Source organism: Haemaphysalis longicornis, unplaced genomic scaffold, assembly GCF_048455015.1.
Source record: "Haemaphysalis longicornis isolate Haplotype H1 unplaced genomic scaffold, Haemaphysalis longicornis Haplotype H1 scaffold_7, whole genome shotgun sequence".
Taxonomy (NCBI): Eukaryota; Metazoa; Arthropoda; class Arachnida; order Ixodida; family Ixodidae; genus Haemaphysalis; species Haemaphysalis longicornis.
Window position 1 is genome coordinate 120,257,937 of NW_027526422.1, and position 72,089 is coordinate 120,330,025.

The 72,089-nt window shown below is 47.8% G+C and overlaps 1 protein-coding gene across 1 annotated transcript; it reads right to left on the minus strand.

Moving 5' to 3' along the window:
* Nucleotides 1-7,854: 7,854 nt before the first annotated feature.
* On the minus strand, nucleotides 7,855-48,427 carry P5cdh1 (delta-1-Pyrroline-5-carboxylate dehydrogenase 1). The gene is made up of 14 exons (XM_077678853.1): nucleotides 48,271-48,427; nucleotides 43,113-43,311; nucleotides 42,437-42,484; nucleotides 41,244-41,399; nucleotides 38,303-38,383; nucleotides 34,727-34,801; nucleotides 33,742-33,816; nucleotides 30,945-31,132; nucleotides 25,295-25,368; nucleotides 24,197-24,345; nucleotides 21,556-21,734; nucleotides 12,970-13,158; nucleotides 11,496-11,614; nucleotides 7,855-9,929 (listed from the first exon to the last, which is right to left on the minus strand). The coding sequence occupies exons 1-14, from the start codon at nucleotides 48,351-48,353 to the stop codon at nucleotides 9,811-9,813; spliced, it is 1,734 nt and encodes a 577-aa protein (XP_077534979.1). The 5' UTR covers nucleotides 48,354-48,427; the 3' UTR covers nucleotides 7,855-9,810.
* Nucleotides 48,428-72,089: the final 23,662 nt, after the last annotated feature.

Sequence of the window (72,089 nt, forward strand, 5' to 3'; positions counted from 1 at the left end):
CCGGTCTAAGCGAACCGAGAAAAAGTTACGGACGGCGAAAGATTTAGAGGGAGATTGTTATGTTTCGTTTAGCAGAATAATATCCGGAGAGTTACGGACAACGAAAGATTTAGAGGGAGATTGCCATGTTTTCTTTAGCAGAATAATATCCGGGAGAGCTCAGAGAGAGGTCAGGAGAAGCCCAAATCACGGAGCGGCAATTCCACTGCAAAACCCGGATCCGCCCTATGGCGACTCGAGCCGTGCACAAGCGATGGCCTGTTTTAAAATGCCTCCAGACTGAAAAGATAGAACCATGCCTTTTTTCGCTTTCGACGTAGGCCCCTTGTCTGTTTTCACATTCTGGTAGAGCGAGTCCTCTTGTTTTTGAGTTGAGATGAAGGAATACCAGCATCCATCTCAGCATAGCTATCCTTAGAGGATGAGGTAACCGGAAGGGCGTACATGCTTGGAGAATAATGTCGATCAGGGAGGTTCGTATCAGATTTTAATGGTATACTCCAGTGGTTGTCATGTAGGAAATGGATGTAGAAGCATTTATCTCCTGGATACCCTGGAGCAGAAATTGACGGGAGGGCAGCATTTCGAAAGATTTTCCGATGCTGAGTGCGAGAGGGAACGGAGAATGGGAAACGCCTGAATAATTCTGAAAGCTTATAGCTGTCAGCAGCTGCATCTGGGCAAGGCGCTGGGACATCGTGAGAACCAGCGGATCCGCACACTTTGCAACTACTTCTCTGCTGCCGCGTCCATCATGTCAAAGCCGTCTCCGTGAAAGGGGTCTGTCTGTCTGTCTGTCTGTCTGTCTGTCTGTCTGTCTGTCTGTCTGTCTGTCTGTCTGTCTGTCTGTCTGTCTGTCTGTCTGTCTGTCTGTCTGTCTGTCTGTCTGTACGTGCATAACTAACGGCCCGTTCTTTGACTGTGTCTGTCTGTCTGTCTGTCTGTCTGTCTGTACGTGCATAACTAACGGCCCGTTCTTTGACTGTAGCTGTAGCTTCTCCGCGCGAGCACCGGCGCTTTTCAACGATTTCTACTATCTTCTTACCCTCTGCACGAGCGGTGCATCTGATTGAGTCCACCGGGTGATCCTCGCCACAAAGGCAACAACATTTGACACCACCACTGCACTTGCAATCCGCATGCTCTTCTCCACAAGTACAGCATCGAGCCACTGAATTGCAGCCTCCCTGACTGGCGACACGGCAACAGTCGAGGTTTGAGGGGTTCGACCCGGAACAAAAGTGGCCACACTTAATTTCGGAAGGGCATGACTGGCCCAAGAAGGTGGCGCAGTCACCGCTTCAGTGGGAACTCTGATCGTATTTACTACACGATTGCATCTGTAGACTGAGATGGCGCCAGCCTTAGAAAATTGCTCGTGCACATCCGGAGGAGTCACGGCAGTGCTAACATCGCGCATCAATAATCCTTTTCAGAACAAGCTAGAAGCGGGGGCATAGATCAAGCTTGCAAGCAGGTCCATTAGGCATTCTTTATCAGAAGACCACCACAAGATTCCTGCCCAGCCGAAAGGGTTCACCTCCGTGATCTTTTGAAATGAGCAGTGGCCGCCCTTACGTCATTTTGGATGGAGCCTGGGTTGCTCCGGCGATGAAACCTCTGTTGCAAGGCACCAGGGCCTCAGGATATGCTCATCACACCGCCACTTGTGAACTGATCCAGCGGGAATTTCTTAGTAGGAAGAGACGTCGGCCAGGGCGATGTGACCCGACCGGGAGAATGTACATTCGTCCTTCCCGGAATCACTGCCTCACCTGCGTGAAGACCAAAACAGAGAAAAAGCCAAAGGGGAGATAAAAACAAAACCAGATCAAAAGCAGAAACTCTCAGATGAGCAGCCCAAAACCTGTCCCAGCACCCACGAAAGCTGACGTGGAGAGAGAATAAACTTCTTTATTAGCAAAACAAAAAAATGATGTGGAGTGGTTTCCTCATTTCAGGACCCCATTTGTGGTGCCAGCTGCGACAGCCCTTTCAACCAACCGAAGCTGGTCTTCCGGACTGGAACTGGACAACACGCTCTCCCACTGCTCATAAGACGGGCGAGGAATTCTGTCCAACTTGGGGTTTTTCTCACAACCCCACACCATATGGTTGAGCGTGCCAGGTTCGCTACAAAGCTGACACAGAGCGGAGTACTGGGTCGGATACATTAGGCGCAATTTCTTCAACTGGGGAAACGTATTCGTCTGAAGCAGCCTAAGTATTCTCTCCTGGGCTTTCGTTAAGGATTCGTGGGCCGGGGTGTAAATCCTGCGCTCGAGCCTGTAATGCTGACTGATCTCGTGGTAGGTGAGCAGTGGGCTCGCAGCCTCTATCCGGGAGGGATTGTGAAGGTGGTGATATGGTGGTGGCCCATAAACTTGAGCGTACACAGTCAGGGGGATTGGCCAGAAAGATTTTTTTTTTCATTAAACAGAACTAGAGACAAAACAGTACAGCCGAAGTAAAAACTAAGTATGTAGATTCAAGGGAGAAATAGAAAAAGAAGGAGGATTGGGTGGCTTGACAGATTCGTCGTCATCGTCTTCGGAGCGGCGGGCCCGTGTCGCGCCGGTCGCTACAGGACGACGAAGGCGGGAGCTCCTCATGCGGCGTAAGCCCACACGCAAGCATGGCGGTCGGTCGCCACGACGCACGCGCTCAAGTGCCTCGTGGCTACCCTGTTAATCTGTGAACAAGGATGACCAGCGAAGTTGGGCGCTGTGAAAGAATTGCACGAAACAAAACAAGTTTGTTTGTAATTTGCGATTGCGCATACTTCGTAGACAATTGCCTGAGTTAAACTCGAAAGGACTCGAGCTTTGTTCTAGCCGGAAAACATAGGGCTGCCCGTTTCCCTTCCGCGTCGTGGGCACCCCTACTGTCTGTGTAACACACCAACCCAAACAGCTCGACCACGGAGGACAGCAGTCAAAGTCGCATCGGGCCGTGAGACGTATATATCTCCCACCAGAACAACGAGCATTTCAACGATGAGGGCATGAGGCCTGCCTGCCTGCGCGTGCAAGCCCGCCCTCCCCCCTGTCCCCCCTTTCCCGCATATATGTCCTCGAGGCCAATACACAGCTCGGGAAGGTTGCAGTGGAGAGAATATGAAGTGAGGCTGTCGCCAACTCCCGCAGTAGAAGGAAGGTCATGCTTCACTGCGCAGCAAACAATGGGGGAAAGCCAGCTTACGAAGACCAAGTTTACACCGATCTTCTTAACGTCGGCTTCACCTCTGAGCACAAATGCATTACTGGGCAGACATTTTTTCAATGGCGATACAATACATATCGAAATATGGAGGACCTTAGGAGACATTTTTCACGGGCAATTAATAAAAATTTGGAGGCCCTGATACCTTTTTATTCTTTTTAGAAATTTTTACCTCCGGGTTTTCATTCCACTCGCCGAGTTTTTGTTCCACACCAGATCGAGAACCTAGGCTAATACAATTCTGCTGTAAACGTGCGGTGTGCCGGCGGTGTTTCAGGGTCCTGAAGTCATTTCGCATACACCCAAAATGCACGTATTACTTTTGTATATTATCTCAGTACGTAAAAAACAAATCCTATTAGTAAATGCCATTTTTTCTCTGTTCTAGATAAAAAGTACGCGTTAATTCAATGTTTGTATGAAAAATTACGCCCACTAAGCAGATCCAATAACTTTTTGGTTCAAAATTAAGGTTTTATCACCAATGTTTTCAGTTCCTAGAGAGAAAAAATGAGTGTAAGTGCGCGATCACAAGTTTGTAATGTTGCCGACCGTGCCATCGGAAACTCGGCCGTTTCCGTAGGCATAGCCGGCGAGGATAAAATTCAAAGGAAGCGGTGTGCGTTGTCGTCTTGTTGAACGTTGGCCTCATTCACGTATGGCGTGCGACAGGGTGGATCGGTACAGTGATGCCAGACCGGTCGGGTTGCCTCCGAGCGTGGGAAGTAGCTAGCAACTGCAATTTGCAAACATTGGCCGGCGAACACCGTTGCGTTTGCTCGCGGAATCGTGTTAGGCGTGTGGGCAAAGATGTCAGTTCGGCAACTCCCTGCGCGGAACGTTGCTAGCGAAGATCGCATATTAGCCCCGAGTACAGAAAACTTCATTTTCAATCACGCTAACTGTAGCTGCCGCGTCAGTTATTGCTCAGAGTGTTTCACAGGGAAGAGGCACTCCACTTTTGCTGTCGAATTATGTACGGAGGCAAAATCAATTTTTGTACAGGATAGTGCTGAGGAATTAAGTCATGGGGCTCAGGCTCTCAGGTCACCGGCCGCCGCGTCGTAGCAACGGCGGTGATGGTCGGCCCACCGAGATCTTTCGTCACGGCGCGGCCCAACAGATATCCAATGGTCGACAGGCGAGAACGGAGCAGATGACAGTGGAGCGAACAAGCGCGGAAGAGGTGCCGCGAACACGGAAATGACCGCAAGTATCCGGCAAAACTGGGGACCGTCTAGAATGGCTCTTGCGGCTTCAGTATAGGTGACGTCAGGACCTCTCCCAAGCTTTTCTTTCCACCATACTGCGGTGGAAGGAATTTCGAGCCACCTTGATCACACAACAGTGAACTAGAATGTTCTAGTTCACTAGCGTAACCATATACTAGGGAGAGTCAGCCCAAAGAGTCTGTGGCAGCACAAGGCAATAAAAAACACACAGCCACAGAAAAACATACACCACCCCTCCTCCCTCCCCATTTCCCTGTGACCGGCCTACCCTTCCCAATAACAGACTTTACTACTAGCTACTACTACTACTACTACTACTACTACTACTACTACTACTACTACTACAACATTGAAGACAGACGGCAGCAGCTGAGGGGCCAGCGGCGGCGATGCCTGGCCGAATGCTCAGAGTCCGTAAGAGCATTCCGCACTCATGCTGTGAACCACAGAGCGGTGCTTCATCGTTTTCGGCGATGCTACTACAAGTCTAGATATGACTCAGCCAGTTGGTGATGATAATGGCGGTGGTGGTTCAGATGCTTCTGATGATGGTGGTTGCAGATTCGAACTTCACGGAAGTATCCAGCTTTTAAGGTGAAAGCCTGATCTCTGTGTTTCATTGAACACGTTGTGAGGTACAAAAAACCAGGGGCACGAAAATACTGAAGCGTGAGCTAGGGAGCACGTGCCTAGAAAAGAAAACAGCAGTACCAAAGGAGGGTGGGCCGCCGCCACACATACATCTATGATAGGTGAAGGTACCAACAGGGGCGAATAGGATATGCTTCTGGTGATGACGAGCCCGCGGAACGAGCTTGACAGGGTATTGGTCAAGTGGTGGCGGGTGCGGCCGCAAGGTTGAGCGGCAAGATCAACAGCAGATCATCGAAAGGTCCAACCAGGCTACCCTATTGCCTTCCCATTATAAGTAAGTTTTAAGCACCGCAACTTCTGATACCAGTACGCCTCTAAATGGGCAAAAATGGACATCTAACAATTTTCTTTGAAGAGCTTACATTAGGGGTGAACATTTCACCTTAGACATCCTCTTTACCTGTCCATTATAAAAACTATAAACACCTTGCTGCTTTTGGCACTCTAGGGTTGTCAATTCTCGAGTGAACCATGCGTGATCTTTTTTTGAAAGTGTGAGTAACACTGGTAAAGTTAAGACCTCTGTCGACATGTTTTTGCCTGAAAACAGCCAATTAAAAATGGTAGTCACAAGCGCCATCCTACCAACCAACCTTTACCCTTCCCCTAAAAATGGTGCTCCCCTGAAACTTTCATTTTTAAAGCTAAACACTCTTGAACGATTGGTTGCAGGGTTTATTGTACCGAAGCTACACCTTCGCTATGAGGCGTGTCGTAGTGGAGGGCTCTGGATTAATTTTGACCACCTTTAACATGTGCCGAAATCTCGCCCCACGGGCATTTTTGGCTTTTTGCCTCCATCAGAAAAGCGGCCAGCACAGCTGGGAATCAAACCCACGTCGTTAAGCTCAGCAGCACAACGCTATAGCCACTGAGAGCCACTGCTAAACAATTTTAAAAAATTAGTTCAATAAATGTCACCCTTCAAGCTAAACACACTTGGATTGCGTTCATTTAAGCTACATTTGCCTTGGAAGTCTAATCCTCCTACCAGCCATTACGCCGAATGGGCAATGCCAGCACACGAATTCGCTAATCACCCCACTGACAGCACAAATAAAAAACTCCCAGAATCTGCAGAAAAGTGAGCCATTTGGCAAAACCCAATTTTTAGAGTAGTTGGTCATGGTTTTGATAGACCCTGTTTGTCCGACTGGTACCGTGACGACGAAATCTTACACCTTACTTGCAAGGGTACATCCAATGTACATCAGAGCCAATCACACTGATCAATTCGTTGATTTGCTGAGAAACTACACCAGCCTGCACCAGATCGTATACAGCTTAATGACCGTGTACACTGGTTGTGTATATAGGTCTGTGCCCTTCAGCATTGTGCGCGTAAGGCCACGTAAACTCGCTAGAACACACTAGAACAAGTTGTTTTTGCAGCAACTGCTTCATATAGTGAGCAGCTCCCTTTCGATTAAAAACTTCACACAGTTGAGAATCACTGCAAAACAGGTCAACAGCCATGTTTTATGTGAGTGAACAGGAAAGTCTCGATGCACAGCCCACCACAGAATTTATCACGTGTTGCCTGGATTCACTAAAACTCTCCCAAACATTTGCACTTGCTTTCACAAATAAGATACTCGATCTACCTTCGGAGAGTGAGTGAGCGAGTGAGTTGTCAGCAAACGGGTAGACCTATAGCCTGTATTCAATAGCGAGGCACGCATGCAGGCAACCACGTGAATGCGCCGTCACTGGTTACGTCGGGCTCCGCGGGATAGCGGTACTTGTCCGTGCTAAGCGCATGATATGGGTTGGACATTCGAAGCTCTACAGCCCGCAAAACGCAAAGTAACGCCTCGACTCCAATGTGAGTGCGATTAATAACAACTCTGTTGGCACCACTGTTGAGAATCAGGTTGAAACAGAGCAGATGACGCACGCTGGAGTTATTTTTTTTCTTCGGCGTGCGGCTGCAGTGTCATAAGCCGCACCATGTTTGCAGCGCTTCGGCCATGTCCATGGCCATTTCAGTGTTGCCAAGCGGAGAAACTGACCACCAAACTTTTCAAAGAATACCACCTTATAGGGCGTGCTGGCAACTGCTCTGCCCGAGTGTCACCTTTTAAAACTATTCGCAGCAACTCATCAAAAGTCACAGAGGGGTTAATTTCAGGACAAGCCACAAGGCCCTTCTAGCAATCCAGTGTCCTGGGAATAAGTATGTCATTGAAGAAGGAATGCGGGGTGGCTCTTCTTCGAAGTTCTTTAAATAAGGACTGCCCGTTGCACACACTGGGCCGGTCATTAAAAATGTCTGATGTCACCAAGCACACCACACATTGGACACGTGAGAAAGTTAGATTCACTTTATAGAGCCAAGCTGGTGTTCAGACTGAATTCGTTTGATTGCGAGGTTTAACGTGCCGACGCAACGCAGGCGATGAGGCGCCCCGTAGTGGAGGGCTCCGGATTAATTTTGACCACCTGGGGATCTTTAACGTGCGCCGAAATCTCGTACACACGGGCGTTTTTGCTTTTCGCCTCCGTCAGAAAAGCGGCCGCCACAGCCGGGAATCGAACCCGCAACCTCGTGCTCAGCAGTACAACGCCTTAGCCACTGAGCCACCGCGGCAGGTCCGAATTCGTTTGAATGTGGAACAGTCTACGTTGTCTTAAGCACAGCAAGTCAGAACAACAACAAAAAGGTGTTATGCAGGACTGCTCTTACTGAGCTTATCGACTAGTACTGGCGCGTGAAAAAATGGTAGCACAACACACCAGTCCGAAGTTTGAAAATTCAGAAATATGAGCTTTAATGAGCACAGCATTTCAGCAAGGGCTGTTGACTGGCAAGTCGCTGTTGTACAAATTACATAAACGTCACTGTTGAGTGGGAAGTTGCCGCTGCACAAATCACGCAAATGTCACGACAACAGGGAAACAAGAACACGCCTTCACGTGAATAAGCACTCTCTTCTGGTGGTTACACATATATTTGGTGTCTTATGGCCAAGGCCACATGAACGGAAAAGAACGCACTAAGAATATGGTCACTGGCCAGTGCGATCGAATTGCAGGAAATCTTAACAACCTCATATAGCAGGGGTGAGCCTGACAAATTACATAGGAAGGAAAAAAAATCAGAGAGACAGAATAGAAACTTTGTTGTTGACATCTTTCGGATAAAAAAAAAAAGAAACGGCAGCATTCCTTCATATGTTTCCAAAAAAAAAATCTCCAAGCTGCTAAAATAAGAAAAAAAATCTGAAAATTGCGTGATAGCTGGCAAACAAGCTGAAACAATTGCACTATAACAGGCACATCTGTATAGCAGACATCTGGCCATGGTGGCCTTGCATGCATGCCCTGACATGCCACCTCATTTTGCACACTACACCAACACTCACAATCCTGAACTAGATCACACACTCTTAACCGCAAAAACATAAAAGATAATTACAATTTGTGCCAAGCTACAAACCGACAAAAGTTACCCCTTCAAACTGTGTTTGTTTGCATCCAGCAACTATGAACCAATTGTCCTCTGTTCGCAAAAATGGCTAACAATTCTCCTACATAAAGCTTAAGCACTCCTAAAAGGGGAGGACAGGGAAGCCAGCCATCAGATGTACCCAGTGTTTCCATTTCATGCAAGACTTTTTCTCTTTCACAATAACTCATAAATGGGGCTTTGGCGCAAGACAATTGCCTCGCATGCACATATGAAATATGTAAGCCTATGCAATAACAAGGTTTCATAGGTGGCCCATCCAACTTAACAAGCACAACACTTGCATAGTACAGAGGGGATTTTCAGAGCCCCAAAAAAGACAAATACTAGTTCCACCCACTGCCTAGAGACAATTGAAACAGAAAAATGATTACATCCAACATAGCTTCCACAAAAACCTGGAGACTGCACAAAGCGATTGTGACACCTGCCAATTTGTAGAACTATTTGGGTCCCAAAAAATTGTGGTGCTCGCAAGATTCTTGCAAAGTAATCGGCACTATGTTGTTTAATAAAAGCACATAATTGCATCTGACACGAGCATTAACATAATTAAAGAATACATTTACCTACTAGTTGAAAGGCCAGTCATACTATCGCTGCTTTTAGTAGCAAAAGTTAAGACCGGTGCAATCGGTCTCTTTAATGCTTACCGCTGAGACGTCTTACTACTGAGGCGTCATTGGTGTCTTTCAACAACCTTTATTGAGTTATGTTGTTTTGAACTGGTCCGAGATTCACACAAAACTTGATAACTTCCTGGCATCTATATTGCCACTTAAGCGTTAAGAGCAAACAAAATAAGAAAAAGAAGAAAGTTAATAATGGTATAAAAAAATTTAGACTGAATCCCAATGCAAGGAGTTTACGTGTGCATTACAGCGGCTTATACAACAAAGGGAAATATAATTCTGTGCGAGTAGACAACATAAAGCAATGCGACGTGTCTTCACACGTTGAAATGTTTGCAATGGAACACAGCAAAAAATATATGTGCGCATATTGTAGCAATAACAATGAAATAAAATCAAGGCGAGTGTGCGAGTAGGCAGACCTTACAGTGAATGACAGTCTCGACACCAAGGCCAGAACCAGCCACGCATAAAAAACGATAGCGGCCTGCAGGTAGCGTGCACTTGCGAAGACTTTTTGGCCAGGCCGGAACATATTGCACTTGGTAACAAACACACGCACACACACACACTAGGTAGGCAGGCTACTGATGCGGTTGCGTTAGGAGCTGGTCATGTAGGGGTACTTGATGTCGGTCAGCGGAATCTTGGTCTCCTTGATGGTCTGTGCAGAGCTGAACCTCAGCAGGTAGTGTGGACCCCCAGCCTTGTCGTTCGTACCTAGAAAGGGGGGAGGAAACAAGATACGTACGTTTTTACTCAAGAAAGCTTTTGGCGTAACAAAGGTAGGTTCTAAGAAAAGGGAGTCAGGATAGGTGACAGTACGAGACAGGCATAAGAAAGGAAAATTGCTCATGTTGAACACTTATAATTATCATGAGTGAAAGCAAACTTCATGATCGCAGTGTTTCATAAACATTTTCCTTTTCTTGAGATATCTTCCCTGCCGTTTCGCTATATCTTCTGGATCATGGATTCACCCTGCTACTTGAGACGAAGAGCGCACACACAGGCAGTCCAGCTGATGCGCCGAGACTGAAATGCATTTTCCGTATTTTCGAATATAATGTGACAGATGCAGCAAAGCCTTTATTGAATGGTGCAGTCTTTGATAAAATATTTGAAAGAAAACAAACGTGCAACCACCCCCATAAAAGCTAGGAATTAATATTCAAGCTCACAGCGTGGTAAAACGGAAAGGCAGTCTTCTTCCCCGTCCAGGTGTTGCCTGCAAGCCACTTTACAAACATGGCAGCGGTGGTGTAAAAGAGCCGTTCCACTCAATGTGAAAGCTGTCGGAAGTGCATAGCAGTGATTCGCCCCAATGGGCTGTAGCACTGTTATCCGCTCACTGCTGCCACCCAATGCATTTCAAATTTCCCGCCTTCGCAGTACTAATGCGCCCCCTGCCTGAAACTGCGCCAGCGGGAGTTCTGTTCTTTCTGTGCTTGCTTTTCCTCCTGCACGTGCCGGCATTGCTCTGCCACTTTTTTTCGCTTACTATCATAAAAACCAACCCAACAAGTGTTCCTAACTAAATGAACATGGGCGCAGCCGGTTCATTACATATATCTTGCCTCAAATGTACCCACAGTTTTATTTGCACTGAACAACAAGGAGATGTATGACAAGCGCCAGCGGTTCACGAGTTTCGAACGCTTGTGACTATATAAACTGCTTGGCTTTCGAAGCCTCTGGGTTACACCGCGACGACAGCCACTACGACGGAACGCTGTGTGACTGTACTTCGGTCCAGCAAGCGAGCTACGACAACAAGGCGAGCCCCTAATGTGCTCCGCACTTAAAAAACAGCTCTGGGCCACGACTTCTTGAGATTTGTGTTCTTTTTTTGCTTGAAAACAACGGCCCCGTTCACCGCACAAGAATATAAAAAATCACACGTTTTTAGTTTTATGTCCTACCCTGCTTTGCTGTGCCAATCACCTAACTTTCTCGCAAGAAAAAGCGCGAGACCAGCCAAGCCTGGGATCCCTGCAAGGCAAAGCCCCCTCCCCCATCCAGGCCTTCTCATGAAGAAACTCAACGTGCAGCTAGCAGGCCACTATCCACAGGTTTTTAGAGCGAAAGCTCTACTATGCAATGTCTCGCAAGGTCGTTCATCCCGTCGCAATGACCTTGAGTGTGTGGCAGGTGTGACCTAGCCTTTATGAAACACTGCGTGCATAGTCTTTGCGAGATTAGTCTTTGCGAAACTAGGCCTACAAGAGTAAAACCTGGCCCATTTTTTTATTTTCATTGCCAACAACAAAACTGTACGGCACTCACCAGAAATGCGTGCTCCGCCAAATGGCTGCTGCCCCACTATTGCTCCGGTGGACTTGTCGTTGATGTAGAAGTTGCCGCCAGTCATCTTAAGGTACTCGCTGGCTGACTTCAAGAAGTTCCTGCACAGAGCCGGAGAAGTGCACAACAGTATGTAGCATGGAGCAAAGTAGATTCTCCAACTTCACTGGTCAGCAGCAGCAAGGCAGTCGTGAAACAAAGAAGTTAATGCGCTCTCCTCGTGTCGCCTTCTAGTGACCTCACCAAGGTAGTGAACATAGGCGTACGCACAGGGGGGGCAGGGGGGGGCGGCCGCCCCCCCTAATCATCGGAAGGGGGGCGCCAAACTGGCCCATATTTTGCCAATGTAATACATTAAAGTAAAAATTTCTGCTCAGAAATATTTTGTGTTGCAATTCCATCGCATTGAAATAAAAATTTTATAACCATCCCTCTTCGCACTGCGTTCGAACCGCTAGGCCTCCAGTGGGAAGAGGTCGGGAGTTGCTGTAAGGGGAGGGGGCGGCGCAGCGGTTAGACTTTGCCCCCCCTAATCGAGAACTCTGCGCACGCCTATGGTAGTGAATGTGTTCGATGCAAGAGTACTGAATTAAAATTCGGAGTGCTTTACATGCTGAAGCTACACCTGTGCTATGAAGGGGAGGGCTCCAGATTAACTTTGACCACCTGGGGACCTTTACATAACCCGAAACATTGACACGCAGACGTTTTCTCTTTACGCCTTCATCCGATGCACGGATCTTCTATATGGTAATGGGCACAAGCAAGGACTTTGCTGTCATGAAAGTTGATTGATTGATTGACTGTAGGATTTTAACGCGCCGACGGAACGCAGGCGGTGAGGCGCGCCGTAGTGGACGACTCCGGATTAATTTTGGCCAGCTCGGGATCTTTAACATGCGCCAAAATCTCGCACCCACGGGCAGTTTTTGCTTTTCGCCTCCATCAGAAAAGCGGCCACCGGGGCCGGGAATCGAACGCACGTCCTCGTACTCAGCAGCACAACGCCTTAGCCACTCAGCCACTGCTGTCGGGAAGGTGATCACTCAGCTTCAACTGATGGTGATAATTGTCTGCTTATGCTGCAAAGGCCAACAAAGGGCAATTAGTACCAGAAATGTAACTACGTAATTAATCAGCAGTGAGATAGAAAAGTAAGTATAACTGTCAAAAGTGAAACTGAGATCGGTTAATTTTTAAAAGACAATTAAGATGGCTGGTGTAGTAGAGGGCCAGGTTGTGACCATGAACAGTATAAAACGTGCTGTAAAGATTTAATCCCTGCTAAACACTTAAATGCACCTGTGAGAAAAATGCGCCAAGCACTAATCTATCAACAAATCTACAACAATGTTGCAGGTGCCCCGGAAATTCTCTTCGGTTGTAGCAAGATAAAGAAGCGCAGAATATAACCCAGTCTCGGGGGAACAAAAAAGGCAGCGTGACGGCGACTCACTCGTCCCTTCCAAAGATGGAGGCCGTCAGGCCGAAGGGCGCCGTGTCGCGGGCAAGGGCCAGGCAGCTGCTGACCTCCTGGTCCGGGTAGACGTAGACGGTGTACACGGGCCCAAAGATCTCCTCCTTCATGATCTTGTCCTGGGGGTCAGAGGTCTCCAGGATGGTCGGCTCCACAAAGTAGCCCCGGCTGCAATGGGAAACCAACGGGAGGGCACCTCTGATCAATGCTGTGTTCTGGTGCCAAAATGTACGCAAGCAAGCTCCGTGGTAAGTGTACCAATGTACTGTCATCAAACCCTTCCCCCGCTGTGGAAGGGTTTTTCATTTACTTCTAATGCACATATTCTGAAATTACTCATACCACATCTGACCACTCAAACCACTCTTTACCTGTGCCCAGTTTCATGTACTTCCACAAATGATTTGCATAGGCAGCAGGGCTGTAAAACGTTCTGGAAAACTCCTCTGGAATATGTGGACTTTTCTACAGAAGGAGCATAGCCCCTGAAAACGAATGAAATTGGCATTCCAAAGCAGGGTTTTTACTACATTCGATTATCCAGATGACCCTGTAAGCACGCAAAGTCCCAGTCCGTTTATTACTCTATCTATCATACATATGCATGTAATGGCCACATCCTCGTAATAGCCTCAACCCTTACCTCGTAAAAAACGTCAGAATAAAGAAACCTGTGTATGTGTGTGCGTGTATATAGTCGAGTCCACTTATCACGATACACTGAACAATAATATAGGATATAATAATGAACAGCTACGGCACCGTCCACTTTTGTATGCGTTGTATGGTAAAATAAGCCGCTTATTACAATGCTTCAGTGCCGTGATGTGGGATATAACAATTGAATCTGGGTACAGTGCGCAACAGAAATTCGAGCTGCCGATGGCATGCGCCGCGAGCCACGATGCACCTCGCATCCCCCTCCCACCCCTCAGAAAACGAGTCGACTGCACCGCTTATGGGGAAGTGAAAGGAGGGGGAGAGCAGTGTTCCTTCCTAACCCCCCCCTCCCGGTGCCCATTCCGTTTTTCCGTTGAAGAAACGTCAGAGCTGATGTTTTGGTAACGTCCAAGTGCCTCACTGAAGAGGCAATCACTGCACACATACGTGCTGCAGACAGCGGTGACAGTGATACTCGGACGACACGGTTGCACAGCCTACTCAGGTAGGGTATTTGCAGGAGGCATAACGCGTGATACAAACCCTCCAGGACTTTGTTCCCGCCAAGTACCTTTTGCTCAGCCAGGTGAAGCACCGATAAATGCTCTTGAAAAAGATGTGCACCAGCTTTGCGTGAACCAAACAAAGCCCACCGACTATGGCATCTTTTCTGCAAATAAGTAGTTGTTCGACCATGCTTGAATGAGCACAAAATGCTTTGATCTGTGTTTTGTCTTTGTTTTTGCGCAAACCACTTAAAACAATTATCGGTTATAACAATGGATTTTCTTTGGCACTTGGATATCGCTATAACTGGACTAGACTGTATACAGTCTATGCTCATTATAGCGGATCAGGAAAAAATGGACTTCCGGTTACAACAGACCATTTCTGTTGGTCTGTTGTCCACTGGCAATGGACCTAGCTACAGCAGACTATTGGCTACAACAGACTAAATTTTAGGCAAAAATTGTTTCGACTGAATGTTAATAGCAGGCTTCCGTGGTGCCAACAGCCGATATGCTTTTAATTTGTTTATTTTGGCAAGGAAACTACTATGTCTGGCAACACTGCCAGCACAGAATGGGTCACTGGTGCAGCCAAGTCAAGCCAGTGCCGGTAACAATCCTTTTTGTGCGACCAGCGGCAGGGTAGCTGCTTTCACTGTCAGATAAACTGAGCATAACTAACACTGTCAAACATGGCGAGAAACAGGCCGACATCGGCAGTAGTATGGGCCTGTCTAAGCAGACGGTCCGCGAAGACTTAAGAACAAAGCCACTGCCGAAAAACGTGACTCCGGTGAAATTTAGGAACAGCGCTTTCGGATACACTAAGTGGTGCACCCGGAGGTCGAGTCTGCCTTCGTCACAGCTTTTTATGTAATAAAGAACTCAACTTCAGTAAAGTTCGGCGTTTATTATTCCCACGTATGCATTGTTCCCGTTTTGGTCGATGAAAAAGGTAAGAAATACCTCAAGCAGGGGAATGGTTTCCACCCATTGTGTGCAATCTGCCGCTGGCCATGCAAGTCCAACTAGCCCAGGGTTCGTACAGGATTCAAATACAAGAATTCAAGGATATTCAAGGACTTCCAAGGCCCTGTCGAGGTATTTTCAAGGGTGCAAGGGAGAACATGTACCAAACTGTTCTACTACTGTTCTCCTCACACACAAAACATTTGCTTCGTTACATTACAAAAAATGACCTTCATAAAAATTTCTGTGGAACAACTCCACTGTGTGGAAGCGGTCAAATTTAGTGCCACCCGCAACCGCAATAATAACCAGAGAGCTTTACAAAAAACATGCCATATTGAACTTTTTCGAGCTCTGCAATGCTTTTAATACAGTCTCGGATAGCGAGGAACATAAATAAATACCTCCTGCCATTGTCATCCCCTAAATGTCTGGGGGGGGGGGGGTAAGGTCTGACTTTTCCCGCCATCACGTATGTAAAAATACAATATTTCACCAAAGCTTAGGAGCTAGATGCACCGTGTTCTCAGATTCACATTCAGAGTCTTTCCCGTCTGTGCTCCTTTTTATGCCATTCTGGGTTGTAAGCCCCGTTCGTTTTCGAAATGTAGTGGGGCATAGCCATGGTGGGGCACAAGAGAGATGCAAAATGAATAGCAGGACGAGGCAATGCAGAAAGCATCTAACATGGGAAGAGGACCTATGTTAATTTCCCCTCGTCCGATGCGGGGATTTCATTCTGTACAAGCCCTTGCATAAAGCAGCCCGCCTGTACTCCCAAGCCGGCTTGAAATTGTAAAAGCATGTTTTTGATGGGGAGTGTGCATGGCCACAATGATAAGCCATAAAAAGCAGGTCACATATACGGGCCTATTCTTTATTTCTCAAAAAATTCAAGGGTTTTCAAGGAGAAGGAAAAAATTCAAGGCTTTCAAGGCCCTTGAAAACTGAATTCTCAATTTCAAGGGTTTTCAAGGACCTGTACGAACCCTGAACTAGCCTAACTTTCGATTTCACAGCCGTCCTTCATCAGATTATTTCGTATCAGCTGTTTTACTGACCAGACTAAGATCATCAAAAATGTGGAAGCTGCCATGGGGGAACATCAAGCAGCAATCCGAATTGTTTGACGAATGGTTTCGGGTAAACCTGCCTCATTACGAAGGGTTTGAAAAGAACCTGGCTAATTCTGCTGGCCTTGACTGATGCCTATAGCTGGTTAGTCATTGCCAGGGGTGAGACAGCCCAAACAGATTTGGGAGCAGATTTCGGAGCAGCAAAATGTCGGTTTTGGAGCAGAAGAATCTTGATTTGGAGCACTTAGGGAGATTTAATACACCATCTTGTGAGCTTAAAAAAATCATTATTTCAGCTATTTGCAGGGTCAAGTGCACATTTCAACCAGTTTTGAATACACAGAACACTGAAACAGCCTTACCTGAAAGAGTTTTAATTTAAGAGTATCACAAAGTACTAACTGCACTACCTTTTTCCTAACTGGTGATATTGTGTTGCGGCTGCACGCAACACTGACAACAAAACTGCCGTTAACATTAGAGAGTTTTAGCAGTCCGTCTGTTCTGTTGGTTGCTTTGTTACCGGGTTGACCGGGACTGGTCTGCGCCTGCGCGCGCGGAAGGGCGAGGAGGCGCGGACAAGGCGAAGGCAGGCTCGCGGAACTAATCCCCCTACCGCAACGAATGCCCAAGTGCCCAGACGAGTCCCGGTCAGCACGGTAACTACGTACACGACGGAACAGAGGGACTGCTAAAACTCTTATCAAATTTAAGGGCTCCGCAATTGTGGCGTTTTTTTGCCGTTTTAATGCTAAAATTATTATTTTTGTAATCCCAGGCTGCGTTGTACGAACGACTGTAGTCACGGCAACAGTTGAGCAACTTCGAGCTAACGGTCGCATAGCCCAACCAGCCTACCTGTTTCAGTCACTGGGGCGCAGGTTCACCCTATGGTCATTTGAGTAGCGTTACTGTTTAGCCACCTAGATTTTGGCATTAAATTTACTTTGCATACATCAAGTCTTATAGTCGCGTTCTATGGCAACAGTGTAGTCCTGCAGCTATTGGACGCTGCCTGAACAGGTCGCGGCGCTGCAGCACAGCCTGCAACTTTCGTGTCAACCGTTCCATCCCCGAGGCTCGCGATCGCGCTTCGAAGCACAGCAACACCTCAGCATTTTATAACACCACAACGAGCCAAAAAATTAACTTCACGAACCCGATTATAGATGTGCCCACCGCGTTTTGCAACTTAAGGACAAACCACGCCGAAGTCGTAGGCCCCACATTTCAATTGACTTTTTTTCGAGCCGCGCAACTTCCCGTAATCTGGCACCAATCTCAAACCATATCCCCGCGTTAACGTCACTGTTCAGAGCCACAACAGATAGAATGAATAGACTGGAACCCAGCTGATAGCGTAACATAAACCAGGGAAAATATCGGCGATGCGCAATGAGCGTGTTGGTAGCAGCCAGATCAGGCGGCGGCCATGTTTGTTGCCACAGCGATGCCTAATCGAGAAAGCCGTTTCAGCAAACCCGGACGGAAAGCGAATCGAGTTTTAGAAGCTATCGCTTGCTTCTTTTCAGTCTTTCTATTTGTGCTATTTCTGTGTTTGCGATTGGATTGACCGACGATAAAAGCGATGACCGGGATGCTGGAGGCTTTTGTCCCCGCCGAAACTGACATGAGCATCAAAATGCGTGCCGTTGAGGCTCTTCTGGAGCAGTTTGGCGCAATTTTCACCATTTTCGTGCTTTTGGAGCAGCTTGGCGCAGGAAAATGGAATTGTATCAGAAAGGCGCAATATGCGCAGCTGTCTCACCCCTACATTGCTCCTAGTTACCGTATTCACTCGCGTAACGAACCCACTTTTTTTGCCAGAAAATTCAGCAGGAATTTAGGGAGAGGGTTCATTATGCAGAAAAAAAAATTGCAGCAGTTTTAAAAGATGAAATTTCATTTAATAAAGTTGCTAAGAGAAGCGCTGTCAAAGCCTTGCCAGTTTCGTAAAAACACGTAAATAATTATGTAATCCCAACATGCTAGTGGCCCCTACTCGCCATGGAGCTGCCCTCCATACTACAGTCGCTTGCCGCCTCACATTTGTAGTCGACCCACACTGCACTGTCTTCCGTGCCGTCAAGGCACTCCAAAACTTCTTTCCCCACACCAGGAAACTTCCCTTCAGTGGGCCCACCAAACACACAGCAATCCCTGTTCACCTCCCAAAAACCTCGTTTTCGCCTGTAGTGTACACGCAGTGGGTCAACACTTAAGTGCGGCCCAGCCGCACAATTTCCATGTGCATCAATGCATGCTCCACCGCCCAGTTTAAATCCGGCTGTGTAGCTCATGTACTGGCCCATCGTACGGCATGCACCAGGAGCACAAAAAAAGAGGTCGGAACACAGCTGAACAACAAAACCATGGAGCGAAATGGCAAAGTCGCGGAACAGCAAGAGCAGAAGAATGCGGAGTACGTTTAGTGCTTTGTTCGCACACCGCCAGAACCAGCCAGAACAGCAAAGAGCAGGGAAGGAATGCGGAGTACGTTTTGTGCTTTGTTCACGCGCAGCAAAGTTTTTATGGTGCAATAAGGTTCGTTTTGTGATCAGAAAGTGGCGCTCCGCAAGCGTACAATTTTTAAATTGTGAGCCGCGGCTTCGCGCTCGCGTCTCTGGCTACCGTAGAGATTTCTTTTTGTTGGAATGCGTTTTTAGCATTTCTGCGCATACTGTAGCGTGATATCAAGTTACTGCGTTCGTCTATGGCATCAGCAGCCATGCTGAGATAGAAACATATTCCCACTGCATTCTTTATTCAAAGTCACGAAAAGTACAATCGCAAGAAGACAAGTGGGGGGAGGGTTCATTATGCGAATGGGTTCACTACAGTAATCTGTTATTATTAATTCATTCACCAGTTAGTACTAATTAGTTCATCTGTTATTACTCCATTTCCTCCCGCTTACAGATTAAGGTCATGTGTCGTTTGGTAACACAGCACGTGCTCTTTTTCTTTTTTTGCAGCTTCATACTTTGTGACCGCCTGCATTTTTGTACTGTATAATGTCCTTATGCGGATGAGATAAAATTCTGTTATCGCCCTTTACAAGCCTGAGTTTTCAAAACAAGAACAACTCGCTTTCTGCGCTTTGTTGAAGATAATTTTTGGCTACGTGTGTACAAGATGTTTTCTACTAATTTGTATTGTGCATATCTGTATTTCTTCCCACCAGCAATGTTCCCATGTGAAACTTCAAATGCCCGTTTTTTTTGTACGTTTTCATCCTTTTCTCTTTACTGACATATAACGTGTTATCTGTTGTTCCGCTTTTTGTTTACCTTACATTTCTGTCGCGCCACTCACCCTTTGTTACCCCCTTACACAATGCCCTGCAATAAGGGCCTGTACGGTATTTTTAAATAAATAAATAAATATTCTTGCTTTATCTGCTCAGCTTAGCAGGTGTCTCAAAGCACTCGAACGCATGTGCTACGCCTTTTCCAAGTGCCAGTGCAAAGCTTGGAACACAGCATCAGGCGACTCTTGTCCCCTGCGTGAATGCTGTGCAGAGATGCTGCAGGCGTGTAGAAAGAACAAATTGTCTGCAGCATTTATATGCAGTACCGGTCAAAGTAGTCACTTTACACTCATATACCTCACCCTTACAGTGGACATTTTTTAGGGGATGGGGCTGTTGGTGTTTCCTGTCGTCGTAATAGTCGTCTCATGTAGTCACGGTACTAAAACACCAGGAAGCTCGTTTATGCCTGGCGCTAGAACATAACGCATACTAAAAAAACACCGGGACACTTGTTTACGCCTCGCACTAGCGAGCTTCGTGCTTCAAAGATGAGAGACTTTGGCAGCAAAGCTGTATACCTCGACCCCCAAACGGTTTCTACTCCGTGGGCAATAACGCCAAGGTGCCAAAAGACACTTATACACTGCATGCTTCGCCCATTCCCAGGCAGGTTTCCCGTTAAAAGAGATGGCCCAGGATTTTTTTTTTTTTTTTCGAATTAAGAGGGTCCGCTTTAACAGGCGTAGACTGTACATACATATAAAGCCCCACCAATGATCTCAAGAAGGTTAGTAGCACCGTGTCTACTGTGTACTGTAAAAATTCGATAATTTCCTTTCAGTTTAATCACTGTGGCACGTGAAGCGCAAAAATTACACTTGGCACAAATCTTGACATAAGGAATTGCCGAGAATGCTGCCACCTATTTGACCTTCTTATTTTATCTCGGCCACCAATCACATGCAATCCCAGAATTAAAATATGTTGATCCCCTCCATTCGCTAACACAAGTTCACCCCTATTATTGCTTCTGGAAAGTGAAATACAGGAACTATACCACTCACTTTAAGGGGGCAGACTGGTCTTAGAGCTATATTTTTTATTTACCAACCAATTTTAATGAAACTGCACTGCGTTATAGAGTTTTTTGTGCTGATTTCAAATCTCCTATTAGATTTTTTGTAAGCTGATTATATTTTGAGTTAATTAATGATTAATTGCCATTATTTTGGGACACAGTTACAAAATAACCACTCCATGCAGAATGGCAATTACCACGTGGCTAGGCAGACAAATGACTAAAGAATACAACATAGGAAGAACTTTATTGATTTAGCTATTTTTGGTCATTTTACAACACAGGGAACTTCGCTTCTCCCGCGCTCTGCCAGAAATGGCTCGCAGGTGGTGCCAATTGAACACAATAATAATTTTCCAAAGCCTCCATTTAAAAAAATTGTTTCCTATATTGTATTCTCCACACATTTTGGTATCAGAAGCAAAAAGAATTAAAGTTGTACCTGCTCTGGGTGCCAAGATATCTGAGGATGAAATGCTAGCTTTGCATTGCAAGAAAAGTGCCGTTTCACCATCGAATTCTGTGCTAACTGAGCTGTAGAGTGCACTTTAAAATGCTATTATAATATAATAACAACAAAATATGATGCCTTTTGATGAGGAAATTTACAGACTGTTAGAAAAATGGCCGTGGAGGCCAAAAATTCCATTTTTGAGAAAACGCTTTTTTTGACCGTTTTTCGGCCCCAAAGACCCAACTGCCCCCTTAACTTTAAACTGACAGTAGATGGTTTCGTCGAAAGAAATGTAAAAGAAGCCGTTGCATGAAACGCCGGGATGACATTTGTACAGTAATGGTGCTCTATAGAAAATGCAATCTGGAAAGAAAAAAAAAATGTACTGAGGTACGCTTTCCCAGGGTAGCAGAGCATGTTCTTGGTGATGGAACGCTCGTTTCTCCACCTCATTACTGAGACATGGAGCAACAGTTCGGTAAACGGACGTTTTAAAGACGGATTTCAGTGCATGCATGCTAAGCAGGGCCCTGCTAGCACGCACACACAAAAGCCGTGCCCCTCACCTGTCGTCGCCACTGCCCCCTGCCAGCACCTTGAGGTTGGCGCTGTTCTTGGCGTGCTGCAGGTAGCCGGTGATCTTGGTGAAGGCCGCCTTGTCGATGACGGCCGACGTGAAGCTGTCGAACTCGAGGGGCGTGCCCAGCTTCAAGCCCTTCTGGGCCTCCACCAGCTGCTCCTTCAGCTAGTGGGGGAAGGGAAAGGGTTTCGTGTTAGGTCACACCCCAAGAGCAGTCACAAATGGAGTATCGTAATCACCTTCCCAAGCAGTTGTATGAAGAGGAAAGGATGTTTGCTAATGCAGATACTGGCGATGATTTCGACGCATGAATTTTGCACTCCTGGTTATTTCACAGATGTTATAACTAGGGGTGTGCGAATATCAATTTTTTAATTTCGAAGCGAATTCGAATAATAAAAACAAAGTTCGAATCGAATCGAATATTTTTCGAATATTTTTCGAATACGAATACTTATTGCTTTTTGTAAAATTAATGTTCTCACCATCTAAGACACAAAAACTGCAACTTTATTGCACAACAAATCACACAAAGTAAAATTAGGAATTACACAATACCATTGCACTCAACAGGTTAAGGTCTGCACTCACTTAAATGTTAACATGGAGAAAGGTCAACTGCTCGACATGTTCGGGGAGCAGTGACAACCTCCTGCTCGTCACCACTTTACCAGATACCGAAAACAGCCGCTCACTTGAGACACTAGTGGCTGGCATGCCCGAGCCCGTGCACATTGCCGCGCGCTGATACAGTAAAATCTTGATGATACTAATCTCGCGGGACTGCGAAAAATATTCGTATCATCGGAAATTCGTATGAACCAACACAGACCAAAAAATTTAGCGCTGAAAAAAGTTTTCGTTTATTTCTTTTCCTACTTGCGCGTCAAGAAATTCGTGATTTTTTCTGCTTTTTTTAACCCCCGTGTCGCAAAGCAGTCCTTCCTGGAGCACGTAAAGCTTCGCACTCGTCTCCTCACTCGCTGTGCCCAAGCTTGCTACACGCCGCAACAGCCAAGCGTGAACCGCATGGTGCGTTTTTTCACGTGATTCGCTCGCCGTGGCTCTGCGAGCGCTGTATTTTCACGCTCACATCGACGATTTCGCGCCCGCGGTAGCGCCTACCTCGGTCAGAAAATGACGCACGACGCGCGCGGCAGAATGGAGGAGCCTGACTACTTGCGATGAGATCGAGAGAGAGAGAGAGAGAGAGAACAACTTTATTTTGTGCCCGGTGGGAAAAGATCGAGACAGCCGGCTTGGCTCCGCCGGAGATGGTTAGGCTTAGCACCCCGGCAAATATTTTATGGGCGCTTTCACTAGCGGCGCGGATGATGTTTTATAGTACCGTTTTCGCATGCATTATCAGCTCCTTTACCGCACAAGCAACTTCGTGCCTCCCTTGAGCCGCATTTTAAAGAGCGGTTAGAAGCGGTCGCTCGAGCGCCCGCGCCACTTCGCGGCTGGAGCCGACGCCATGTTGACGCCGCCGGCCGCGCCGCGCGCAGCGTGGGGGCGGTGGGGGTGGTTTCGCGGCGGTGTCAGCGCGTTGGGCGTGCGCAGAGAGTTTTCGCGAGCAGAAAACAGCCGGCCGTTCCTGAAGAAAGAGTGACAAATAGGGGAGCGAGAGCCGTCACTTGCTCGTTCGGCAATCGGGTGCCTCACCGGCTCGTTCGTATCTTCCGCCGGGCCGCGCAGGTCCGTTCGTAACAGCCGAAATTTTTCCCATTGCAAACGATGCAATTTCGTCAGGACTTTTCGGAAATTCGTATCATCCCGAAATTCGCACCCCTAGAATCGCATCATCGAGAGTCCACTGTAAACAAACACTGATACAGACACGCTCTGAATTTTTTTTTTTTTTTTTTTTTTTTTTTTAGTTTTGGGTGGTTCGAATATTTCGAACAATAAAAGTGTCGTTCGAATCGAATCGAATACCAAAAAATTCGAATCGAATATTCGAAGTTTCGAATATTCGCACACCCCTAGTTATAACCTTTTCTTTGGCCCACTACAGCGTAAAAGCTGTTGAGTTAGCACTTTACCCTGGACTAGTGGTTATCGTTATGTGGCAAGACAGAAGGCTTTCTGTCATGAAGAGCGGTCTCAAGCTCAACCTGACACTCATAGAAGGCTATATCAACTTTAATATGTGCAATGCAGGCATTCAAGCACAGAAAGACTTACAAAAAATTGGACACAAAGACTTTGCATCCAGTTTTGTATCAGACTCCTTTGTATTCATCACAAATAAGCAAAGCTACTTTCAAGTGCCACGTGCCAATGTTCACAGCATTGAAGCCACTACCCCACCAATTAAGCTTGAACTGCCAGCTTGCCAATGGCCTCCTTTAACATTGTAGCTAAGACTTTGGGCACCAACATTCGCCATAGAAAAACTGACTGGCCGACAGCAACAGAGCTGAGTCACGTACAAAGAAAGCTGCTCAAGATTTACACAAAAGGCAAAAACATTGAGAAGTTTTGGTAGTTACAGTGACAATTTTGTGTCTACACTATTCTCTTACCAGAGCGCGAGTTTTGAATTTGCCCCAAATTGCTCCAAAATGAGGCCAACCTCCCCACTAGTGCGATCTGCCAAGGTAGGAGAGAAAAAGCCTCCTTGCCTTGGGCCAGAGGCTGTTGGGGACGTAGACCCGCTCCACGGCCGAGCACTTCTGGCCGCTGTACTCGAAGCCCGAGCGGGTTGTCTGGGCCACCACTGTGGGCAGGTCGGCCGACGGGTGCACAAAGTGGAAGTTCTTGCCCCCACACTCTGCATTGGGATGCCCAGAGAATAACAGAGAGATGAGAGGTGGGAGCAAGTAATGGTGAGAATGAACTACCAGCACCACAAATTCGAGATTCGAGGCATTCCCGCAAAGTACTACACTTATTGTAAAGTTCCGAAAGAATGCCCACCCAAAGTACAGAGATATCAAATTAAAAATACAGTATGAGAGATCTTTCGAGTCAGGTGCAAAAAACTATAAAAAAGTGGTCGCACTGCCAACCAAAACTGTGGAGATTTCAAGAAAAAATACCAGATGGGCGAACTTTCAGCTCAAGAGCGGACAGGACAAATAAGTGACCGCATCTACACATGAATACCGTATTTACTCGTGTAATGATCGCACTTTTTTTTCAAGAAATTTGATGCATTATGTGGGGTAAATTTCTCGCGAAAACTTTTTGAGCACAGAAAATGCAAGCAAGTTGTGGGTAAAAATTTTTATGATAGGTCTCATGAACATAATAAAAATAATAAATAAAAACAAAAAAACTCCGCACACCATCGCCAGCTGGTTTGAAAAGTGATGCAAAATGCAGCGTTTTCATGAATTACGGAACACGCCGGAACGAGTTTGGCGCGAGGTGGCAACAGTGCGACCGATAAGTGGCTGCCACTGTCACAGTGCGGGACATCAAAACAGACATGAGTGCCAGCGCAGCAACCTGAAGGCGTTTTTTTTCGTTGTCTTGGCCATGTATGGCCAATATGGCCAATAGAAACAATCACCATTTAACCTCCATATTCAATTCTCTGCACTTAAAATGATTTCGTAGCGGAAGCCATGGGAAACGCGTGCATTCTAAAACAGGATTGCAACAGAATGACTGTAAGCGATACGAAAAAGAAACTGGAGGCTTAGTTAAGGTCAGCCTCTGACAGATCCTGAAAGATCAAAGCCGGCATTCATGCCAGCCACATCAACTGCACTCACCTCCGACTAGCCTGGGGAAGTTTGCGTAGATGTCCAGGTTCTGAGACACCTGCTTCCAGATCGTTCGGAATGTCCTGCACAAGTCGTCAACCTTAAATCACCCTTGCAACCACCATGTCAATAGAGCAGCGATATAACCCTCAAGAACACAACATAGTAAAAAAACAAAGAAAGGCACAAAGTAGGGATGAAAGAAGTGTGATGGTTTTCATGCAACATTGGCATACCCTAATAAAATTTTCACAAGTATAAAAAAAATTAAAAAACGAATATATTTAAATATCTATGCCCAGCCAATGTAGGGCTAATTCGCGCACACGTGATAAAATTAGGCATGCAACAATGCACTCATCTTTCTTTTATGCGGCTTTGCATGCTGCCCTACCATATTTTCTCCATAGCAGTGCTTTTAATCAGAAAACTTGAAGCTTCAGAAATTAAAATAACAAACACAAAAGAGTCCCAATTCGCCCCGAGCGCGAACACAGTCGGCCCCTGGCGGCGGCGGGACAAACCGCTCCTAGTGTGGATGGCGCTCTCGCGTCGTCTGCTTTTTCACGTTGCGTGCGGCGCAAGACGCGTGCTGCACACGACAAAACAACCAATATGTGTGCTCGTTTCGCAGTAAGCAATGACATAGTTACCTCTGCTGGCGCATTTCCTCTAGAAACGCAATAATCAGCTGCCGTTGCGGGTTAATGCGCTGGTTTAATTCCACGAAACATATTCGCCCTGGTCACCGCTTGAGTGTGAAACTTGTTATAAACATTGCTTCCACACATTGCACTTTTCTTAATGTTGAGTGCAGTCGTCTGCCGTTTCGGGAACGTCGAAGGGTGCTTTTTGAAGGTGGCGTGTGTTATGTTCGGACTCCTCATTTAATTAAGGAAAGCCGCCGGTGGCTCATGTTCGGCGTCGCGTACGCTGGTTGCGGCTATTCCGTGTCCCTTTCATGTAGCCGCACGGACACCAAGTTCGGAGCCGCGGAGAGCGTGTTTTGTGCCCGTCCTATTGTGTGTCAAAGGACGGGGGCGATTAGCCTGCGTCGCAGGTGGCTGGGTCATTCGGCATAACAGGCTGACGGGAAGCCAGGTTATCGTATCTCTTCGTGTTGAAAGCGCGCGCGGTGTAAGTTTGGAAATCTTCGACTCCGGCGGCGGCGTGGGTCGTTGACGGGTCAATCGCCTCGGAGACCACCGAGTGGGCCTGAAGCGCGTCTTCCGGTGCGACTGGCGGCAGGCCGCGGCGCCCTTCGTCTGGGAGGGAATTAGCAACCCTCATTGCCCGCGCGTCGCGGGAGGCGCCGCGCGGAGGGAGGTCAGCCGCGCGGGGACCGCTCCGGGCCCTCGGCTTGGCTGTTGTTTGTGCAGATGCCGCCCGCTTAACGTAATGGATGGTTCACTTAAGGCCGCAGATGTCCTGTATTTTCTGGCCGGGTGTAACAGCGTGCGTAGGAAACGCACTTTGAGTGCATAAGAGAGAGGGTTAGGTCACGTGACCGCAGGTGGGGACATGTGTGTGATTGGCTGGTTCCTGTGGCCAATCAATGGTTTCTATTAATTGTTTGAAAGGTTTTTTCTCTCTTTCTTGTACGCCCCCTTCTTGGAGGCGGGGTTTTTCGTATCAAAACCGGAGTGTTGGGTTTTGTCGAGGTCAGTCGAGAGGGGATCTAGTTCAGTATAGATCTCGGCCGAACAGGCTGCTGCTGTCAGAGTGACAATGTAACCGTCACTCTGACCTGATGTAAATTTGGAGTAATGTAAATAATGTAAATAAACCTAATATCCAGCAAGGAAGGCAGTCCTCATCCCTCACCCGCTCCAAGCATCGGTCGTCGGTCATCGGAGCGAGTCGAGATCGTCCTCTCGGCTCGCACATCAAAAGAACATCCCTATTTCGCCTCCATCAGTTCGCCAAGAAGATGGAGAGGCGAAATTTAACTGCGTGGTGATTATTTAAAGGATAAAAGTTTAGTGCGCGAAACGGGTAAGCAGCGACAAGACCTGTGCATACGCGTGCAAATTCCACACCCTTGTAAAATTGCGCTGTGTCCTTATAGAAAGAAGAAACAAACAAAAACATTTACACTGCACACGACCCGTGCGCTATCGCCCATACATTACCGGACACGTATTTTACACCCGCAAGCGCCTGTGTGATCGTGTCCTTCCCGTACCTTTCCTAAAATAAATACCATTTTCAGACAGTCGTTGTTTATACTGAGGAGGAGGAATAAACATTTATTCAACTGTATCGAGTTGCTAATTTTACGTATTATTTAAAATACGTTTCTATGGATGCGCAAGAGTATTTAGGGGGGATTTTTCGGTAAAACTAAGCAGTTGTGAGTTTGCGTCTGTCATGTGGCATTTCGTGTCTCATTTGCATATACAGTTAAACCTCGATGTAACGAACTTCCATGTAACGAAACCCTCGATGTAACGAACCACGGAATTTTTTGTAACTTCAAGTGTATGCACACCATGTATTTTCACCCTCTGTGTAACGAAGTCCCGTTTGCCGGAATTTCAATGTAACGAAGTTTCATGGAGAACGAGGCACGATATTGAAGTTGTAGAAGTAGATTTTGGGAGACGCAAGCGCCAAAATGGGGTCCCAATAAAACGCGAACGGCGACACGGGTCGCCCAATGCCGCGGATGCAGCCAGCCACGGAGTCTTTGATTAAGTCCCTTGCCTACAAACTGCGTGGCGTGCATACACGGCTGGCGCACTGTTTCTGTCGGAGCTTAATCGTCTACGGCTTAATCGGCATCAGCGTGAACTGCACGCAGCGTTTTCTCCCTGCAAAAACGCAAAACGCGCCTCGCAAGCCACAGGCGCGCTGACGCAGCCGCGGAGACCACCCACGCGATGCGGGTAGCTCCAGCGACCGCTTCTAACCTCTCGCTGAAACGCAACTCGAGGGGCATACGAGAGGGGCATGCGAGGAAAAAAGCAGATAACGTGGGCGATATTTTCATTGTAAAACGTGACACGCGCCGCTTACGAAAGCACCCATCAAATATCCTCCGCGGTGGTAATAAGCCTAATCGCCTCTGGCGTTGCCGCCGCCGCCGCAAGCTGCCGCTTTGCACTTCGTTCGAGTTCGCTCATGCTTGTTGGGTTTCGTCGTCCCAGCAAGCATTTGTGAATCTTTATGAGCCTTGCACGCGCGTTTTTTTTTTTTTTTTTTTTTCCACACCGGCGTCCGCGATTGCGTGCCGGCGGCGGGAAGTGACTCGCGTTGCGCGCGGCAGTGGGAGGAGCCTGACCAGTTTCGCCAATGGGGAGGCGCGCACCCTATGGCGGGGGCTTCGAAGCGCTCGGGGATGCCGGCTGGCTAGACGATAAGGCCGCCGCGAAGGATTGATGGGCGCTCTCGTAAGCGGCGCGTATGACGTTTTATAGTCAAAATTTCGCCCACTTTATCTGCTCTTTTTCTCGCATACCCCTCTCATTTGCCCCTTGAGTTGCGTTTCAGCGAGCGGTTAGAATCGGTCACTGGAGCTACCCGCATCGTGCGGGTGGTCTCCGCGGCTGCGTCAGCGCGCCTGTGGCTTGCGCGGCGCGTTTTTGCGGGAAGAAAACGCTCCATGCGGATCACGCTGATGCCCGCGTAGACTATTAAGCACCGATAGAAACACAAACAGTGCGCCGACCGTGTATGCGCGCCATGTTTTCTTTTTCAGGAAATGCTTCACGGGATGAACACTTCATTATAACCGCGAATTTCAATGTAGCGAAATTTCAATGTAACGAAGTAAATTACGAATTTTACCGACTTCGTTACATCGAGGTTTAACTGTATATCATTTTCAAATCCGACATGAATCACCTTGTCCAGGAACGTGTCTCACTCAGCATAACCAAATGCCTAATATGGTCACGTCTTAACCTCTTAAGGTGGGCGTAAGTTTAAAGAAAGATGAGAAAACGCGTAATATAATGCGCGTTGTTGCCCAAAATGTGTGAGGGGTGTGTGCCATGACTCGCTTTTTTTTTTTTTTTTTCCCACAATGCTTGCTTTCAATACAATTTTGAAAAAGGCGAGCCACAATTCCTGGACAACCCCGGACCAAAGGGGGGTTAATCAGTTTTGAAAATTCGTACTGCTTTTTCACCGCTACAGAACACGACGCCTAGTGTAGTTTCGATTGTAAGTAATACTGATAACTATACTTTGGCTTTTCGCGTTACACGCGTTCTCTTCTCGCTGCTCTTGCAACGTTGGCAGGACCCCCCCCTTCCTAAAAAAAACTAAATGCACAGAATTTCATTTTTTAACCAATCCTCAAGAATTAAATGCCAAGACAAAAGCGATATTCAGTTTACAAAACTAAGTAGTTACCGGGAACCCGTTGCACTGAATCGCAACGAGAAATAAAAAGGAAATGTTTTACTACATCTGCAACAGCGCAACTACATTTATTGCCATCTTTAGGGTTCGTGACCTTATACTCAAGAATGCAAACACATCTCGCTGTTGCAGGCACCTGTTAGATTTTAAAAGGAACGCAAATGGTCAACAGAGCAGCCGTAACAGAAAATTTGTGCTCACTGTGAGGTCCCAGAAGCTTGGTTTGCACAATGTAAACCTGCTTGTCACGTTGCGAAAACCTAAACATGAGATGTTGATTGTACTGCGTGCGTGGACAATTCAATTCGCAAGTTCACTTGCGAAGCAAGCCGTAAATAAGTGATCCGAAACCGTTATTCATCAAACCTTCCTTCAGAGTCGTTAAAATCTCATTTAAAAGACCCGTTCGAGCGGTTACATTTATATCTCTGCGCTGATCAAAATTCAGTAATTTTATGTTGCCTTTTGAACACAAAAAAAATATCGTAAGCTCTTAGAAAGAATTTCGGGGCAGTTAAGTAGTGTTACCATTTCTAGGCATCCCACAAATGCAAGAATGCGTCATGCTACCAGTGAAAGCGATTGAGATATTGCCGTTGTAAACTGAATTTCAGAGATTGAGGCTTCCTGATTTGTTTCTATTCATGCTTTTATTGAAGGCTCAAAGCCATAGTCTGGAAAGATCGAGCTTGCTACGAGCCACAGCGTACAAGTTCATTGTCACAATTACGGCCATTCTAAGATTCCCGATGAGTCGTCGCTTTTTCTGGCGTAGTAATGAAAACTGACTGCCGCTTCCATGCTATACATTGAACGTAGAGGAACCGAACTACAGCATACCACTCTTGTTTGCACCTTTCGTGCGCACATACGGCGGGAAAAAGGCACGAAGCGCGCCCACACTAGTGTGCATTCTTACGGGCCGCTCAGCGGAGCATCCACACTAGCAGCGCGACGCTGTCGCCACCTACATGTCGAGCTCGCGGCGAATAGCCAATAAAAAAAAATCTGTTTGCAACTTTTCATGCTGCATCAAAGTATATTTATTTTGTTTAAAATATAACCCATCATTTAGTTTCCAATTTGAAAAGGCAACTTCTCATATCCAACCTTGCTTTTCCCTGAATCAGCTTTTGCAACTGCTTGTGCCCGTCAATGTCAAGTTAAGCTCTTTCCTTGCCCGCCTAGCAAAAATTAGACAAGACGAGTTCTACTTGTTCCCACACGTTAAAGTGACATGTCAGCCCCATCATATGCTCTGTACGTTGCCAAGCCCGGCTCACAAACTTACGCGACGCTGCCTGTGAAGTTGACGCAGGCCAAGTGAGGGGAGGCGGACGTGACGTCTCCAAACATGCGGCCCTCCGAGGGGACAAAGTTGATCACGCCAGGAGGGAAGCCAGCCTCCTCGAAGATCTTGAAGATGAAGTAGTTGGACAGCACGGCCGTGTCCGAGGGCTTCCACACCACCACATTGCCCTGAGCAATGAGGAGGGGGAGAGAGAGAAACGACACCAAGTTTGCTTAGGAGCTGTTCCTAGCTTCAAAACAGACGGGCTCCATTTTGATGAGGTGAGCTCATTCAAAAGTCCTCATTACAGTTAAACCTGTTTAGAACTACAATTCTTGTTTTTTGTTCATTTTCATGCGTTTCCTTGAGTCAAGCATGATTTGGCCACAGCTGCTTGCAACAACCCCACAATTGAGCGCAGGCACACATATTCAAAGTGGTGGCATTCGTGACGAAGCAGAAAGAGGACCCCATTAGAGACCTAGTTTTCTTGCTGACGCGGGCAAACATATTCCTGCATAAAGCCTGCTGCGGCGGCCGCTTTTCTGATGGACGCAAAAAGCAAAAACGCCCGTGTGCACGAGATTTCGGCACACGTTAAAGATCCCCAGGTGGTCAAAATTAATCCGGAGCCCTCCACTACGGCGCGCCTCATCGACGCGTTAAACCCCACAATCAATCAAATAAATCAGTCCTGCAAAACGCATTGAAAGCACCCCTGGCGAGCTGGGATGGTAGCAGTGCAGCATCGTATGAGCAAACGATAAGGCGAGCGTTAGAACATCGAGATAGGCCAGCCGGATGCGCCCAAGCACTCTGGCTACCTGCGGCGCATCTAGATCGTGGTGGCATGCAGTCTTGCCCGGTCCGGCCACCGCTCTCATGCTCTGTTTAACTTTTTGGAGCAGCTGTACACTACCTACTTGGCAAGTTTCCTCCAAATCGTGTTTTCGGCGAGCGTGCCTTGCAGCAGCCGTAAATTTTATCCTGCTGCATGGAGTAATTTGTGATAGTGTTGATAAGATCTTTCTTTCGTGCCGTCGCCTACATCAAAGAGTTCTGGTCGCCATTGACTCTGGCCGCCTTTTTGAATACTCCGACAGGATGTTTACATTTCAGGGAAGCTTCCAGTAAAGCAATCGCCACCACTTTTGTTGTTTTTGAGGCGGTTCAAGCTTTTTTTTAAATGCAATTGGTGCATGTTTATTGCATGTTTTTGTTTTTTTAGACCACAGGGTATGGCACAGGCTCAAGCATGGAGGCTGCAGGACTGTAGCGCAAGCTTTCCTCCTTTCTATCTGCAACATATCATTCATGCTTTGCGCTCCCAATGTGCTTCCAAAAAAGTGCCTCTTTGCAGTCCATGGTTGTGCTCTGTTTTCGCATCATATTGCTCGTGCCTGCAAAGTGCTCGCCTCGGAGTTAAGAGGTGCGGTCCAGTCGTGGCCTATGATTGGAGTACAGCAAATCCAGTTCAAGTCGTCTTTTTCTTTTTAATGCGCATCGTGCCACTCCGAATTTCAGTACCACTTCACAGTGGTTTGGCAACTGGACGGCTGTGAATGAGAGTTGAAAAGTGTGTTCTTCGGGTTGAAAAAGAACATTATGGCCCCCGAACATGCGAAGTAGCTTCTGTTTTTGCACAAAAACCTATAAAAGTCAAGGCCTATAAAAAATTGATATTTGATTCAACATATGGGTTTTGTTTTCGAAATTCAATTCGATATTCGATTCTATTGTTTTGCCTTTTATCAAAATTTCACCCCACCCTTTATAGTCCATAGAAATCATGGCCACATTGACCTCAATTCTATAAATCAGAAAACTCTTGAAAAAATAGCCATTTATTCACTTCAAAGTGGCCTAGCATGAGTGCTGTGAATGGTGGGTTTATATTGCATCACTCAATAGCACTTTTAAGACTAAAAAAAAATAACATTAGACCAGCTCCACTGACTTGACGTCGCAAATGCTGATGTTAACAGCAAAGCTGCCTGGCGTTCCCTAATCGCAAGCCTAAGCTTCATAGAACTTCTCAAAGCCAGCAGATCGATTGCTTTTCGTGCCAATCCATTTTTTCCGCGCCGCAGTGCTTATGCAATCTATTGAAACTTTTCGTTACCCTTTGAACTTGGAACTTGCACCACGAGCAGTTTTGTTTTTTTGCCACATTTTTTTATTTTCTATCGCAGAAATCAAGCAGCCATGCAGTTTTAATTACAAGAACAATGCAAATATCACGTGTGTATTGATGTCTTGCCGCAAATATGCTTAATGTTTTCTTTTTGCTCCACGATGTTGACAATTATAAACATTGCCACCAGATTTAGTATTTCAGAAAAGCTTTGCCTATGTGAGCATGTCGCTCAAGCATTCTTTTAACTTGCTGCAGGTGTGCTTGGCGCTTGTCTCCTCTTGGCTCGACTATGCCCTCTCCACATCACTGCGACCCCAGTACCACGTTTCGTCCCATGAAAGCCACTAGCTTTGCTGTTAAGAACAATTCATCCATTCCCCAAATTCAGACCACAGGTCCTTGGTTTGCCACACACAGCTGCTACTACATCGAAACTGCATTTTTGAAGAACCCCATTACAGCTCAAATGACGTTTAAATGTGTCATGTAGCAAGCGTGAAAGCGAAACCAACAAGAAGAATTCTCAGCATCTCTGCAGAAATAATGTGGTCACGGTAAATACTCAAACTGACGAACTCGACTAGGATGGTAGGATGTGCGTAACTAGTAGCAAGAAGCAATTTCAAGCAGCTCGCAACCATGGACGGTGGCTCCACTCACCATCAACGTCGGGGCTGACGCCAGGTTTCCACCAATGGCTGAGAAGTTGAAAGGAGAAATGGCTGTTGTAAATCCCTGGAAGTAGGCAGCATATGGCACGGTTCACCAGACATCTTCGGAGCAGAGTGAGCGGCTCTATCCACACTTTATCCGCAGCCCAAGCCCATCCGCACAAAGGACAGCTAGAACTTAAGGGATGTATAGCGCGAAGAAAAAACATGAGGGACGGAAAGGATGCACAAGGACGAAGCGGTGTGTCCTTGCGCATCCTTTCCATCCTTCGTCTTTTTTCTTCGCGCTATACATCCCTTAAGTATGATCGACCAACAAGCCCAACAACGTACCTTATTAGACAGCTAGAAATTCTGCCAAATACTACTTTCACACTACAGACCGAGCATGGTAAGCTTCATTTCATGTACGAAAAAAGCTTGGCCCTTGAAGGTGCGTAGAATGTTTCTATCAACTTGCATTAGTGAATGCGGCAACAGATTGATTGTTGCAAACCAAACTGATACTACAAAGGGTAAGTCAAAACTTGGCTGACATATAAAGCTTATAAAATTAGCAAATCGACGTGAACAGAAGTAATGAAAAATCTCATTTTTAATTGATGCTTATGCAGCACGAAGCTAATGGTTTGACGTTAATGCCTCCAAATAGTGCACACAACATGCAGGACGCCCACGTAATGCTGCCGTTGTCCACTTTAACAATGCATGCACTGGCAACACAAAGTGGTGCTTGCGCCAAGCAAAACAAACTTGTGCATGCCAGCATGAAAGGGCTGTGCTACTGAAGTGAACGTGTTCAGCTCAAAACTAATTTTGCAATATGTTTAAACTTGCCGCTAACTAATAACTGCGGGTAATGTAAATTCAGTTGCAGCCATCAAGGTGTCTACTGTGGGGGGTAACAAAGATAGTCAGCATTATACTAGCATTGGGAATTATCAGACCACTGCAGGTTTGATCAATGCACCCACCTCAAGGCCACGCTGCCTGTAGTGGTTCACTGTGACCTTGGGGTCGGCAGAGATGGGCTGGTACTTGGTGAGCTCCTGCAACGCGCAGATTGAAAACAAATAAAAATGGAGTTAGCCTTCCACCCCGGTGAAGTTGTCAAGTGCGTGAAACCCAAAAAATTAACCTTCGGGGTGAGCAAGCAACGAGAAGCGAACATACAATTCCACTTTCTTAGACAACGCATATGCCGAGTTTATCCATTCTTTATCAATAATGGGAGCATCAGATGTGACAGCAGATGACCCTCCACGTCGACCTAGCAAGAGATCTACCCCACTTAAAGGCATCAGCTGCTAATAGAAAAGCTGTGCCAGGGCGGAATCTTCAGAGTTCTATCCATTTTGAAAATGTCAATTTCACACCTCTTTCAGTCGTGACGTAGCCGCACTTGAAAAGCCTCTGGCCAACACATGTACTGTGTCACATCAGAGTCATCTGTTTTCAGCCAATCAGGGCTCACTTGAAACAAACGAAACTGAGAATTCCGTCCTTGATTTTGTCTGTCTATGGAACCCCTCAGGATTGGTTGCTATGATGACCTAGCGTGCAGGCAGTGAAACGGACTTGAAATGAAACGAAACTGAGAATTCCACTTCTGATCTCGTCTGCACTGTGGAACAAACTCGGAATTGGTTGCTATGACAACCTAGTGTGCAGCTGTATATGGGCAGATAGATGGGAGAGTGGAAGAGATGGAGAACACGCCACTTGACAAGCGTTTGGTTACAATGGCAAGTTTTCGATCACCCCCAACTGTGCGAGCTCCCACTGGGGAATATGGTGTTTGGCAACACTGTACCAGATTGCCGGGCAACTCTTGCATAGCCCTTCCGTGTAAAGTTATGAACACTAGGACAGGAGACCTTGCAAGAGTTGAAGCATGCTCGTGATCGAGCATGTCATGGTATTGTGATCTTGCCGTTTGATAGCGAATTGCAGGGTTGAAAAATTCGTAAGGACAAGCAATTAAAGACGATGCAACAATCAGCGGCAGCTGAAACCATAAACATTGCCCACCGCCAACACGATACCTCAAATCACCTTGTTGAGATAACTAACGCTGCATTTACAGCACAATACTGCAAATGCTTTTTTCTGGCTCTGAATATCCCATTACTTCTGGGTGAGCATTCTCTACAACTTAAAGACAACTCTCCGCTGGATTATCAGTAATCTACGAGCGATGTTGCATTTTTCGTCTGTCTCTTTCATCTTGCAACAGGCACTTGTGTGTAGAACTCTGCACTTACACACTTTTACCGCTTGAAATCCTGGAATGGTGGCAGCAATTGCAACTTTGGTAGTTGTGAGGCCTGGGTTCCGGGCCCACCTCTAAACTGGCAAAAGACTTTTAAAGTGAAAGCTTTCTTAGTGGGATTGATGGTGTCCGGTCGAGAAACTAATGCATTTCCCCATAGACCGGTTGGTGGACCGAAGAGCCTTTATAAGATCTCTGGACACATGGTGGATGCGCGAAACCAGGCTTCCATTGCGTCAAGGTGGTTACTTGAAAATCGCGAAAAAGAAAAGCTTCTAGACAGGACAAAAAATTACGCCCACCTCCCCTCGCGGGAAGCCTGGTGTGATGCGACGCTGAGGGGGGTTCAAGCGCAAGCGGAGAGCAACCGTCGACCGAAAGGCCACCGGAGAGCGGCACACCGGTTATATGAGCAGCACGCCCGAAGGACAGGAGACCGCGGAGAGAGAGAGTACTGCACATGCGCAGCACCGCGTGCAGTGCCGCCCACCGGCGTAGTGAGAGCGTGCTGGGCCGCACACGCTCTCACCTGGGCACGCGCCGGCGCCAGTGCATCTGCCGCGGCTATGACGCAACACAATCCAACACAATCCACTTTAATCCAAATACAATCCAATCCAATCCAATTCCCCTCGCGAGAGTGTTTGCTATCGGGAGGAGAGGGGGAGAGTGGCTGCGGACAACGGACGCACGCGGACAACAACGGACGCACGCAGGAAGGACAGGGCCGCCGACAAGAGATGCTCTGAGCGTCGCATCTAATAAATGCATCGATCATGGAGTGCAATATTATACGTTTATCTCATAAACCACGCACCGGTATAGATTTAGATCGTTCGCAGATGCGTTTCCTTGTTGCCGAAAAATCGTCACATGGGTTCGTTCTTTCTTTGCGATTTGGGTCTTTGAAGGTTTGGCAATCGATTCGACGAACGTTCAGTAAAAATTGGCCGCACTTTTAGCAAAAAGGTTTTGACACACTTCTGACACAGTTTTGACATGAGAAAGCTTTTGCGCTTCCCTCAACCTTTTTGAGGAAAGGATGGTAAATTTTCACTTTTTGTTTTTCTGGCAAGGGCACACATGTGCACAGACAAAAATTGAAAGATGAGTTAAGTTGGGTTCTGCTGAAGGTGTTTCATGCCTGAAACAAAGAAATGCATGTAAGCAAACGCGTGTGAAGCCAATAAGACACGAAAAATAATTCCTGTGAATTTGGATACACACAAAATGAAGCGCGCACGAACTCGTCGTCGGTTTAGTAGTTTCCAGACTTCCACTTGCAAAACTTGGAGCAGCTCGAATGCACCACATGCATGCACTTCAAAGAAACAGTCAAATTTACTGGCCAAAGAAATTTGCTGGCCATTTTGGCAGGAGATATTGCTACGTGGCGGCAGGACAGACGACATGAACGATGAGATAGTCGAAAGATGTATTTACAGCTTATTTACATGGCGGCCAAACTGCGCGCACCCAAATAGCTTCTTCGTCGTCAGAGGCTGGGATGACAAAGCCACGCTGCATTGTCCTCTTCATCATCTTCTCGTAACAATATTATATTTAGAGAGACAAACATGTTTGCGCATCTAAACAAAGAGCAGTGAAGAGAAAACAGAGGATATCAACTGATACTCAACATTAAATTAAATGCTGCCAAATAATAGCACCCTCAGCCGTAGATATAAAAATTGATGCAATGGTTCTATCTCAACCTATAGCCGGTATACAATAGCGTGGAATGCATGCAGGCAACCATGCGAGTGCGCCACCATATCTGTGGCCAAGCGTCTGTTGCTAGGCGACGTTGTGCGCATGGCCCGCAGATCAGGCACCCCTCTTCTCCTCCATGCAACCGTGCGAGTGCGCCGTCACTCGTTACGTCGGGCTCCGCGGGATGGCGGTACTTGTCCATGCTAAGCACGACTGTGAAACACATGACTGTGTTTCACATTGCAAACTCTACTGAACGCGAAGTATTGCCTCGAGTTCAATGTGAGTGTGATTAATAACATCTCTGTTGACGCCACCGTTTAGAATCGGATTGGAACGGAGCAGATGACGCACTGTCCGTGGCACATCGGCCATGTCTGTGGCCGTTTCCAGCGTTGCCAAGCGAAAAAATTGACCGCTAAACTTTTCAACGAATACCACCTATACTGGTTCTCCATGACTGTTTCATTCACAGTTTCGGCGCAAGTGGCCAAGCCACTCAGTCGTTCTCAGAGTATGAGTGAGCGCTTCAACCCTAGGAGTTGTTTAGCAAAGCAAAACTCACCTTGGCAAAAAACGCGTTGAACCTGAGGAAATCTGCAAGTTCAGCAGCGGAATCAATTTCAGCTTGGAAGACGGTCTTGGCCTGAAAAGTACAGTAAACAATAAGAGTAAATGTTTTACCTAGTTTTAGACAAACAAGAAACAACAGAAGCATAGAAGCTGTCCCCAATTCCCACAAGCAATTCAAAAACCAGTGCCACAGGTGCCAAACGTTTACAATACCACTAAGAACATTAAGCCTTAGCACCACTGTGAAGTTTTGATTGATTGATTGCGCCAAAATCTCGTACACACGGGCGTTTTTTGCTTTCCACCTCCATCAGAAAAGCGGCCGCCGTGGCCGGGAATCGAACCCGCGACCTCGTGCTCAGCAGCACAACGCCTTAGCCACTGAGCCACCGCGACGGGTCACTGTGAAGTTTAGAGCCAGCAGCATGGGCTATCAACACTTGAGACAGTGGTACTCACACTGTCGTGTATTAGAAGGATATACCGAAGAAATAAAAAATAGATAATTTTAGCAACAACCTAAAAAGACACTTGCGCAAAGAAACGCTCAGTGAATGAACTTAGGTTCCCGAGTTGAGATTTAAAAATGTGCATTGCTCTTGGATACTACACTTCTGGGGTTTTTTCACTTGTTTAGCGTTTTATCCACAACTGCATACCGTATTTTCCGGTCTATAAGTCGCACCTTTGTATAAGTCGCACCCCCCTCAAAATGACAGTTTTTCCGAAAAAAAAGTATATAAGTCGCACCGGTGTATAAGACGCACCGGTATACAAGACGCACTTGTTAATTAGGTAAACTCATAGTGAATCAGATCGTTAGAAAGTGCGGCGAAAGTACATGGTTGCTGCAGCCGCCGCCTGTGAATGCACCCCTCGGTAAGGAGGGCTAGACATGCATATACCGTCCAAAGTCTAGCCAGAACTAACTTCTCAAAAATGGTTTATTGATACACACAGATGGCGTGTACTTAGACGGTGTTTAGACAAAACCATCGAAGCCTTCTTCCGCAGACTCGCTAACAAATAATTCAGCAACTTCAAGTGGGAATTCCGCCAGCGTATCGCTATCGCCCTGCGACTCACTGATGTCTTCTTCGCCAACATCGTCACCACTCGCGGACCGGGTTGCTCTGGCCTTTATCAACCCGGCTACAACTGTTTTTGTAGAAATGGAGTCCCTAGAGTTGGAGACCCACTTGGCCACCTCTCCAAACGTCGCGCGGGTCTTGCGTGCTGTCGTAAATCCGCGCAATAAAGGTGTCATGGCGAACAGAAGTGACGCGAACGGAAGCAGCCCGAAATTCGAAACTTATCAGCAAGCTGTCATTTTAAAAATTAGCAGCACGTTTACCTCCTTCAGAGTAACTTTGTAATAATTTATAAGCTGCATGTTGTTTTTGCAACCCAGTTTGATGTTACTTTCAATTTATTCTGAAATGTAGTTACTGCGCATGGCAGAAAGTGACGTGCAGTTGTTGCAGGCCATTACGATTGTTTTTGACCAGAAAAGTTGCAAATTCTCTGGTTTAACGTTCTGAAGCGACATATGGGCTATGAGAAACGCCATAGCGGTGGGCTTCGTATTCATTTAGACCATAGAGCTGTGTCTCAACGTGCGCTGGCCAGGCATGGCCACCGCGAACCGGATTTATTCAATACATAAGTCGCACCGGTGGATAAGACGCACCAACGAAAATGTCAGAAAAAAACCGCGACTTATACACCGGAAAATACGGTACGCATCCTTCACTTATACTTATTCATGGCTGCATTTTCTAACTCAAACATAGTTACAGTTTACTGCAACCAAGCTGCCAATGCATTTCATTTCCGGACCCTGAACTAGCCCTTGGCCACCGAGTCTAACAGTGTCTTTGTATACGTTCCTGTACAAAGTGTAAATAAAGCTTCAACCATTTAGCCACTGCGCAGAGAGAGAGCTTCCCTCCCCCCCCAATTAGCAAGAGTCTAAAAATTGATACAGTTGACTTTCGATAATTCAGACACCTTATTGGAATTTTCAGTTAATTAGAAGTGGTGTGCAGGTCGCAACAATTTTACATGCAATTCAATGGAAGAAATCGCTCGATAATTCTCAGCTAAAACTCATTATATTGTTTAATTGGAAGTTATTTTGAATAAAAACCCCAAAGGTGACTGTCATTTCTTGATAAAATTAAAAAATTTCAAGTGAAAAAATGCACTGACGATTACTGTACTCCCAACTGCAAAATTTGGGCGCAGTGCGAGCTGCAGTCTTCTCGGTCACAGCGCATATCTGCTGCGCCTCAGAAAGTGATCGCGTGATCAGCAAAGGCACGTTGGCACGCGCTAGGCTGCTGTCATCTCACAGCGCGTTGCCACCGCCAGCCAGCGTTCAAATCATATTTGAACCTCTCACGTAAATGTCACGTGGTTTGGATGAGCGGCCAATGGAACGGCGTCTGGGGAGGGAGAGGGCACCCTTTGGTGGCGACGCAAGAAACGAGAGTGAGGGGGAGGCAGTAAGTGAGCCATAGCCGCACGTGCCGCCCTCCTCCTCACCCTTCGCTGATGGTCCTTTCCGTTCTCTTTCTGACATCACTGCTGCGTTTGGTCAATCGGTTGCGCAGACACCTAAGCCGCGACGCCTGGGCAATGGCTGCCAGAGGGCTGCGCCCTAAAATGCTACCGTGCTCTGTACTGATGTATGTGGAACTGAACGGAGGACCACACAGTTGATAAGCGCACTAGTGTACGCATCTCTCTCTTTTGAGGTCCCCAACTTTCCCTGTTGCGCACAGCCGCGTGAGCAGTTTGCGTGGTGGCCTCTTCAGTCCTCCAGTTCAGCGATAAGTCTCAACCGTCATGGCAACCCGTGCCACACACTGGACTTGGCGACGAAAGTCGAGATTCTGAACAAAATGAAGAAGGGAGCAAAATCAACCCACCTGACCCAGCATGGTGGCAGCGTTGAGCTTGTAGCGGTACTTGTTGCTGACCAGGTCGGCCGCACGCAGAAACAGCTTCACCTTGTCGTTGAGCGGCACGGCCTCCCACTCTTCGCGCACCTTCAGGCTCGTGTCGATCGCCTGCTGGATCATCTCCTGCCGAGGACAAGGGGACCAGTGAGGGCACGTGCACGGAAAGTTGGAGGAACATTTTATGCTCCTCTCTCCCGGCCAGTTTCTCGCTCTGCCTCCGAGACTCCAAAGTGGGCCACAAAACTTAAATATGAAGCCCACATTAAAATTTCGGGGGTTTATAACACACTGAAGCTATGCCAGGGCAGTGACGTGCACCGTAGCTGTGGGCTCCGGATTAATTTTCACCACCCGAAGATCTACCACATGCGCCTAAATATCGACACACTGGCGGTTTCACTTTTCCCCTCCATCAAAAAAGCAGCCACCACAGCCGGGATCGAACCCACGTCCTTGGGCTCAGCAGCACAACATCTTAGCTACCGCACTAACACGGCAGGTTTGAAGCCCGCAATATAACTTGTTATCAGGGTGGGCTTGCAGGTGGTCACTAGGACTCCCACTCCACAAGCGGGGTTCAGTCCTGCAAACTTCTACAGCGGCAAAAGACTTCTCTTGAAATCCGAGGTCAGCAATAGAGGCACTGTTACAGCAGCAATGCATACACAGTGGCAGACGCATGGTGATAAAAAGTACCACTTGTAAACATGCCTCCTATAATAAGCTACCGACTGCCCCCCTCCGTAGAAAACCATAACTGATACCCCTAGAAATGGGCATATTTTTTTTTACGACAGAGAAGGAGTTAATACATTATGTGCACCATAAAATAATTACCCCCCATTTACCTCGTGAATATAGATGAAGCACATAAAAGAACAAAAGAAAACAGTCTGCATGACCGAAAATTACACTGATGATGTCCTAGCCAAGTGGCTGATGCGAAGGGGAAAGGGAGGAGTGCTCAAAATGACTTGTTCCTGCCATTTCTTCAAACCCCGTGCAGATGCCAACACCTCCCATTATGTCTGATATGTCTGATCGAAAGCATTTGTTACAACAAAACTCATTTGCAATATGGTCCCTGTTGACATCAACTTTAACACGCAACACACATAGTACATACAACAGGATGCACAGAAGGGAAGAGAAAATCTCACCTTAGGAGCCCAGTAGTACTTCGCCACCTTTCTCGAGTGATCGAAAGGCTGCAAGAGGAGAAAGCAAGACACTGCGTTCATAATGGTGTAGGTTATCAACACTTTTGCAACAAAGCTGTCTCGCACTAGGTTATGACCAAAATTGCGTCTATCAAGCAGTGCCGACGCTCTGTAGCCCTCAATCCAAAATGTTCATCGTAAAAAAAGTCAGCGAATTTGGCCACTAAGCCAACTTTATCATTATGCCGAGCTTCCTTTAATAATCAAAACTGTTTTGCTCGCAGTGAAGTTGTAAGCACTACAAAATTCCTGTCAGCTGTCAATAACAGGCCCATCCATCTGTGGCGGGAGTGCAGGTTTGGGCACAGCAAACGGCTGTGAATCTTGTTTTCCCGAAACTACCCTGAAACAAATTCCGATCTCTCTTTCGGGTCATACGAAAGTGACATTCAGCTTTTAAACGTCATCAAGCACGTAACCTTACACTTGCGAGAGTTCAATTATAACTTTCAAGGCGTGTTTCAGTCTCCCTTTAAGCAACAAAGGAACCGAAAATTGTGGTCAAATCGAGTAGTGATCGAACCATAGTCCCACAGACAAAATGCGCCTGTAATGATCTTCCCAGCGACAAGTGGCCTCAAAGCACTGCCCCAGGGGGCCCTGAATTCAAACGCACCGCAGTGTGGTAGCGTGGCTCCGAGGTCCTGATCTCCTTGCCGCCCACCACGATAGGAACATCGGTGCACGTGTCCTTGAGGTCGTCGAGCGCATCCTGCAGGGCTTGCCGCTCCTTGCTTCCTGGCAGGTAGGACAGCATGGGCTCGTTGGCCACCGTGAACTCGTCCACATGCTGCGAGAACGTCAGCCACCGCACCCTGCAAAGATTGGTCGGGGCATCGTGGAATGGACCATCAGCACATACAGAAAAAGCCAGAGAACACTGCTTCGTTGTGGGTTCAGATATAGAACACTGGACTTCAGTTATACTGGGTTAACTGGGTTTGTTATAACGTAGGAAGAGATAGCGAATTCATGAGCCTACACAGCTGCAGACGAGAAAGTTAAGGGGCCGACAGAGCACGGGCATAGCTCAATGCCGTCGTCTGCTCAAGGTTCACCGCGCTCTGCCACAGAGAAGTAGAGAGGAATTCAACTCGTGGGGCCTCGTGTTGGGGGCTGTTCCCGCTGCCGGCTCTCATACACTGTGGGTTGGGTCCCGCCGTCTACACACTTGGCTTGACTGTGTGGCGCCATCTGTTAGTTCCTCACGTAACAAACACCAAAGCGCTTCTTAAGGGAGACTCACCTAATCACATTCCATGACCCACGGGCTCAAAAACTATTGGACACCGGTACGAAAAGTTTTGCACATCCACGAGAATGCCACTAGTGGCCTGGTTCGCTTAGTTTAGAAGTACATAGGGCTTCTGTACTGAAATAAAAAATAAACAAAAAACACAATTTGCTTTGCCTTGTTTGCACTATGTGGCACTCACTGTGTAGCAAGTGAAAGATTTCTTTTTTTTTTTTTCAGTACATGAGTGATATATTTATAAAGTAAGCAAACTACGGCAGCAGCAATTTTCATGAATCTGTAGAACTTTTCGTCCTGGTGCCCGATAATGTTTGAGCATGTGGGTCATAAATTAGTAGGTTCCATAGGAATGTTTAAGGATTCAGAATGCAAAAGCATTCATTTTCCGATTGAACGCTTGAGACACTTTGCTCCCTCCCCACGTCTTCGAAGGGCTACGTCCTCTTGCCCCAAGAGACACTTTGCTTCGCGGTCCACCCGAACGCTTTGAAATGGCTCCAATCTATCTGCTATGCATTGCGCCACTACTCATCTCGGCCACCGTGTATTGAGGGAGCAGACGACGATGATGAATTTCACCTGTGCGCCTGCTTGTCTGCATTATTCCGCTCCCTCACTTCATCTGCAGTGTGTTGGCACGGACAGCGACCTTTCACTACTGCCGAGTTAAAGGGCGGTCTATAGGAAGTCTCGCACTGTGGAACGCCTCAAAGACAAACAGAGTCGAGGTGCGATTTCGCTGCGGCAGACACTGATGCCGGCTTTGTCGCTCAGTGGGCCATTCAATGCTTTCGCATTAAAACAACGTTGTAGTACATAGCGTGCCAACAGGACAGAAATTTCAGAGCCCCTTCCATCTAACGAGAAAGATTATTCAAACACAATGCTTTCTCTCTGCGAAACTAAGTAAGTGGGCATTGGCGATTGATTTGTTTCAATTATATTTATTTAGAAGTTTGAGAAGCTTAGAGTATGAGTGGGTGCTTAGAAAATTAAACTGCTTTGATTGTGTCAGAATGGCACAATCCGATAGACATCGGCTTCATACCACGAGGGACCCAGGTTTGATTCTGACTACCGGAAGCATTTTTTGCTTATTTCATCACCTTCGTGTGCCCTCCCAGTGTGTAAGGTTGGCTTTCCTGCAGTGCTTTTAGGCAACGATGCCGTTATCAGCAAGACCAAGAAAGCTTCACTTTTAATAACAGAACAGCCAGGCATATGGTTTATTGCCAGGTGCGCTATGTATGTAGTGATGCTTTGCTTTCCTCCTGGAGTAGGCTGGTGCGACTTAAGCATTTTAATCACGAAACATTGCGGTTTTTAGCACAGCGATTACATTGAGAGCCTTTCGTGCCCATTGGCTCTCCATGACTGGTATTTGTATAGGGTTGAGACATACAATCATATGGTACACAAGGAATGCAGCCTGCGTTGAGAGATTCGGGTAAGCTGCTACTGTCAAATGTCGGGACGATATATTTAGATAAGATGGTTGCCCCTCCGGATTATGATTAGTCTTACTGCTGTGGTGCCCTAATCATATAAGCTCTTGCTCCACAAGATCAAAGACAGCACCGTTTTTTAGATCAAATTCCGAGATAGCACTTTGTGACGCCTTCAAAGTACAGTGGGAAGTTACTTTGACTTGAACATCGGGGACCATGTCCTGTTTGACGGAGCTCTTAGACTGTTCATAATTATTCACTTCAGCAAGAATTTCCCTGTTGTTAGCTACCTAGCGTTGTAGCTGGCATCTAAGACACTTTCAATAAACGTAGAGATGGGGAGTACTAGCTTTGTTAGCAGAGTCAACGACCAAGAATCAGGAAAGTTGTCAGGTTACATACACAATGCGACACGTAATGGGGGAAGTTGACTTCGACGGGGAGGAACAATGATTTGCGGAGGATATAAAAAAACATAGGCTACGAATGACTGCCCTTCACCGTAAAACATATCATCACAGCTGGTCACAACTGGGGTTTGGTTCCCACCAAGACTGCTCGAGGTTCTTCCATATGGGAGTGGGGGTAGGGGCACACACAGAGCATCTTTGTGAATATGTTTCAGTTGAAAGTAAGTTCTGACGGTTTTCATCTCCCTTTTATGTCCCACCTGTCATTTTGCACTTATGTCATAAATAAAGCAGGCTGTCCACTTTCCTTCATTCCATTCCCGCTTTTTACCTTTTTTTTTCTTTTTGAGGTCACAAACTCTCAGCCAGGAAGCAGCATACTGTGGCAGAGATTTGAAAACCAAGCAATTAAATGTATTTATCCATACCTCCTGCCCATTTGTGTACTCATAGGTTAGTTCTACTACCATGGGCTTGTTTCGCGTGCCCTAAAAACCTGCTTTTGCAATCTGCAACGTCACAACTCCTGGTGTGCAAAATGACCCAGAGCAGCGTTTCCAACATCCTGCAATTTATTTGTGAATGACTGGCAGCTGGCGAAGCATATTTGCAAGTAAGTCATATAGAACCTGTCCATTGTCCCTAAAAACCTGAAATTATAAATAAAGGTATAAAAAATAACAGCATGTGGTCATACAAGCGTGTACTCAGTGTACATGCTGAAAAAGAAAAAAAAAGAAAGCTGATCCAAGTGGCCCTTTACTCCTTTGACTCCACTCCATTGCTTCAAGTGTCCCTTTCAGTATGGCACTCCCAGCAAAGTGTTTGAACGAAAGTTTGAATACGATAACACTGCGAGAAACTGAGATAATAAACTGTGCGCATAAAACGGCAGCCACCTCTCGCTTTCTCGAACTCCATTACATGCCACAAACGACGCTGTGAGCAAAGGGAAACAAGTTCACTGCGGATTCAGAGTTTTGGGATATTTGAGCTCACAGGAAATCATTCCTTCAAGGCATCACAGCCCTGCAGTTAAGATGTGTGCGCAACTTAATACATTGCACAACTCTGTGACGTATCGTATTATGCCGACAAACCCTGTTTTTCGGGGCACTATATTTACCGTGTTTCTGGTTCTTAGATGTGAAGCCTGTGTGCCCATTGTGCAATACACAGTTAGAGATGGAAAATATAGTAAGCTGTTTTTCTTTTGTATTCAAACTATTCAGTTTGAATACAGTTCAAACTGAACAAATTCAGTGCTTTCAATTGGTCAGGGAGCAACTGCAGTGTTTAGGTGTCAGTGAAATCAGATGGGAGAAAAACGGATAGTAATTTTGTATGTTGCAAACCGGGGGGAAAACGCTTTCCCCCAAATTTCGGGGTTTACTTTCGGAAGCAAGAAAATATTACTCCGTGGCATTGGTATTTTTTCAGACTCACCAGGTTCAGACAAGGTAGTGTAATCCGAAGGGAATTGCGACAGAGCCAATTCAAAGTTGTAGCCGATTCAAGTTGTAGATGGGTCATTTGCTGTAGGCTGGCACGACAACTGCTAATTTTTCTCGAATAGTCCATCAGCTGTCTTCTTGCATGTGTAGTGCACAGCAAGGAAAATGTGCACCAAAAGAAATTTTCGTAGCAAATTTTGCAACAGTCCTCTGATTCGCCACTGGCGACAGATTCGCGCTTGATTACGAATTACTGCTAATCTGTACAACATCAGCGCATTGTATCTTCACCAGAAACATTTATAGTAGTTTCGTGGAGAGGAATTCGGTTCACCTTGATTTTTATCACTGTGGTTGGCAGTGGGGAGAGTATCAGGTAATTCAGATTTTAAATTCGGAAACGAGAAACCGAGTTATGTATATGGACGCTCACCGCAATAAACGAAATTCCGCAGTTACTCGCGCTGTAACGCGTACGATCTGTTTCCAAGGCGCCTCGACGCGTGTGACAGAAGAGATTTGGATATCGGTAAGTTTCTGCATAGCACGAACAATAAACCACAAGCAGACACTTCGGAGCCAACGGTGTCGCAAACGTTAAACTGCGGAAACAATTGAGGGGAACGACCGCCACGCGCACGCACTAGTCTCCAGCACCCGTATGAACATACACATGGCATGCATTCTAGCATTCTCCGATCACCTGAAAGCGCCAACGTTTGGGGCGAATAAATTGCGAGCTCTCTCTCTCTCTCTCTCTCTCTCTCTCTCTCTCTCTCTCTCTCTCTCTCTCTCTCACGGTGGGATTCCAAGCAGCAACTACAGCGTAGACCGGAACAAAATTACGGCGTCCGCTCTTCAAAAAGTGACTGATACCGAAGAGGTTAGCTATGTAGCGTCTCGCGACGGCCGCGGTCTAGAGAAGCTACCGGCATTTCGCAAGACCGTGAACATGAAGCAACTGCAGGCAGCGGATTCAGCACGATTTCGTCACACGTCGGCGCGATCACGACGGCGACCTACCCGTAGCAACCGCCGGAGATACCGGAGCGTCGCACAATAGTCGCATAAAACATTGTCACGCCATTATAAATGAAGAGAAAACAGCGTGGCCCGGCACTCGGCGACGGTTTTCATCGCACCTCTTGCCGCACGCAAAAGACATAGGCTTACAATTTTGGTGAAAGTACACGTAGATCGGACTCACTTTGATGCGCAGACCTGCTGGAGCCGTTTATGAGCCTTGGTTAGCCTGTGAACCCGACACCGCTGGAGTACGACAGATGCCATGATTGAAAGAGCGGACACGCGGAAGTGGGAGCAGTCGCCTTGGCTGGCAGGCGATTGAATGTACAAATTCGTCTGCTTTTGGAGCAAGCCCCGTAGCGGCGTTGGCACGTCAGCGCAAAACGAAGTAGTGCTGCAAGAAGACGGCATTTTCAGAACAAATATAAGTTATATTCGGGTAATAACGTGCTTTCAGAGTGTTTCTAAGTGTACGAAGCAAATATATTATATTTAACGGAATAAATAAAGGAAAAAGTAGTTTGAACTTTTCCATGCCAAGGTCAACGTTGCGTATCACTCCGCCTATTGAACCCGCGCGCCGGCCGAACGGCTTTGGCGGGCAATTTGGAGATTTGTATCGGTGATTAGCAGGATTGAGGCAAGCGTACTTCGGAAACGTTTCGTTATGCCTGTAGCCGTTTGTTTCGTGCCATTTATTTCATTGATTTTGCCCTCACTGCCGAAACTATTTATTGACGTGTTGGATGTTAATTAACTTGCCGAAATCACTTCAATAATTGGTTTATATTTCCGGTCGCTTGCACGGGTTGGGGAACGCAAATAACTGTGGTATTTATAGTTGTTCATTCGTAACAACAATTGGTTCGCACCCTGACCTGTTTATTAAAAAAAGCGATATATCTACAGCCCTGCCACCAAGGTTGATAAAAATGCAGAACTTTCAGTCCTCTGCAAATAAAAACGATGGCCAGTCTTTACATTCAAGCAGAGCCAATTGCTAACATAAACGCCTATTTTGCTCTTACTCTAAGCAGAGTTAAAAACTTGCATGCTTTCTTTCTCTTAGCTTTCCGTACCTTATGCTTGAACTGGGAACTTTGCAACAAAGGTACGTGGAGCAAAAAAGAACCACGCAGGCCATGTTTGAGGCAAACATCAGGTTAGTCCGAACTTAAATTTGAGCCAACGCTTCGCTGTCCGCAAAGCGAATATGTTACATAGGTGTCGTACGTTTGCGGGCTTCTTTTTTTTTTTTTTTTTTTTTTTTTTTGAGGTCGTTGTCGGGGACAAGCTTCGGGTATCTAAAAATCTGGTCAGCAAAGAACTACGATAAGGGCGGATTACCTGATCTGAACATTCAGCTGAACCTTCTTGCTCGGAGAACGTCGCCGATTAAAGATAAAAAAAAAAAAAAGATCAAGCCAGCAAAAAACCGGCGATGGCGTCGCCATATAAAAAAACCAAAGGAAAACACACAGAAGGGGGAATGGCCGCACTCGCCAACAGCAGGAACGCTGAGAAATTCGCCCCTGACGCGGTACGCACCTTTCTGCCTATCTCACAAATCTCGCAAGCTAGCAAACGAACCCCGCGGGTGGTCAAGTGGTAAGAAAAACAAGTGAGCACGTGCTTTCTCCACGAGGACGAAAAATTGGGCCAGTTAGTTCACGTTCATAGTGGATTAACGGCGCAATAATAAAAGGTATTCATAACGGACAGTGGTACCGGTAATGGTTGATTGTTCAAGCGCTTGTATTTATATCGACGAGGGATAAGCCATTTCGATGTAGAACATTTCGGGACTGGACTTTTCGTTGCGGACAGTTGGATGCGGACACAATTTGGTGCACGGACATTTCGGTACGCAAACTTTTTGCAGAACGGATTTGTGCGCTTGCTTCCTTGAAACTGCCTGCATTTTTTTTATTTGTTTGTTTGTTTATTTTTGCCGGAATGCTGTGGATGACCATTAACCGCACTGACTAAATTTTTATCAATGCCTTGTTTCGAAAGTTTCCGTTTAAAATTTGAGCATTTTTATGCCTACATTGCCTCCTGGAGACAACGACCGCTAATATTATGTAATTAACTGATTCCATCATTTTTGTCGGTTATTTTTTTATTTGTATGTCTTCGGGATGGGGGTATTGTAGACGCGCTCTTTTATTTTTTTCAAGGGGGTGCGAGGTTTCAGCGAACACTATAGAAAGAGCAGCTTCTTGCCGCATTCTGCGAAGCCCAGTGATCCACCGGCAGCGGTTTTCATGTTTTCTACTTACGTGACTGTGCCACTTTCGGCTCCACCGCATGATCCCATGCGCTCAGGACCGCAACTGGGTCCTGGCATGCCCTTGTCGGCATACAGCCGCGACTGCATATACATAATCTGGTTCATGAACAGGGCATAGACCGCAATACAGCCCCTGAAGATAAATGAAAAAGGGCGTCTGCGAATTTTTGAGCGAGCTCACTGTTTTCGTGTATTTTTTTCTTTGTCTGCAGGGGCGACGGGTTAAGAGGTACCCTAAAAGCAGCAGCTTCTGGCGGCATCGTGTGAAATCATGTGACTTTCCAAGTGGCCATGTTCTTTTCCTGTGATGTAATTAGAGCGTTTTCCGCATTATCTTTTCGACATGTGCGGAAAAGAGACTGAGAGAGATAGTGTGCATGTATACAGGTGGACGTAGGACGCACCCCTGCAAAGGCTCATGCGAGGCAAATATATACCGTGAATTGTATACCGCGTTTGTATACCGTGAATTTTCGATAAGCGCATGTCGGCACAGAAATACTCTAAAAAACCGCGGTGATAATTAACGAAACGGTAGAAATATAGAATCCTCACGATTGCAAGGTATACCTCGGTTATTTCTCGTTTTTTTTTTGTGTGTGTGTGCTTTTTTTTATTATTATTCGGAGGCGGGAGGGGTGTCCCAATAACTAAAAGATGCAGCGTCTGCCAGCCCTGTGATTTCTTAACATTGCGACCAAACGGTACGTGTATCGCATCCACTACATTATAGCCTAATTACAGTAGGTTCCACGTTCACTTATGATGTTAATAGAGCGCTCCATGCTTAAGTTTCATATTTTATCCGCTAAACGAGCACTTCAATAACTGTCTTGCAAATTGTTTTAATAAAGTTCAAAATATTGCAAATTGCCGTTTTAAAACAACGGGATTAAAACGGAATTAAACAAACGGCGTTTTTGTTTCTCATCCATTCTCGAAGGTTATACGCGCCGAAGCAGGCAACACCTGCGTTTATATCTTTTTTGCTTACACATTCGCAGTTGACACACAAGTGTTCTCAAACGCTCAAACTAAAACCCGCCGTCTGATGAAAATATAAATATAGCCAATAAAAATTTCTGCCACATCCGCGGTGTCGTAGCCCGTGCACAGAAAAGTCCGGGCACTAAAGTGTCCTCATGTCGGCACCCCGGGAAAGGGGAACTTCCTTCTTCCCCCGAAGCCCCCAGGCAAACCTGACCCTCCAACCTTCTCCGGCCAGCCCGTTTGAGGTTGCTGTTGACTTCGAGTGCGGAACGTCATGGAATTTTCCCTTCCGCCCCCGAAAAGCGTTTCCGTGAACCTTTCGCCCGCAGTATGGTTGCTACTATGGCGCGCGGGGGTCATAGCCTGTCGGAAGCCGTTGGGTGGCCTTTGCCATGCATCTTGCCCTCACCCGATTTTTATCGTTGAGAGAGAGAGATAGAGAGAGAGAGAGAGAGAGAGAGAGAGAGAGAGAGAGAGAGATGAAATGAACGGAGGCTTTTTTTTATTGCGCCATTTTGCCCCAGGGCACCAGAGGAATTGGAAAAAAAAAAAAGAAAGTGCCGGGAGGCAAGCGGCTTCAAGCACTACAGAATGCCGTGTAGGCCAGTTTCAGCAAGAAAGTCCAAGAGCTGCCTGTAAAGAGGACCGTGCGTCCACCGATGAATATCGGGCTAGCGGCTTGGTCGGTGTCCTGGGGCTACCATGTGCCGGATGCGGGCGGGTTGGAGGCTTGCTCAATGCAATTCAATTTTCCCGCTTTCTGAGTGCTCGCGCGAGCCGTCTTTTAGGAAGCACGCATTTTTTTAAAATCTTTTCTTTCTTCTTCTGTCTGGAACAGCAGCAGGATCTCTGTTATTTTTGTGCTTCCTTTTGCCTCGCATGAGCTGAATCTTTTCTGTGTAATTTTTACGCTTTATTTTTTGTTTCTCTTGCTATCGCAAAAGCCAACACGACGTATTCACCGGTTAAGTACTTGCATTTTGCCTCAAATGTGTCTGATGTTTTCGCTGCGCGAAACAATGGAGACAGACATTTACGGCTTGCGCCAACAGTTTTAGTATAGTTTGGAACGGTTCTGTCCATATATACTTCTTTTTGACGAATTGTTTCAACTTTTGACCAGAAACCTGAATCGACAGACAGCGAAATTTTGGCGGTTAAGGTAGCCCAAGAAAAACATTACAGCCCAACTATAGGTGTCTAGTCACGTGCGCGCTCTTGGGGGTGGGGATCGCAGCCCGTCTTAAAGGGGCACTGACACAAAATTTTGAAGGCGAGATAACTTCGGAGATAGATTGGTGGGAACACATATACATCATCTGCAAAATATCAGCGGCGAATACAGCCTAGAACATATTTAAAATCAATTTTGAAGTGTGCGAAACGCAACCGAGCAGCCAGCAGAGGACCACGCGCAATTGTAAATAAACAACATCCAAACACGTCACGAGTTTGTGTTTGCCGCTTCCGCACTACCGGCGTTTTTAGCTGGCTCGCCCGGCTCGCCGCTCCAATCGGAGGGCCGGGGGGCGGAGCTTCTGCTCTCGAGAACGAACGACCCGATCGTTGGCGGCGGAGGCAGCGGAGGCGCCGTGATTTCGTAAGCTAATCGGGCAGCTGGCCGCGACCAAAGTTCTACAGCGATTCCAGGCACTCTGTTTCTATTACTGTTTATTACCATTGGATGCGAAAACGCGCCGAAGGCACAAACAGCTCACTGAGCTAGCCGCACGGTCGCTGTGCAGGCGGCGGCCACGGCCGCGAAGTGGCCCAGGCCGGCGCAAGTAGCTCGAGTGATAGCTTGTTACCGCTGCACGAAATTGTCCCCAAGTCCCGACCATGGTGGCTTACATGAGAAAGGAGTTAATGATGCGATGGCGGGTTGAATTAAAAATTGTCATCTGCACCGCTTACGAGAGCGGAACTCGAATATCCGCCGCAGTGCTGAGCCGAACACATCTGTAGGCGGACCTGTAGGCAGACCGGCCGGCTGCTCCCAGCGCGCGTCTTGCCACCCACCGTCTCGAGCGTTGCGCGTCGTTCTTTAGCCGCGGTAGCATTTGCACTCGCAGCGCCTGCATGCGTCACATCCACGGTCGCTTTTTAATTAAGCGCCTCACGAGATCAGTACGTGGGGGCATTCGCAGAAACTGCCGTCGATGCAGATTCGACAGTGCTACGGCGGCTCTGCTCTGTGATATCCCTCCGACGGTCACGTGGTCAGCTTTGTTCACACAAAATCCACAAAATCCATCGTTTCGCGGCACTCGCTGAAACCGAAACTGCGACTGGCCGCATTGAAAATGCCTCTAATTAAACAACCGTCGCACGCTGAAGCAAATGAGGTTTCTACAGGTTATAAGTAGGTCACTAGCTACTTATCGCAACAAAAAAAACAAGATGCAAAATTTTTGTGTCAGTGCCCCTTTAAAGGGGCACTGACACAAAATTTTGAAGGCGAGATAACTTCGGAGATAGATTGGTGGGAACACATATACATCATCTGCAAAATATCAGCGGTGAATACAGCCCAGAACATATTTAAAATCAATTTTGAAGTGTGCGAAACGCAACCGAGCGGCCAGCAGAGGACCACGCGCAAGTGTAAATAAACAACATCCAAACACGTCACGAGTTTGTGTTTGCCGCTTCCGCACTGCCGGCTCGCCGCTCCAATCGGAGGGCCGGAGGGCGGAGCTTCTGCTCTCGAGAACGAACGACCCGATCGTTGGCGGCAGAGGTGCCGTGATGTCGTCAGCTCATCGGGCAGCTGGCCGCGACCAAAGTTCTACAGCGATTCCAGGCACTCTGTTTCTATTACTGTTTATTACCATTGGATGCGGAAACGCTCCGGAGGCACGAAAAGCCCACTGAGCAAGCCGCACGGTCGCTGTGCAGGCGGCGGCCACGGCCGCGAAGTGGCCCACGCCGGCGCAGGTAGCTCGAGTGATAGCTTGTTACCGCTGCACGAAATTGTCCCCAAGACCCGACCATGGTGGCTTACATGAGAAAGGAGTTAATGATGCCATGGCGGGTTGCATTAAAAATTGTCATCTGCACCGCTTACGAGAGCGGCACTCGAATATCCGCCGCAGTGCTAAGCCGAACACATCTGTAGGCGGACCTGTAGGCAGACCGGCCGGCTGCTCCCAGCGCGCGTCTTGCCACCCACCGTCTCGAGCGGCGCGCGTCGTTCGTTAGCCGCGGTAGCATTTGCACTCGCAGCGCCTGCGTCACATCCACGGTCGCTTTTTAATTAGGCGCCTCACGAGATCAGTACGGGGGGGCATTCGCAGAAACTGCCGTCCATGCGGATTCGACAGTGCTACGGCGGCTCTGCTCTGTAACTGTGATATCCCCCCGACGGTCACGTGGTCAGCTTTGTTCACACAAAATCCACAAAATCCATCGTTTCGCGGCACTCGCTGAAACCGAAACTGCGACTGGCCGCATTGAAAATGCCTCTAATTAAACAACCGTCGCACGCTGAAGCAAATGAGGTTTCTACAGGTTATAAGTAGGTCACTAGCTACTTATCGCAACAAAAAAAACAAGATGCAAAATTTCTGTGTCAGTGCCCCTTTAAAGGCGGATAATAGGATTGCAAATATCTAAAGGACATTAAAGTGTGAGTGTGAAACTGAAACAGTGCGAGAAACACGGAAGGCAGCACTGGTCCGTAATCCATGTGCCAACTGGCCCACCTACAATCCCCTTTAGACTCAAGTGGGATTAATAATTTGAAGAGATTAACGGTGTACAATGCGCAGTTCATGTTTTGTATTTTTTTTTTCGAACGACTCACAGGGGTATTTTAAGGGGCACTGAGGTGATGTAGTTGTAAACATTGTCTGAATACCTCAGCTGATAAAAGTACAGGAAGTGTGGGCCATGTTCTGAGTTTTCTTTTGGCCGATTTACACGCATTTTTATATGAGAAAAGTGCGTTTCTCATGTGGATTCCTCGCACCGTCCTATCCGTTTATTAACTGGTGACGTCTGCTATGACGACACAAAGTCCGCAGGGCAAAATTCAGCGGGTTTCGAGCATGTTCAACACTTGCAACCTGTGCGTGAACAAACGAAAAGTCGATAATAACCGTGGAATGGCTGAAAATCAAAATTTTGAACTCTCGGATAACACGGAAGGTCATTGCAAACCAGTGTCGCGAAGCGGAGGTCTGTTGATGTTTTCTGGTTGTTTTGAGTTCTGTGCCCGCCGCCAAGGCTCTTGCTTCCAAGTGATTTGTGTGAAAACGGTTCGGACGCGGCAATGCCCTGGCCCCTTTTTTTTCTAAGAAGCGCACGCGGAGTGTGTCTGCGCGCTGACCGACCCGGGAGACGCGACTGTTGAGGGGAGCGAGCCATCTTCTCGGCTTGTGTTACCGCGCCGCAGTGGCGTTCCATTCCCCCCGTGGCCTGTGCGCTGGTCGCGTTCGGGCTCCGTGTCCTCAGTGTTCCTCAGACGACCTTCCTGTTTTTTCCCCTGTTTGCTTAGTGCGTTTTGTCTGAACTACTTTCTTTACACCCATAATCCTCCAAGCGTGCGTTTTCGGGTTCGGCCCTGTCTTCTGTGTTTGATTTTTTCCTTTTCACTTTGGCGGGACCATGTCTGATTGAAGCCTAGAAGCGTCTCCCCGATTGGCTGCAGAAAGCCTTGTTCCCATGCGTCCGCACGCTGCAGGATGCACTTTTTCCCCCAACACGTCCCCCACCGGACCGCTTGAAGCGAATATAACGCGGCGTCTCCGGCTATTGAGAGCAGAGGGCGGAGGACGGGTACCCCGCACCAGGACTCTCTTCAGAAACTCTGCCGCTCGTCGTCGTGCCCTCCCGCCGGGAGACCGAGATCCAGTCAGCCATGTCCCGTTAAGTACCCTTAATCGTTTGACTGCCTTTCTCATTTATGTAACAAGTGTATTCGTTCTGATTCTTATGTGCTAAATGTCATCAATGTTACCAGTAAATTAAATCAGTTAACCTTAAAACTTCTTCGACGTCTCGACTTCTTCACTGCAATCATCATGCTACAGTAGCGGCAGGTGTTGACCAAAGGACACCATACAACGCCGTTACACCAGTATGACGTCATACGGGAGTTTGGTGTTTTCTCTTGTGCTGCCCATTACAGAAGTAGAAACTTTGGCTGTTTGGTACATTTTGAGAGACAGCAGATACAGCGCAAAGGACGGGAAAAGGATGCATGTCAAGGTTTTATCAGCCCAGTGTCGATATTTAACTAACCGCGCCAAGGAATAATTCTTCTCAGGTTGTTTCATTTAAAGAAATGGCGCAAGAAAAAAAAAAAAGAACTCTCGCATATAGCAGATGAAAAATTATATGGAGATTAAAGGGACTTTGGTAGGCTCCGAACCTGTGTATAAATAAAGTAGTATTTAGTCACCTTACGCCTACACCGACTTTGTTAGGTTAGGCCCTTGTTGCGAAACTATAGCTGGTACTTCGCAATGATGCGACCACTTTTAACGCACGTTCTGGTGTCTAATAGCGTTTACCAATGCCGCGGCGGGAGCACGCGGCTCGCACAGGTACGCCCTGCCTGTATTGCGATGTAATGGCAGAAAAAGAAGAAACAGGGAACGACGATACCACGCGCAGAGCGAAAGAATAAAACGAAGAACACCGATTAAAGCAACGAACTCTGCAGTACTACAAACATTGCGTGCTGTTTGTGTCTGTGTGGCACGCGCGCAGTCTGTGCAACGTGCACTTGCGGCCGATAGAACACCGAGTCGGCATGCATTGTCGCAAATGTCGCCTTGCGGAAAAATCCGTCGCGTATCTGCTTACTACGCTGCAAACAGCTTCGAAACACTCACCTCTTTCCCCCTCCAAGCTCTTCCCCTCACTTTTCGTGCCTCCTGTGATGAATGTGATGGAGTTTGTCCCAATTCCCGCGTCCGCGCTGCTCGCGCATTGTATGTTAGGGCCCTTCGTTCGCGTTGCGCTTGGAGCACCTCGAGCCGACAACTTTTCATTTAGTGCTCGCTTTTGCTGGAGAAGTAGCATAGCATTTTGATATCGACAGAAAATTCAAACGTGGTATTGAGTAGAGGGGGGAACAAATAATAGTGGGCGAACGGGAGAATGGGGACGCGAAGGTTGCGGGTTATTGTCAGAAGAAAACCTCCTTCGAGAACGACCCTTGGAACAGACACGGTGGACGATACAGAAGAATGCTTCCTCTTCGCGCCCCAGGTGTCTTAAAGGATGTTTGTTCCGCTCAGTGCCCTCTCTTTAGAGATGGGGTACCCATCATAACGATTCGTCCGCTAATAAGCTCTGATTGCGTACCTGCAACACGCGGGCCTAGACCAGTCTCAATAAACAACTGAACGCATTCGTGCTCATCAACTTCTGCAACGTCATCCCCATCATCTCCATCACTGTCACCACATTCACCTGGCGTAGCAAGCCCTATTAGCCTGGCTACACTTCATTAAAGACCCCCCTCTCTCTCTCTCTCTCTCTCTCTCTCTCTCTCTCTCTCTCTCTCTCTCTCTCTCTCTCTCTCTCTCTCTCTCTCTCTCTCTCTCTCTCTCTCTCTCTCTCTCTCTCTCTCTCTCATGTCAAAGTTCCAGTATTCCCGTTTAACACAGCATTCCTCGCATGTCTCTCGATGAATGTCGTCCAGATTCACGTTGTATCAGATGTCTCTGCGTTGAATGCCGGCATTTGGGACATCGTATAGATCCGGCGCGAGACATACCTGGCGGAGCCAACGTTGTTTATGTCTACGTGGATCGTACTTCCGTGTCTAAGAATTTTATTTCCAACCGCATTTGAACTCACAATATGCTTTCCCTTACAGATAAAAAAAAATGCTTGCGCTTTTCAGGAGTTAACACGAATATTCCCACAGCTATTTCAACTGCAGTCCAACTTTAATATCCCCACTCTCTGCTCTCTTCATCACACACGCCTCAGCACGTACGCAAAACTATAGGTGTATAAGGAGCTGATGCTATTTAATCTCACCTTTGTCAACAATTTTTTTGCCTCTTCGAGGGGCATGAACAACAAGGTTTGTTTGTTTAAACACTTCGCAGACGTGAATATTTGTTGCTGGCGCGCTGCGTATAGCCTCTTTCCATCAAGTGCGCGCTCTTCAACGCAATCTGAGCATGGAGTGCGTGCTAGATACGCAAGAAGAGTTTGCGGAACTCTTTCTCCAGGTCGCGTGCGCCGGCTTCATTACTCATTCATCCCGCATTCAAGAGTCAAGACAAACACGTACGACCGCACGGACAAGTGCAACGGCTGCCGCGCGCAAAGCTCTTACAGGCGCAGGATCGGAGGGGACTGTGTAACACGCTATCTCCAGTGCCAGGGCGCCTGCGTGATAGTATATATAGAAGTCCACAAGCTTGTAATGGGATCCGCTGAGCCTTCACCGCCCCCTGTCTACACTTTGGGCTGCGGGAGATATTGTATCACTGTATCACGAAGAAAGCACTCAGCAACAAGAGAGGATCGCCAGGCTCACAAGTAGAAACGATACGAGGGTGGCTGGAGATTACAGTGAGCTACTCGGGAGCTCTTTGTTTTGCTTCTCGTTAGTCGTGGGAGGAACAAACCGGGCTACGGTTTGTCGCTGCGGTCGGAGTCGGTCTTGATAAGAGCCAGACTTCACGATTGCACATTCCTTCTATGTTGGTGCTTGTATATATATACGCTTGCCACGTAGACGCACTATTTATACGGTTCCAATCTCTGGACATGTATAACCACAACAGGGTGCATTGTATGCTATCCCTGGCAGGGTTTTCTAGCGTCGCAAGTCAGGCGACGGCTTCTGGCGCCTACTTTCCAGCGTCGCTCTTTCGAAGCCGTTTTCAACTCAGTGACCGCGTTTCTGCGAGAAACAGAGATGCCATGCAGAGCAACGAGCGGTATAACCAGGCATACCGATTTTTCTACTGGCGCCACCGCTGAAAAAAGTTTTGAAGCTCAGAGAAGCCTTGCGCACATTTTCGGGGAAGGCCTAATTGAGATTAGCAGTGGCCCGTTAATTTGCAGTGAACACTCCATCTGGAAGGCGACGTTTTAAGTTCATTTACCCGCTGTGAGCGTACCGCTGCCCGTTGGGGCATTCCGACGTACGGGGCGCAGATTGCCAGGTCCATACGTGCGCATCGTGTGACGGCACTCAACAATCCGTTTGTACCCTTTTGAAAACTTTAACAACCAGCGTATACCTTGGTTGTGGAACTTTCTAAGAGCAAGGAGCAGGAAAAAAATCAAGGTGCGGACTGTCTAGTTTTGGTGTGCGAGCCAGGCGGGGCATAGCTTCAGAAAGCCGCCTGCAGTGGGACGTATGGTTGAGGAAGATTGGCGTAATTACCGCATAAAACGTATTAATGCGTAAGAAATATTCTCATAGTAGCCCATAACACCAATCGTGTAATGCCCTGCATCTGCACAAAATTTCGTAATTCGTCAGCTAACACATCTAGTTGCTACGGTAGTGTAAACGGAGGTAATTGGTCGAATAAATAAAAAAATCTAAAAATAAAAATATAATGAAAGAACAGAAATTTTAAATAGAATAAAAATGATACAGCGAAATCAGAAATATCTGTTTTAAACACGATGAAGGCAAAAATAAAAGAAGACTTGCGCGAAAAAGAACCAACCGCGGTGCGAACTGTGTCAGCAATAAATGCATAATTGGCGAAGTTAACACGCTTACTAGTTACAATAGTGCAAACGGCGATAAACGGTTGAGGAAAATTTAAAGGAACCCCAAAAGTAAAAAAATAAGTAAAATTACAAAAATTACAAAACAATAAAAATAAAGTAGTTTGTCTTATGCACCGCCCTAGTATGACGGAGGCAAAAATAGCAAAACATCAAAAAACAAACCGAAACACGAAAAAAAAAAAGTCGCGAAAGGGAGCCAACCGCGTAATGCTCCGTTTCTGCCCCAAAAATGCATAATGGGTGAAGTTAACACATTTAACCATTAAAATAATGTCGATAAATTACTTGAGGAAGGAAATGCGAGCTTAAAATGAAGAGAATTGGCGTAGCAATGCTTACGCACTAGTGGGAAATTCTCAGAATTTCTGTGCGTTTGTCGTCTAACATTTCAAACCGAACAAAGCATTCGGTGCCCTCCAACTCTGTGAAGAAGGATGACAAGCGAAACTGTGGTGCATAATGTAAGAGTAGTCTTAGCGGCTAATTGCCATACAATTTGTTTCCGCATAGCTCCTGTGAGACAATAGTTACAGCCGTATTGTGTAACCGCGCTCTTTCCGTAGATGGCCCTGTATTGACAGCGGGCAGTAATTCTGTAACGCTTACAGCTTTACTATGCACTAACTAATCACGGAGAGTAAATGAAACTCGGCAAAATGGCATAGTCCTCTTAACGTCTACAAAACGGCCAAATCGTTGGCGGAAAAGCAGCAAGCCACTCTGGCAACACTGTGCACCCGCTGCGCCGCCATTAGAAAGGAAGCGAAAAGGCTGCGAGCACAGAGTTTCTATGGGGTAGCTACCGGCCACCGTCCACGTAATTGCATAGGCGTCGTGGTGCAACAGACTCGTGAAGCCGTGGGCGAAAACGTGCCACCGCAACGGCGTTGCTACGACCTGCTTCCTTTCTAATGGCGTCGTCGCGTTCACCACCACAGTTACCACCGCTGAATTCTCAGTGTTGACCGCCTTTTTGCAAAGGGTGTACTTTCGAAAACACAAGAGTTACAGCCGTTTTCTGTAATCTTACTCCCTCCGAAGATGGCAATGCTTCACTGCGCAGCAGGTAATGTGGGAAAGCCACCTTACAAAAACCAAGCATACACCGATTCTCTCAAAGACGCTTCACCTCTAAACACAAATGCATCGCTGTAATAACACAGTTTCCAGGGGTAATATAAGCCATCTTCTATCAAAATATAAAGCCCCGAGGACCGTATCTTAATTTTTTATACTGTCTTTCAATATCGGGAACCGGAAGTTGTTGGGTCGAGAAACCTGCTCCGGAGGAAGCGTGACACGATACCGGGACACATTGTCGTCAAGGCAGATTATATAACAGCTCTGCAGTTAAAACCGTTCCACAGAGTGAGCCCGTATTGCGCGCTTTCTCTCATTTCTGCCTTCATTGCTTATCTAATTATTCTTTATTCTTTTTCTTCCCGTTCAATGGGAGCAATAAACGTTTTTTCCTCCTTTACCGAATCGTTAAGCCTATTCGAATAAATGTTTCTCTAATTTTGGAACGGAGGAGGAGGAGAATAAACATTTATTGAGCATAAGTGCTGATGGCAGGGCACTCGCCCGGTGGAGGGCATCCTTATTCCGGGATACCCAGGCTGCGACTTGCCGTCCAGGCCCTCTTGTCAGTTTCGGAAATTTAGTTTGAATGTGCATGTGGCATACAATACACCTCTGTATAGGTGTGCTCACCGCGTCACAAAACCTGTTGCAGAGTCTTCGAAATTACGAATTGCCAACGCTCAATGTCGAATTTGTCGACAGAGTTATCTGGCCTGAAATGCCTGGCTTCATGTCTTAGAGAGGTGCTTTACGAAGCGCAACGTCAGATCTCCTGTGTGAAAGCATTGTGTTGTGAAGCACGCGATTCTTTTCCTTTTTGTTCGTAACATACTTTTCACCACGACCGTCTTTGTGCTTTTCACGGATTCCTAAAATCTCAGTGCGCTGCATCGGGACAATTTTTCCGCCCCGAGGCAAACATTGCGATAAAAGAGTGCGTGAAAAAAAAAAAAAAAATCACCGAGGTGACGCTCTGTTCTGTTACCTTTCTCCTCGCCGAAGTGGTCAGCCTATTGTGCCTGATACGTCTAGGTTATACAAAGTGTTTTCGTTATCAGCTGTGGCGGTGGGGCTTCGTGAGGGAAATCTGATCTGGAGAAAGAAAATACGTGCCCCGATAACAGCCTCTAAGCGAAGAGAATGCCGAGAGATTCAGCGGAAAAACTCGGACATGTTTGATACGAGCAAGAGGCAGGGGATGTGCGCCGCCAACACGCCTTTTTTGTTGCTGTGGCTGTCAAACGGCTGTCAAACGTTGAAGCCGGAGAACGCACTTGTTGTTTTGAGCTCGTCAGGCGCCCTCGTTCCTGGCAGGGTTCTACGGTTTATAGAACGCAACGAAGACGCCTCTTGTTTCGTTTTCGCATTGGGCTATTTCTGGCAGCTGAAATCAACACTGCAGAGATTCAGATACGACCACTGAAGGCAGCTGGGTACAGGGCAGAAAGTAATAACCCTGTAGCCGTCTTCATCCCATCCAATTTATTAAAAAAAGAAGCCGTACCTGCTTTGCTTGAAGAACGGAAAGCAAATTGCGAACGTTATCTACTCTGTATATCCACTCGTTTGCACGGGGAAGAGCATTGATAACCGGACAATGTTGTTTTGATTAATAAAAACGACGGGCACTGTATACGATACATGCTAAGAGGCAGCTGGAGACGACATGGTTGGAGACCTTATATCTGAAGTGTTTTGCTAGACTTTTCGTTGTGGCTGAATTCCTAAGATGAAGAAGACAGTAACTAAATTTATTTCCACAAAGAACCGCTGGTGCGGACCTCCCGGGACATCCGACAGGGCCATGTCTGCGCGTTTGATCAGTGTCATTTGCACTTCCGCGCTTGAGTCGGCCAGCCTCCTTTTTCATGAGAGAGAGAGAGAGAGAGAGAGAGAGAGAGAGAGAGAGAGAGAGAGAGAGAGAGAGAGAGAGAGAGAGAGAGAGAGAGAGAGAAACATTTTAATGAGCTCAAATGTGAGAGTGGAACCCTAGTCCGGGAATCCATGCGTTACCCTCGCCGTCTTGGCCCGTGTCACCAGGAGAGTCTGGTCCTCCGGTTGACAGCTGGTCAACAGTGTCTCCCACAGCTCAGGAAAGGAACAGGTGGAGAAGGGTGGTAGGGCTGGGTTGTGAGCGCATTCCACAATTATATTCTGGAGGGTACCTAGCTGTGGACAAAACTTGCATAGCGCGGTGTACTGTGTGGGAAACAATAAATTCATTCGAACCGGGTGAACGTACGTGCCTGCATGCTTGTAATTGTCGGAGTGTTATTTCCTGAGTTTTGCTGAGGGATGGCTGAGGGCACGGGAATTTTTGTCTGGTGGTCCGGTAAAATTGAGTAATTTCCTGATAGGTGAGAAGTGGCGTCGGAGCTGCGGTGACCTCTGGGTCTCTGTGGGCCAGTTCGCGAGCCTGTTGGTGGGCGAAGTTACAGAGGCATGGGCACGTTACAGAGGCATGGGCAGGTGTCCAAACGATCGCCACTCGGTGAGATGGACGGTATCGCTGAAGTAACCGCAGGGTCGTTGGTGCAACCCTCTCCCTGAAAGGAAACTGCGGCAGGCTGCTTGAGAGTCAGTGATGATGACTCTGCTAGAGCATTGGATGAGGGCTAAGGCAATGGCGAGTTCTTCGGCGTCTCCTTGGGATGTCGTACGGATGGATGCGCATGAAGTTAAATGGCTTCTGGTTGTTGTCACTGCAACCATGGTTTGCACTCTAAGAAAAAAGGGTGTGGTAGTTTCTCCCTTAAGGGTGAAACAGGAATGTATCATATATTTCTCCCTAAGAGGTAGAAAGATTCTCCCTTTAAGAGGGAGGAGCGCGTTTCTACCCCTAGGAGTGGAGGAAGATTTCCCCCTTTCGTGAACTAATGGAGGAGCGTTCCTCCCCTGGCCGCGTCACCCAAGCCAGGCTTGTCATGCGAGAAAGGCCTAGCGAGCTGATCGGTTTGAGGATCGAGGAAGTACAAGTACATAGGTTACCGTGGTTGTGTGCGCTTAAAATGCGCTAAAATAACCAAGAAATTACCTACCGAGCACCAGAACTGCGGCTAGCAAGCGATGTCGCCAATCGTATATGCGCGACTTCTTGCTTTCGTCTCGCTGCGCGCCCCGCCTACGCGTTCAGAGCGAACGCGCCGCCGTAAACACAGTAGAAGTCATACCGATTGCTTTCAAAATGCCGCCTTTATTTCCGAAAAGCTCGTAACCCCGCCGTTCACCGCAGACGAGATCACAAGCATCCAATGCGGCCGTTTGAGAACAACCAGTTGTTGTTAGTCGTCTTACCTTGCTACAACTGATGCATCAAAACGCTGGATCGTCTGCAATCGTAAATCTCAGCGCAAAGGCAATGCAGGCAACACGAAAAACGTATCCGTCGCTGTCGAATCCGTCCGAGCGAGGAGATGACAATGCTTGCCCTCTGGCGTGCGAAGTAAAGCAATCGTAAACGTTTTAAAATGACCGATAGCTGACGCAAAAAAAAGTAGGGGTGGGGAGGGGCAGCTACTAAGCATCACCATCAGCGGGCACTTACATCAAGGCGTTTCCTTTATGGATAACGTATATTCTTATAGCCAACATCAGGGAGGCCGCATGTGGGCGGGCACATATTGGGAAGAAACATAGTACAACACAGCGACATACACTTTATTAAAGGCACTGCCAACGCACAATACACGCAACCCACAACATATAGTGTGAGAAGAGAATTTATTATAAAGCCGCATATCAGCACGCAGCGACTAGTGGTAACAGCGCTGCCCGAAAAACAGAAAAAACAAAATCCAATCAGTTTCCAAATACTCCGGGCAGTCAACACTTTGCACGACAAATGTCTATGGTGGTAAAACAAGCTACTCCGAAATCAATCCATAAAAAGTTCACATGCGTTCACAGAAAGAGTTCATAAACTCGTTGAAAGTCAATACGGCACAATAGTGATGCTCAGGATGTTGTTCCTGGTCACTATGAAACGCGTGGACCAGCGTAACAGGAAGGCTTCTTCGCCTAGAACTGCCAACTCATTTTCCAAGTGACTCATAAGGACTGACCGGACACGCCACAACAATGGAAACATCGCCCGTTGCGGTCGGGCGCGAAGACACGCGGCACCACGATTTCGCCACAATACAAAAGCCCCAGCACACATCAGGAAGTTCACCAACGTGTCATTTGAACGTGTGCTCATTCTAAGTGTAACACCAAACAACCTGCTTAGCAAAGTCCAAAACGTTACCGCTACACGACACTGAAACAAGGCATGTTCCAATGTTTCAGTGTCCCCGCAGTGCGGGCACCGTGAGGAACGCACGATGCCGAATCTCGCCAGACGGTCACACGTCGGAAGAACTTGCCATCCACGCAACCATCCGAAATCCCTAACATCAGAAGGAAGCTCCGTCGAAGTCAGCTGATGCCAACGGACACCGCGTGATCTTGCTGTCTGCTGATTATCTAATTGGTTTATTGCCAATTTTTCACATGTCCGCATGATCACAAGCCACAACTAAACATTCAAACGGAGGCAAAGTATGTATAACCCTGATCGCCGAGAATGCAGGTAGGAACAGTGAGATCGTTGCTTGTTTCGATAACCCACGGCAGTGCGTAAGCCTTAGGTGGGTTTTGTTATTTCATCAAATGTAACCCGTGCAATTGCAAACTTTTGTTAATTTGAGGTTTTGTAAGAAGCAGTAAAACAGCTCAAAGAAGAAAAAACGTTTCACGAAACAGTACGGCAGGTATGTTTGGGCAATGACACTCATTGCCTCACCTTCGCTCTTTTAGCGTAGAGCGCACCACTGGTCTGGCAACCATTCAGCCAAGATGTTACCGAATGGGGGCCTTTTGTTGTTGGTAACTGATGCGTCAGTATGCTACGGTCCGTGCGCGTTCACGAAAAAAGGGGCAGTTTGCTATCATCGCTGACCTCTTTTACCATTGGACGTCGGTATAAAACGTCCACAAATGCAGTGGTAACGTTGAACAGGGCGCAGGCGAGTCGCCCACAGCAAGCATGCAGCGGTGCCCACAGTATGTGCTTCAAACACACGGCTGGCGTGCCGTGCGTTAGCGTGGCGGTCACGTGGTAATAATAAAAAAAAACCTCCGTCGCATGCCCCCGCGCGGGGGACACGAGTCTGCCCCCGCGCGAGGGGCAGAGCATTGGGGGTGGTCACGTGGCGTAGGTTGTGGTAGTTGGCGGTGGTAGTTGTAGTTGTCGTAGGGGTTGGGTAGTTGGGTTGCGAGACGAGAGAGAGAGAGAGAGAGAGAGAGAGAGAGAGAGAGAGAGAGAGAGAGAGAGAGAGAGAGAGAAACGAGAGACGTAAGTACGTAACGTGTTATTTATTGCCATCGTTTGCACCCCACCCTCTCTGCGGGGCAATCGGTTGGATCTTTATTATTATTCTTTTCTTTCTTTTCTTTTCTTTCTTATTATCCCTCTCGGGAGGGCAGTGCGCCATCGTCGAAGTTCATAAGCGATGGAAGCAACACCTTCAACCAGTACCGCGACGCGAGCCAACGGCAGCGTTGCAGTACCAGTTCAAGACATCGTGCCATCCTCTTCATCGACGGCGGCAGAAGACAAGGCGGCGAGACGGCGCGCTGCCGACGCCGAACGCAAGCGTCTGAAGCGCGCTGCCGACGAGCCACGGCCAAACGTCAACGTCGGGCCGTGGATCCTTCGCTCGGGCAACGAGTATATTCGTAGCGCGCGTAGTAGAGGGAGAGGAGGTAGCACCTGCTGCTGCAACGCCTCTTTCAGCGCCGGAGCACGCGCATGCGCGCCCGCACCTGTTGTTGAGGACGAGGAGGAGTGGGGGAGAGGGCGCAGCTGCCGTGGTGCGGACGCCGAGTTACGGACGCATAACATCGTGAGTTAAAGAAATGCTCTGCATTTAAAAGACAGCGAGAAAACAACCAAGTAGAACAACTCAGGGGAGGTGTTGCTCATATGAAGTCGTCGTATGCGCCCGATCGGCGAAAGCCACAGTGCAACGATGAATGGTTTCGTTTTCGGCGACGGCGCCGACAGCAGATTGCAGACGACAGGGGAGAATGTTTCCTCCCCCGTTTCGGTGTTTCGTAGAGGCCGTACAGAGGGCGCTGCGTGTAATTAGCTAAAGGGAGAATCTCCCTGGCCCGGGGGAGAAAACCCTCGATTTCCTCAATTTTTCTACCCTTTTTTCTTGGAGTGTGGTTGTCAGCGTAGCTCGCCGCATCGGTGTAGGACACGTCAGAGCGATTGCCATATAAGCGTTCGTGGGCTTGGCTGCGGGCGGTCCTGCGCTCGGGATGGACGTCGGGGTTCATACTCTTTGGTAGGGGTCGTACAGAGATATGTTTACGCCACTCGTCTGACAAAGGGGCCAGGTGGGGTTGTTCTGCACAGGGCCAGTTGATGTATTGCAGAACAAAGCGGCCTGCTGGAGTGTGTGTCAGACGGAGGCGCTGGCTTGCGAGATGACCTTCAGTGAGTTCCTCAATAGTGTTGTGAAGACCCATTTCAAGAAGCTTGGTTGTCGATGTACTCATAGGGAGCCCGAGTGCTTGTTTAAATGCCTTCCGAATGATCTTGTTTAGAGAGAGAGAGAGAGAGAGAGAATAAGTTTAATGAAAACCAGCGATGTTAGCCGAGCCGTCGGGCTGGCTTGCTACGCTAGATGAGAGAAGAAAAACAAAACGAAAAAAAAGAGAGAAAAAAAAATGTGAAAACGAAATGATGTCATTTGATGCGGCCAAAATTTTCAATCACAAAACTCTGTCCAGTTCTGTGCTCCGAAGAAACTCCAAAAGAGCTTTGATTGCACGCGCAGCCTGACTGGGACCCGACCATGGACCCAAAACAGCCCTCAGCTCAAGTCCCGCACCAAGCTGCCTGCACAAAGATAATATGAGTTTCTGTCTGTGCACGGTGTACTTTGGACACACGCATTTAGTGCTTCAATGTCGGATTTGGTTAGGGCCATGTATGGAGCGACATAGATGAGGCGAGAAATGAGAGAGAGAGAGAGAGAGAGAGAGAGAGAGAGAGAGAGAGAGAAAGAGAGAGACAGAGAGAGAAACAACTTTCGCTGAGCCCATTTCAGGTGACGCTCGCAGGCGTCAGACGGGGTGGAACCCTAGTCACGAGTCCCATATGAGTCCAATAGCTCCTGGCCCCTGGACGCGAGCTCTTGCTGCGTCGACAGGTCGGGGCTGGACATCAAGATCTCCCATCGCTCGGGTAGGGGGGGAAGGGGAAGGGGGAGGGAAGGTAGAGGATTCTTGAGCTCAGTACACTCCGCCAGTATGTGCGGCAGGGTGCCTTCCGTCTTTTTGCAGAACTGGCAGATGGGGTCGTGTTCTGCCGGGAACATCTTGTTCAATAAAGCTGGGTGCGCCAGTGACCCCGCTTGTGCGCGGCGCACTATTGTTTGTTGCTTGCGGTCGAGTTGCTGGTGCGGCACGGGAAGCCTGCACCTGGCGCTCCTGTACAGCGTGGTAATCTCGCGGTAGCTCGTGACTGGGTGCGGTAGCTCCGACTCGTCCTCGGCCCGGTCTGCTAGTTCGCGGGCGTAGTGGTCGGCGAGGGCGTTGCCTTCCACTGTCGAGTGTGCCGGAACCCACACGAGCTCTACGTCTCGTCCCGGTGGGCTGCGCTTTGCGAGAATTGCCATGGCCGCGTGGGAGACGATCCCCTTGCGGTAGTTGCCGTAAGCCGTCTTGGAATCAGTGACGATCGTATGCACGTCTCCGTGCGTGAGGGCGAGAGCGATGGCCATCTCTTCTGCTTGGCTGGCATCTGTCGTCCGTAGCGACGCGCTGGTCACCAGCTTGTCGATGGTCGTGACGGCGGCCACTGCTTTGCTGCTGTGCTGGGGAAGTGAGGCGTCCACGTAGAGGACCCGGGGGTCTGCTTCCACCTGTCGGGCGAGTGCCTGTGCCCGCGCGGCACGCCTCTCGTCGTTCCTGCCGGCCTGCATATTGCGCGGCAGGGGCTTGGTCCTGAGCGCTTCCCTCCACGGCGGAGGTAGAGGGTGCTTGGGTATCTGTGGTTCGATGGGCCAACCAATCTTCCGAAGGACTGCTCGGCCGTGCTCAGTCTGGCTCAGTCGCACTCTCTGGTTGGAACGATGAGCCTCTATGAGCTCGTCTACCGTATTATGTGCCCCCATGTCCAGCAGCTTCTGCGTAGACGAGTACTGGGGCAGGCCCATAGCCGTCTTGGTGGCTTTCCTTATGATCGTGTCTAGCGTGTTCCTGTTCGCCTTCGTTAGTTGGAGGTACGGGGCCGAGTAGGTGATGCGAGACACGATGAACGCTCTGACCAGGCGGAAGGCGTCGTCTTCTTTAAGTCCTCTGTTCCGGTTCGCAACGCGTCGGATCATTCCGGTGACCTGTTCGGAGGCCATCTTGATCTTAGCAATGGCCGCTGTCGCCTTGCCGTCTCGTTGTAGCAAGAGACCGAGGATGCGCAGCTGCTGCGTGGGCTTGACGTCTACGCCGTCGATGGTAACGACCACATTCGGCTCGGCATCGTTCTTGCGTCTTCTGGGCTGCACGATGAGGAGCTCCGACTTCTGGGGTGCGCAGCACAACCCGCAGGTCTTGGCGTATTCGCGAACCGTCGTTGCCGCCCTCTGCAGGACCTCCTCCGTCCAGGCTTCCGATCCCGCGCGACTCGTCCACACCGTAATGTCGTCGGCGTAGAACGCGTGGTCCACGCCGTCGATCTGTTTGAGTAGACTTGGCAGCGGGAGGAGGGCCAGGTTGAATAGCAGGGGCGACAGGACGGAACCTTGTGGGGTGCCGCAGTCTCCCAGTTCTATCGGGTCCGACTTCTCTCCTGCAATCTGTATGACCGCCATGCGCTTGCTCAGGAAATCCTTAACGTAGCCGAACGTGCGTTGGCCACATCCCGTCTTCTTGAGGTTACCGAGAACGCTCGCGTGGGACACGTTGTCAAATGCCCCCTTTAAGTCGAGGGCCAGTATCCCGCGCGGCGAGCTCCGAGTGGCTTTCTTCATCACGAGCTCCTGCAGTTTCACCAGGACGTCATGCGTGCCGAGGTGCTGCCGGAAGCCGTACATCGTTTCGGGCATTTGGTTGGTCTCTTCTAGGTAGTTTTGGAGTCTACGGAGCACCATGCGCTCCATTACCTTCCCTACGCACGACGTGAGGGAGATGGGTCGCATGTTCTCGATTGTGAGGGCTTTGCCCGGCTTGGGGATGAACCGCACTTGCGCCTCTTTCCATTCCATGGGCAGCAGGGAGGTCTCCCAGGTCCTGTTGATGTGGCCCAGGAGCCTCTTGGCCGCCCCGTCGCTCATATTGCCGAGCAACGTGTAGGTGATCGTGTCTCCGCCAGGAGCACTGCGTCTGTTGCTATCATCGATGACATTCCAGAGTTCCGCCAGCGTGAACGGCTCATCGAGTTTGTCGTTCGCCGGGCCGTCGTACGTCTCGGGGATCTGGAACTTACCCCTGTCGGTCTTGAGGTAACGTGCCGTCAGGTCTGCGACGAGCTTGCGGCCGTCTCCCTCATAGGTATTCAGAACCTTAGTGAGGTTGCGATGCGTTGCCGTCTTGCTGCCCAGCGGGTCGATCAGGTGCCTCAGGAGGCCCCAGGTCTTGTGCGTAGACAGCTTGCCCTGCAGTCCGTCGCACATACTCAACCAGTTCTCTCTGCTAAGCTTGGTGGCGTACTCTGCAATCTCTCTGTTGAGGACTGCAACATGTGGGAGGCTCGGCATTCCCTCACGAGGCGAGAAATGACGAAAGCTTGAATTAGTCTTATTGTGTCCTTTTCTTTCATTCCTCGATGCCGGTTAGTGACCCGCCTAATCATATGCACGACTTGAGCTGACATATTACGCAGTTTTGACAAGGCAAAGTCGTTTCTGGCATTGGCTTGGATGGTAAGGCCTAATATCTTGAGTGAGTGGCTAGGTTTGATCGAATGGCCGTCAAGAGATATTTCGATGGGCTCGACGTGGTGTCGTGGGGGTGTTTCCGGATGATGACAAGTTCTGATTTTTGCGGTGAACGATGTAAGCCACAAGCCTGGGCGTAATTATTGACTTCTTCGACTGCACGCTGCAATGTGTCCTGCAGCCCACCGAGAGAGTCTGTGTCAGTCCAGAGGGTGATGTCGTCTGCATACAGTGCGTGGTGAAGAGTTTGGGTATGACTGGGAATAGGGGAAAGTTTGGGGTTCTGTGTGCACTTCCAGTAGGATAAACGAAAGGGGAGTCCGCGCAGTTCGGACACTTGGTAATCGCTGTAATCGGTGTGCGAGGTGTACAGTGGGTAGCGTGGTTGTTTGAATCTGCCTTATAGTGTAGCCTCATAGTGGTAGCTAACTAAAAAAAGGGCTGAGCTTATCTTGAGGACGACTCAGCGAGCAATGGAGCGGAAAAGAGAGAGAGAAAGAGGAAAAAAATTACGTTTATTGTCAGAGAATTCGCGGTGTTCTTCTAGGAGTGGTTCCCTCTTCACAGGAATCCATGAGCTGTCTTACCACCGGCTGCCCTCTCGTTGAGCAGGAGCTGGCCCGAGAGGCAGGGGCTGGACAGCAGTGTCTCCCACTGCTCTTGAGGATTTGGGATGTGGGGAAGGGGTAGCGTGTGCTTGTTTTTTCTACACTCCAGGATAATACGTCTTAGATGATAGGTGTAACATTAAGGGACAAGAAGAGAGCGGAGTGGGTCAGGGAACAAGCGCCTGTTAAGGACATATTAATACAAATTAAGAAGAAATGGCTGTGGGCAGGGCATGTAATACGAAGGCAAGATAACCATTGATCATTAAGGGTAACAGAGTGGATCCCTGGAGAAGGCAAGCGTGGCAGGGGGCGGCAGAAAGTTTGACGGGCAGATGATATTAAGAAGTTTGCGGGAATAAATTGGTAGCAGTTA

Bases quoted from the DNA above. Each gene is read 5' to 3' on its own strand.
- P5cdh1 (XM_077678853.1), bottom strand. From the start codon at position 48,353: ATGGCATCTGTCGTACTCCAGCGGTGTCGGGTTCACAGGCTAACCAAG. The intron at 34,802-38,302 runs GTGAGTTTTGCT...TGCGCGTTGCAG, and splicing joins TCAACGCGTTTTTTGCCAAG to GAGCTCACCAAGTACCAGCC. The intron at 25,369-30,944 runs GTAAGTTTGTGA...CGACTTGTGCAG, and splicing joins AACTTCACAGGCAGCGTCGC to GACATTCCGAACGATCTGGA.